Raw genomic sequence first — 58,763 nt, 5'->3', positions numbered from 1 at the left:
CATGGCACGAACCGGTACTAAAGGTTAGACCTTTAGTACCTTTAGTACCGGTTCGTGCCACGAACCGGTACTAAAGGTGATCGTGGGGCCTCGGCCTGACGTCAACCTGCCACCACCCCTTTAGTACCGGTTCGTGCCACGAACCGGTACTAAAGGTGATCGTGGGGCCTCGGCCTGACGTCAACCTGCCACCACCCCTTTAGTACCGGTTCGTGCCACGAACCGGTACTAAAGGTTCAACACGAACCGGCATTAATGCAAATCCATTCGAACCGGCACTAATGGTACCATTAGTACCGGGCCAAAATCAAACCGGCACTAATGTGCTTCACGTTTGACCCTTTTTCTACTAGTGATGGTGGCACGTAGCTTATTTGAGGCACTACCAACGGCATCAACAGGAGGGCCAACTCGATCGTCGAGTGTCCCTATGCCATCTGCCATTGTGCTTAGTGAGCTGCTGCAAAACGGTCTAGCTAGCTAAGCTAACAATGGGCAATAATCCTACATCTACGTAAAGAAGGACCTACTTACTCTTACATAAACTTCTGAATTTCGCGGGGTGGGGCCCGGGCCGTTTTTTCTTCCAATCATATCATGTCGGGCTAGCTCTCACGTAGGTTTACCTAGACTATTTACGTAGATGTAGCAAAGCCCATAAGCTAACTCAAAAGGAAAGCTAGCTAAGCTAACTACGTGGTTAGTGTGCTTAATTCTCTGTGCGTTTCATAGCTAGCTAGGGCACTTGTTGGAGAAAACCGTGTTTTTTTTCCAGAATAATGCAAGCTATAGCTGCGTTTACAGAAAGTCAAAGCTTAGTTTGATCCACGCATTTAATGGGGACCCATCAGTTGCCTGACAGTAGTACGTGGGATCTAGCTAACAGGTGCCGGCCGGTTGATTCTCAAGTCTTAACCAAGATCGTGTCAAAAAGGAGTAGGCACCATGTCAGACGTTGTGCTGTGCATCATCTGTGCTGCTACAGGCAACGATCGACCAAGCAACCACGGGCCAAGCCGGCAATTTCTCCCTAACCTCAACCGCGTGGGGGCTGCCATTTTTCAGTGATGCGAATGTGGAAGTCAGAGGAGCACGGGGGGTGCTCATGGATGTGCAATAATGCATGTATGGACCAACCTGCAGGCCTGGCGACCACTTGTTGACTCATGGCATGGGGATGCCATTCTATTCTTGAGAGTATTGTATACGTGGAACCATGGAGTGATTGCGCAGCACAGTGTGTGAATTATCACGCACGGTACAGGCTCGATTGTCAAAGGGCTCATAAGATCACTTCAGAAGTCTACCAGAGGTCACACACGCATGAGAAGTCTTGTTTCAGAAGTGACCGTTGCCGTGAGAAATCTCAAGGCATGGCCGGTGCCAGTGCCACCGTGCCAGAGAGGAATCATTTGGATCGACGGAGTGAGACACGGCGAGTTGGCCCGGCTGCCCGTACTGTCGCATGTGCACGGGAGCTTTTCAGAAGGAATTTTAGTGGTAGGAGATCGGAGAGGATTCATTCGATCTGGGAAAGATGTGCGCCTGGGCCAGCGCCGATCGATGCATGAGAAGCTTTGCAGCGAGACATATGGCTCAATCAGCTCAAGCCCCATGAGCTTCTGGCCCCGCCTCGGCGAGGGTCACCGGCCGCGTCTCGCTCCAAAAAGGGGTCCTTTGGCCGGGCCATGTGGCAACATGAGCGAGCGATCTCAGTTCGTTTCGTGTGTTGGATGAAGCCCCCAGGTTGATATTGATAGCAGCAACTTGGATTCCCTCGGAAGAAAGGTTAGCAAATTGGATGCTCAGCACCACCGTACCATGTGCAGAGCTCACGATCGTGCAGCCGATGGCGCTGCAAGTACGCATTGCTACTGTCAATGTGCATCAGCTGCTACTTTGCACCGGTGTGTGCAGATTGTTGCAAAAATGGTAAGGGCATGTATAATGGTGGCATATGGATACATATGCCCCATGACAAAAAGTAATTTGAAGCATCTACATTTATTTTTTCTCCCCAATGCAAGCTACTATTAGTGGGCCTTATTAAGAAATAGAAAATAAAGACTTTAGTACACATACATCTATACTTTTCATTCCAACCTTTTCAGCTTTCGTCACCGGACCACACTTTTTCTCTTCAAGCACCTGCCTTCTGGAGAGGATTCCGCTTCCCTATCTGAACCTACTTTACGTCATATCCGATCCTACATTGTACATGCCTAAAGAACAACAAAAAAGGGGAACAAAAAAGGGGAGGGGGAGAGAGACTTGTCAGGCAACCTATGAGCCTCCCTGCGTCAGGCTAGGCTGAACAGGAACGATCATCTACAGCCATAGATTAGCAGCTGATCCTAGCCGTTAATCACGCTCTGGCACACAGTGTTCTGCTTGCCTCCTTATTAGTCAAGGATGCAACGGTACAATCCTATAGAACAGATCCTGTTCAAGTAAGGTCGTGGATCAGTGCAGTGGAAGTTCCCTTTTAAGCTGGTTCTGCTGCTTGTAAGCAGCCGAGGTGGTACTAAAACCGAAATTGCTTCACTTATGGATGATGCTTACGGAAACTGTCGTACGGACAGATGTGCCAGCGCCTAATTCATCCCTCCCCCTGAATTTCGGGGATGGGGCCCTCCTCATTCCAATCTGATAATTTCATTTCAGTCCGTAAGTTTAAATGCGTTGAAAGTTGCCTGTAAGTGTAGCATCTCTCTACTAAAACACCTCTGTTCCCTGCATAATGCCTGGGCGTTTAGCGTGTGATGGAGCGGCCCAGTATGCTACGTGGTCTGGAATCTGGCCCGTTATGGTACTAGGTAAGGAGGAACGAGATTGCTCTTTGGGCCTCGGCCTACTTTTTTCTTTCCTTTCCTAGGACATAAATTATACCGATGTTGCATGCTGCAATAGTGACGTGGAAATGTGGAATGCCATGATCAAATCAATGTCTTTTTTTCGCAAAAAAAAAATCAATGTCTTTTTTTAAAATAGTTTGGATTACTTACCACATGTGTCACATGGTAGGATCGAATCAATGTCGACTCACACAAAAAGATGGTGACCAGTCTTCTTAGTTTCTACTACCTCCATTCCAAAATATATTTTAGAACAGAGGTAGTAAGAGATACACCAACTTGTTTTCAACATCAGTTAGCAAGACACAAATGGAACCCGGCCTCCCGAGATTGTATGGGAAAAAAGAAGACATAAAAGATGGTTGAAGCCCAAATTAGAGAATGTTTCTAATGGCAAGTGAAAAGAAGAAAGGAACCAGTACCGGCAAAAACACAAATTGATCACAAAATTGTCCAAATTTAGGCAGAGCTTAATTTTTACCTAACAAGCATAAGTGGATGAATAAAAAATCAACTAGACACTAATTTGCTTTGTTGGTTGTATAGTTTTGCTTAAATTATGAACATATTATTTTATCTGGGTGAAAACTCATATATCCATGGCATAGTATTTTATATACTCTCCCTTGATTTGGAGCATCCTGGTGTGTCGGGGCCTCTAGGGACATTAAGGGGTCCACCTGTAAGTGTGTGTTGTTGGCTAAGTGTTTTGGGTTTCGCATTTTCCATTTCTTTTTTAATTTTTATATTTTTCAATTCATGAGAATTTACAAAAATTCATGAACATTTAAATAATCTTTAAATATTTTTAAAATCCATGATTTTTTAAACAATCATGAACTTTTATCTGCATATATTTTGAAAGTTCACAAACAATTTTAAATTAGAGATTTTTTTAGTTTGAGAAACTTTTTAAAATTCATAAATATTTTTTGAAAATGTTTCTAAAGTCAGAATCATATTTTAGCATTCATTGTTTTCTTAATCCATATATGTTTAAAATTTGTGAACATCTTTTGATTTAATGAACCTTTCAAGTAAAAAATGTAGCCTTTTTTTTCCTAAGTAGCAGCGTCGCGAGTGGGAAAAAACCTAAACGAGCGAGCGGTGTAGGGAGCTGAGCTCAACGAGCAAGAGCTTCATGGGACGGCCCGAACGTTATCGAACCAATTCTACGATTTCATCATAGAATATGAGCTCACACCGTCACCATTTGCTTACACCAAGACCGATGCCTGTAAAGACACCATAAATCATGCACCGAACAACTTCATTTTCCTCTTAGAACAAATAGTGTCTCCAACAGCAGTCTCGCACGGTATACAAAAACTGCAACATGTAACATAATTAAAACCCAATCCAACATAGATAAAAGCCAAACAAAACAATCAACCCAAAAAATCTACTGGATAAAAAAGAGTTAATCGCATGAGTGAAGAATGGTGCCGCAAAGCAAGGGTGAGCCTCTAGTAATACAAAAATTATCGTGTTAGACACAACTTTGCACGGGTACCACTGTGAAGTGAGCCAATCACAATGTCAAAAAAAAAAACAAGTAATTCATCACATATAGAATCACAGACGTAGCTTTACTTTTCACAAACAAATATTGATCACATGATACACACTCAGAGTACTACTATTAGGCGATATGCTTACTTATGTGCTTCTTAGAAGCGGTAATACAAACCACATGAGTAGATTTTACATAATAAAGCGGGGACAGTTGACCGTTGGGTACATTGATAGATGGGCACGTATTTATTTATTTAGGTCCGCCCGTGTCTTTTGATCGACACGCCGGTAGTAGAAGCATCTAGACGACGGAGAAGGGCAATGGGATAATATTAAGGATGCCGCCAAGGAGGCCGCCCACGATCTGGCCGATGAGGCCAATTAGGCCGCCAAGCCCCCCGAGGCCGCCGCTACCGCTGCCACTGCCATTGCCATTGCCAGTGTCAATACCCAGGAGCTGAACTGGTGCAGTCAGCGTCCCAGTGACGCTGGCTAGGGACGCGTTGCAGGTGGCCAGCGGGGTGACCACCACCACCTTGCACTGGTTGCCGAGCAGAGGGGCGAGCAGCGATGATGTGGCCGGGCCCATGTTCATGGTGTACGTTCCGCTGCGGTCCGCCGTCGCGCTGGCCATCACATCACGGCCGCACACCATCTGCACGGCGGCATCTGTCCACAGCAAAGAAGCAAAGCAAACGTAAGACGGTTGATGAATATAATTGCTTAGGTGGCTATGGAGGCCGGCAGAGGTCCTTACTCGGGAACGGCGGAACCGCAGCCACGTTGATGGAGTTCCCGGCGCTGCATGGCACCACGCCGGAGATCACTGCCAGTGGAGGCTGCTTGCCCGCCGCCTCCGCACCGTGCGGTGCCAGGCTGACGGCGAGGACCAGGAGGGCGGCGAGAAGAAGGCTCTTGGTTGCCATTGGCTTGGATCCGCTCGATCTCTCTGGACTCTGGTGTTGTTGTATGTGTGAGAGGATGTTGTTATGTGCAGAGTGTGGTGGCTTATGCTGCTGCTTGGATCCCCCTTTTATAGGCTTGCGAGGAGGCCAAGTTGCCGCTGTTTAATACGACTAGCGGACTAGGTAGCTGGTTTCATTGAATCACTGTGCCGCGCATGCCTGCAGTGTAGTAGCTGGGCACGCTGCCGTCCGCGTCGGGCATAGGAAGGATCCAAAGCTTGGCCCAAACGCATGCTCCAAAGCAGCAGCAAAAATCTCGATCTGTTCACGGGCCAGCGCATGCATGCATGCAAGCTATAGATTTTCGATCGCAAAAGCTACGAGGGCGTGGGACGCCGGCCTTGTTATTGGCAAATGATGAATCGAGCCTAATTATTTGGATCAACCAACGGATACCACGCAAAATAAATTATGTATTAATAATTCTTGTAGTTTTGCTTACTTTTTTAACTGAGAAAAGTTTAAAAGGGAAAATAAACACGTACTTTTGAAAATTAAAGAATAAAAATCAGTAGTTGGGTGTATAATTGGATAAAAATATAATCTTTTTTCTAAAATCACGCTGAACATTATCCAAAATACATGTTGTCAATTTATTTTAAATAGTTTTGTATTTTAAAAATATAGTGAGGATACACAATAACTGTCTTTGCTTGTGGTCCTGAATGAAGATGCTGTTGGAAATATGCCCTAGAGGCAACAATAAAATGATTATTATATTTCCTTATTCATGATAATTGTCTATTATTCATGTTATAATTGTATTATCCGGAAATCGTAATAATGTGTGAATACATAGACCACAATGTGTCCCTAGTGAGCCTCTAGTTGACTAGCTCGTTGATCAACAGATAGTCATGGTTTCCTGGCTATGGACATGGGGATGTCATTGATAACGGGATCACATCATTAGGAGAATGATGTGATGGACAAGACCCAAACCTAAGCATAGCACAAAGATCGTGTAGTTCGTTTGTTGTAGCTTTTCTGAATATCAAGTATCATTTCCTTAGACCATGAGATTGTGCAACTCCCGGATACCGTATGAGTGCCTTGGGTGTGCCAAACGTCACAACGTAACTGGGTGACTATAAAGGTACATTACATGTATCTCTGGAAGTGTCTGTTGGGTTGGCACGAATCGAGACTGGGATTTGTCACTCCGTATGACGGAGAGGTATCTCTGGGCCCACTCGGTAATGCATCATCATAATGAGCTCAATGTGATCAAGTGGTTGATCACGGGATCATGCATTACGGTACGAGTAAAGTGACTTGCCGGTAACGAGACTGAACAAGGTATTGGGATACCGACGATCGAGTCTCGGGCAAGTAACGTACCGATTGACAAAGGGAATTGAATACGGGATTGATTAAGTCCTCGACATCGTGGTTCATCCGATGAGATCATCGAGGAGCATGTGGGAGCCAACATGGGTATCCAGATCCCGCTGTTGGTTATTGACCGGAGAGTCGTCTCGGTCATGTCTGCTTGTCTCCCGAACCCGTAGGGTCTACACACTTAAGGTTCGGTGACGCTAGGGTTGTAGAGATATGAGTATGCAGTAATCCGAAAGTTGTTCGGAGTCCCGGATGAGATCCTGGACGTCACGAGGAGTTCCGGAATGGTCCGTAGGTGAAGAATTATATATAGGAAGTATAGTTTCGGCCATCGGGAAAGATTCGGGGTCACCGGTATTGTACCGGGACCACCGGATGGGTCCCGGGGGTCCACCAGGTGGGGCCACCCATCCCGGAGGGCCCCATGGGCTGAAGTGGGGAGGGGAACCAGCCCATAGTGGGCTGGTGCGCCCCCCCTTGGCCCCCCCTGCGCCTAGGGTTGGAAACCCTAGGGTGGGGGGCGCCTCCACTTGCCTTGGGGGGCACTCCATCCCCCTTGGCCGCCGCCCCCTTGGGAGATCCCATTTCCAGGGCCGGCGCCCCCCCAGGGGGCCTATATAAAGGAGGGGGGAGGGAGGGCATCCGCACCCCAAGCCTTGGCGCCTCCCTCTCCCCTGCTACACCTCTCCCTCTCGCAGAAGCTCGGCGAAGCCCTGCTGCGATCACTGCTGCATCCACCACCACACCGTCATGCTGCTGGATCTTCATCAACCTCTTCTTCACCCTTGCTGGATCAAGAAGGAGGAGACGTCATCCGCTCCGTATGTGTGTTGAACGCGGAGGTGCCGTCCGTTCGGCACTTGGTCATCGGTAATTTGGATCACGGCGAGTACGACTCCATCATCCCCGTTCTCTGAACGCTTCCGCTCGTGATCTACAAAGGTATGTAGATGCACTCCTCTCTCCCTCGTTGCTAGATGACTTCATAGATTGATCTTGATGATGCGTAGAAAATTTTAAAATTCTGCTACGTTCCCCAACAGATGCATTATTTTTTCTACATTTTTTTGTTAAATCCACATTATTTTTTAAGTTCGTGTTTAGCTCTTCAAGGCACAAAAAAATGAAAGTAGAATACAGATTTAAAATACACTATAACTGAATTTTTTATATGAAAAAGAAAATAAAAATACAAACTTGGTAGATATAAAATAGAACGATAATAAGATAAGCATCAGGAAAATTGTTGAAGATATTAAAAAAAGTATGCCACACTAACTGGTTGGCTTAACTACATGTCCTGTTGATGGCATCAAACGAAAATTTGATTTATGTAGCCTTTAGATCATTGATTTATAGGTAGAATTGGCCGGATTGGTGGTTGGTTGTCCACATTTGTAGAAGGAGTAGCGCGAGATGTAGCTAGGACCATATTGAAGTGTATTCTCGTATTTAAGGACCATAGTGGAGCACTCTCCGAGTTCGAGGACCATTGTATTACATGCCGGAGAGTACAAGGACTGTAGGTGTAATTATCTCTAAATTTAGTTATACCCAAATTACTTTGGTTTACAAATACTCAAAAGACCTTCTATATATTTTTTGGTTTTTATCATTTATGCCACTGGTTATGTCACACTACTCAGTTTTGCCATTATGAATTTCAACTGCTCAAAAAGGCCATTGCTTCATTAGGCGCATGCTCAAAAATGCCACTAGACACCATTACTAGCAGCTCTAATCTCGTTTGCCATGTTATAGTGACCAAAATACTTATGGACCAACATGTTAGCTCTCCCTCTATCTCACTCCAATAAAGTGTGGGTCCCACTTGATCCCAACACCATTCTTATTTTCCTCTAAAATTATTCACTTGCTTACTCCTGACAAGTGGGGCCCACACTTATCATTTTGAGAAAGAGAGAACTGACATGTGGGTCTAGGGGTATTTTTTGACATATAACATGATCAACGGGTTTGACCTGATAATAACGATGTCTAATGGCATTTCTGAGCAAACATCTAATGGAACGATGGCATGTTTGAGATATCTAATGGCATTTTTGAGCAAGCATCTCATGAAACGATGGCATTTTTGAGCAGTTGTAATTTCTAATGGCAAAACTGAGTAGTGGGACACTACTAGTGGCATAAATGATAAAACCCCTTTTTTAGTCAGCTTGCTTATACGGTCATTTGGGCACTATTGTATGCTTATTCTTGCATATTTGAAAAAAGCAAAATTTGTGTGTATATTTTGTGCAAATTTTGTTATTGTCATTTTAGATTTGTTTCTATGTGTGTAGTTATAAATGCAAGCACTAAATAATAATCCCTCCGTTGCTAAATATAAGTCTTTATTGAGATTCCACAATGGACTACATGCGGAGCGAAATGAATGAATCTATATAGCTACACTCTAAAATGCATCTATATACATCCGTATGTGCTCCATAGTGGAATCTCTACAAAGACTTATATTTAGGAATGGAGGGAGTATCTTTGTACATTATAGTAGAAGGTGAAAATTGCACTATTATATGCTTATTTTTTGCATATGTCAAAAAAAATACAATTTCAGTGCAAGTTTTGAAAGGTTTTTCTTTTTCTTTTTCTTTCTTTTTAATTAAAGGGTTTCATTTCTTTTCAGAAAAAAACATTATTTTGATTTTATGAATTTTTCTGAAAAGAAATGAATTTTTTTATTTTACATGCATTAGCTCCAGCAGTGGCGTCATTACTTGCTCCAGCAGTGGCGTCATTACTTGCTCCAGCAGTGGCGTCATTACTTGCTCCTAATAGGCACGGTCCAAAGAAATCAGTCAAGTCCGGTTCCTATAATGGCATCTGTTCCTCTCCCGCAACCCACCAGAGGCGATCTCCTCTTCTCCTTCGGAAATCGCCGATGGATAATCCCTGAAAACCGAAGCCCCACGAAAACCAATCCTGAGACTCTCATCTACAATCCTATCCAACAAGATCCCAATTCCTTAGCCAGTATCAAAGACCGCCTCGGATATACCACAAGAGTCATCGAAAGCCTGAAGTTTCGCATCGCTTCTTTGAGAGTTAAATTGGAGAGAGTAAGAGCCAGATCTCCTGTGTTCCTTCTCTCTAAGGATGAGAGGAATGAGCCGCCTGACCCAGGAAGTGCGCAATCAACGGAGGCCAGTACTAATTCGCCCATTAAGGGACATGAAGAACACGACGATTCGTGGGTGCCGTTTCTTCCTGAGGAGGAGGAAACGCTATCATTTAGAGGGAGTAAGGCAGAGGTTAAAGGAGGAATTAACAAGGCCATGGAGGATTTGCTATTTAGAGGGAACCTACTTCTGAAGATTCCTTCCCAAGCTCCACGTATCCAGTATTGTGTTCTCACCACGCACATAAGGTGTTCGTGCATTTGCCTGAAGGCAACGATGGAGGAGAAGAAGAGCCTCCCTGAGGCGTCGGGCCCTGATGCTGCAAGGGCGAAGGAGGCTGTGTCTACAGCTGGGAACTCCGTTAGCCTGCTCGCCGACCGCATCCTCCCCACCAACATCCGGCGCCCAAGGAAGGAGATTGCCAAGGCTTGTACGGAACCGGTGAAGAAGACCCTGGTCATCAACATGACCGGGGCTCGCAAGGCAGTGCAGTCGCGCTTCCTGGCGGTCGGACTATTCCTGTCCGTTCTTCTGGTGAACTCCAGGCAGCTGATGGACCATATGAGGAAGGTATGGAAGGTTCATGGCGAACTGGGTGACCATGAACTTGTTGCAGTGGAAGGGCGCAAGTTCGTCCTCGAGTTCTCGGAGGAGGGAGACCGGCAACACGTCATCAAGGGTGGGCCGTGGCAATACAAGGGCGATGTGTTCCTGGTCGTCGGCTTGGAGAAGGAAGCTGATCCTTCTTCGGCTATTTTCTCCCATATGCCGATGTGGGTTCAGTTTAGGGGAATCCCCTTCTACCTCCTCACCAAGGAGCTTGCCCGCAACCTAGGGGACCAAGTTGGGCCGGTGGTGATGATCTATCCGCATTTGAGGGGCAACATCTGTGACAAGTTTCTCAGAGTGAGAGTACATCTGCCCGTGTACTCGGCGCTGCAAAAGGAGATTACATTGGCTGATGAGATCACAGAGGAGGAGGTTACAGTCTACCTGAGGTATGAAAGATTGCCAAATTTTTGTTTATTCTGTGGATATATAGGACATATGGAAGCAAGGTGTGATCTCCCAAATGAAGAGAAGAAGCTGAGGTTCAGTAAGGAGCTCAGTGTGTTTCCAGTGCACTTTGACGACCCCCGTGCTTGGTTCCTGCCTGAGAAGATGGGGCAAAAACAGGCTTCCCAGTCGTCACCGCCCTTGTGGCGTGCTCCTAAGCCTGCGAGCCATGACAATACTGTGTTGACTGCAGTGGAACAAATGCGGGAGGTTGTAGCCCGCCTCTCGGTGGGTGACGGGATGGAAACTGACACAAATCTGAAGGTTACAACGGCTACATCTAGCGAAGTCCAGAACCCGGAGAATCTGATGGTTGAGGATGCTGACGCCTCCAACGCGTTGGCGTCGAATGCGACTATCACCAAGGCCGCCACCAACCTGAAGACAGTTGACAATACCTCTGCCTTGTCCTTTGTGGAGAACAACATCACTATGACAGATCCTGCAAACACGGTGGTGGGCAAGACGGTAGAGCAGAACACTTCAAAGGTACCTGATGGTAGTAAGATGGATGCAGCTACTGATGCCACTTCGGCGCTTGGCCCCAAGGTCAGGGTGGAGGTTGGAGCGGTGACGGATATGAATGCTAGCGGTGACCAGAACAAGATGCCTGACTCCTACCACACCGTCAATGTTCAGGTTATGCCTAATCCAACAGAGGCTAGCCTGGGCAGTGTTGAGGAGCAGAAGCAAATCTCCAAGGAGGTCCAGCAAGTTGATCCTAAAAATGATATGGTTCTCCATGTTGGAGCCATGGTGCGTGCAAATGACTCCAAGGCTAATCTTCTGCTCAACCCTCGGCTGGGCAAACTGGGTCTTGGCGCTGTTAAGCTGGGACACAAGGGACACATTCATATCTCCAAGCATGCTTCTGTAGGGGATGGTAGAGCTAGCTTCATTGTTAAATCAGCTCTTGGGAAAAGGCTTCATACGTCAGTTCATGAGAATAAGAACTCAGAACAAAATGTAATCCAAAAAAATAAGTGTACCAGAGACGAGTTTCATAGGATAGGGCAAGAAATAGGGTTGAATGGTGGAAAGGCAGCAACCGATCCCGGGGCTATCGGTCAACTGACGGGCGCGACTGACGACGCCCGTCAGGAGCAATGAGTATCCTTAGTTGGAACTGCCGGGGCCTTGGGCAGCCCCGGATAGTTCAAGAGTTGGTATGCCTAGTTCATACCTACCGCCCGAAGATCGTCTTCTTGTCTGAAACAAGGCAATGCGAAGAGAAAGTGAGAAGAATAAGATGGAGAATAGGCATGAGACACTACTGTACTCATGATGGTAAGGGCAAAGGTGGAGGCATTGCTTTGTACTGGGATGATCAAATTAAAATAAAAGTATTGTCGTATGGTCCTCGGTACTTTGATGTGCTTGTGTGTGATGAGCCCCATGGCCCGATGTGGCGGGGAACCTTTGTTTATGGTGAACCCAGAACTCAAGATAGGCATCTTATGTGGACCTTGCTGAAAAGAATCAGACCAAATGCGAACGAACCTTGGATGATGATCGGTGATTTTAATGAGACGATGTGGCAATCTGAACATTTGTCATGTACTAGAAGATCTGAAGCACAAATGGCAAGATTTAGGAATATGTTATCGTACTTTAATTTACATGATTTGGGGTTTAGGGGCAGGCCATGGACCTATGATAACAAACAAGGTGGTGATAGAAATGTCAAGGCAAGGATTGATAGAGGAGTGGCATCCCCATGTTGGATGGATCTGTTCAAAGATGCAACTGTGACACACATTACTTCAAGTCGGTCTGACCACTTCCCCCTATTGCTTTGTTATTCTATCCAACCCTTTAGCAAAAGGGGGCCAAGGCCTTTTCGCTATGAACATATGTGGGAAAGGGATGCAACTTTAGCTGGGGAAGTGAAAGAGGCTTGGCACAAGGAGAAACAGCGGGAACCAGGCTTAACTGATGTGGCTAGTAAATTAAATTCTGTCAGTAAGAGGTTGCAGGTGTGGAGTAGGAAAAGGTTTGGGTCTGTTCCTCGCAAGGTCAAACAACTACGTACGGAACTTGACAGGCTATGGAGTATGGCACCCTCTCCTGACCGGGATAAGAAGATCCAGCTCACCTCAAAAGAACTGGACGAGTTTCTCCTTAGGGAGGAAATGTTGTGGAGACAACGATCGTGTGTCACACAACTTCGAGAAGGGGAACAAAATACAAAATATTTCCAGCAAAAAGCGACTTGGAGACAGAAAAAGAACAAGATTAGCAAGCTCAAAGATCCTGCTGGTAACTGGATCCATGACCCGGGTAAGTTAAGCACCATGGTAAGAGAGTTTTTTATGAAGCTTTATGAGGCTGACACAACTCTGGAACCCAATAACCTGTTGGAGCTGTTTGTTGCTAAAGTTACCCTGGAGATAAATGATCAGATTTGTAAGGCTTTTACAGATGAAGAAATAAGTGACGCTCTCTTTCAAATTGGTCCTTTGAAGGCCCCGGGCATTGATGGGTTCCCTGCCCGCTTCTTTCAAAGGAATTGGGCTGAGCTCCGAACGGATGTGACTAGCGCGGTGAAGGAATTCTTTGATGATGGAATCATGCCAGGAGGAATTAACGACATGATGATTGTCCTTATTCCTAAAGGTAATGCTCCCGAATACTTGAAAGATTTTCGGCCAATAAGCCTGTGCAACGTCATCTATAAAGTGATCTCTAAATGCCTTGTCAACCGCCTTCGACCTTTCTTGGATGAGTTGGTGTCAGAAACACAGAGTGCTTTCATTCCTGGAAGACTCATCACAGACAACGCGTATATCGCCTTTGAGTGTTTTTATAAAATCCAACACAGCAAGAACGCTACCAATAACCATTGTACCTATAAACTTGATCTGTCCAAAGCGTATGATCGTGTGGATTGGAGTTTCCTAGAAGAAGTTCTTAGCAGATTCGGGTTTTGACAGAAGTGGATAAATTGGGTGATGACCTGTGTTCGGTCTGTGAGATATGCAGTGAAGCTAAATGGAGAAATCTTGGATTTCTTCGAACCTTCGAGGGGTCTCCGTCAAGGTGACCCTTTAAGTCCGTATTTGTTCTTGTTTGTGGCTGAAGGTCTATCACGTGCCCTTGAGGCTGAATGTGCTGCTGGTAAGATCACCCCTTTGAAAGTGGCGAGAGGGAGCCCAGGTATCTCCCATCTTCTATTCGCTGATGATAGCCTTCTTTTCTTTAAAGCTGATAGTGATGAAGCAAGGAGTATCAAGAATGCCCTCAACAAATTTCATGTAACACCCCGAGACCGATGTGCCAGTTGTCATCCAGTTATTCGCCGTCGTTGCCATGTCATTCGCTTGCGTGTTGCATCTTGTCATGTCATCATGTGCATTGCATCATCATGTTTTCAAAACTTGCATCCGTCCGGGTCTCCCCGTTCCTTCCGTTGTCCGTTCTGAGTCCAACCACACTTGCACGCGCCCGTGACATGTCCAAAATATTATTTTATAAGTGGCCGGAAAAATGTTCTCGGAATGGGTTGAAAGTTGGCATGCGGTGTTGTTATGTTGTGGGTAGGCCGCCTGCCAAGTTTCATCACATTCGGAGTTTGTTTGATGTCCCAACGGATAACTATAGCGGCATTATAGCCGGTCTAACGTCGGACGTTCTCCGAAAACAGATGTCGGGCCCTCTCTCTTCTCCCCCCCGCAATCCCTTCAGCCGGCGCCCTCCCTGCTGGGCCGGCCTGCTAGGCCCAGCCTGTGTGCCCTAAACCTAGGCCTCGGCCTCTCCCGCATCGCTCTCTCCCTCTCCCATCGCTCCCTCGGGCCCTCCCGCTACCGCCGCCACTCGCAGAGGAGAGAGCCGCTCCCTAGCCTCGATCTCTGCTTCTCCTCTCGTTCCCTCACCGCCGCCGCGCACACACACCCGCACAGCGCCCCGCAGCCAGCGCCAGGAGCTCGCGTCCCCCTTGCCTCCCTCTACTACACCGCTCCGCCGGATCGCCGCTGCTTCCCTGCCTCCGGCGAGGGGCGCTGCCATGTACCTTCTCGTGGATCGCACGGCCATGGAGACCACCGTGCTGGCCCCCAAGCGCGTCGCCAGTGCTCCTTTCCTGCCTCAGACGCCTCGCTGCCCGTCTTTTCGCTGGAGCACACGCCAAGTCCACCTCCGCGGCTACCCGGCGACCTCGACCTTAAAGAACCCCGTGCGTGCGCCCGGATCTCCTCCTCCCCGTTCGTCCTTCTCGCCGGGAGCCCGAGCTCCACTGGATCCCCCTCGCCCTCGCTGTTCAACATCCGGCGTCGCCCTGCTGCTGCGTCCATGGCCTCCACCAGCCTCCTACCCGAGCTACTCTCTCCGACCAACTCTGCTGCTGACGCCGCCCGGACCTGCTTGCGTCCGCCCGGTTCCCAGCGCCGTCGCACCTGTTGCCCAGATCCACCATCGTCTGCGTGCTGCTGCCCTACTGCCTTTTGTTGTCATTGCCAAGGCCACTGAATCCAGGGATGCAAGACCACCTCCGTGGGATTTCGCCAAGTACACCACCGACAAGACCAAATAGATGCTCGAACGAGTACTGAACGGAACGCCAAGTACCACTACAAACCCGAAGAATTCGGATGCATCAAGTCCCCGAGGAGACTCGTTTTCGTCAAGTTCGACTACCCATATCATCAAGAACCACTACGGCCGGAGACCTCGGACCCGCCAAGTACCCCTTCGAGCTATCAATACCGCAAGCGCCAAGTTCCACGACGACCCAAGTACCATTCCGAACCATGTACGACGACCATCGCCGAAGACCCGTGTAACGCAAACGTCAAGTTCAACTACCATCGTGTGAACCGCTACTTCCCTCGGCGTCCCGAGAATGCCTACTTCCCCTACACCGCATCGTACCCGATCCATCTCGTTTGCTCACTTCGAAGGTATAACCGCCGGAACGATGCCCGTGGACCGAATGCATATGTTGTATGAAATGCTCGTGTTTGCTCCGTGTCGGAGTTGTTCGGTGCACATTGCCCCTCTTTTGCCTTGCCACCGACATCTGGGAACCTCGTAACCGGGAGCACCCCACCATCCTTGCATGACACGCTCCCGTCACTTCCTTTTGCACCAGTATCCCCGTGGGCTACCGGATAACCGATATGTTGTCGTGGCATCATTTTTCGGATTCGTCGTCGTGGCACCCTTTTCCTTTCCACCACGATGTCAAATACTTCATAATAATGCTCTTGTCAAGTTTTAATAAAAAAATTGCATAAACTTGCCCATGTCATCCGCATCATAGTAACAACAATTAAAATGTTTAAATTGTTGTTTGCATTAATTTACTAAGGCATATGGGGATTTACCGGATTCGTTATTTGTTATGTCCAGCCCCATTTAAATTGTTAGATGGTATAGTTTTGTTATGCTTCACCTCTTGCCATATTAACCAACATTTAATATTGTTGGGTACCTAACCGGGAGAGAACTAAATAATTAATGTGGTGTTCCGTCAATATGCAACTCGTTGCATATTGAGCTCCACTTAATTTGTAGAATTTGCTTGTGCATTTTGCCATGCCATGCTTCGTTAAACCGGACATGCATCATACTTGAATGTGCATCATGCCATGTTCATGTGTTGGTTGTTTACTATGTGGTGTGCTTCTTTCCGGTGTTTGCTTCTTCGGGTTGGTTCCGGTAACGTCGCGTTTGTGAGGACCAGTTCGGCTACGTCCGTTTGTCTTCTTCATGGACTCGTTCTTCTTCCTTGCAGGATCTCAGGCAAGATGATCATACCCTCGAAATCACTTCTATCTTTGCTTTGCTAGATGCTCGCTCTTTTGCTATGCCCATGCTGCGATACCTACCACTTGCTTGTCACGCCTCCTATATTGTTGAACCAAGTCTCTAACCCACCTTGTCCTAGCAAATCGTTGATTGGCTATGTTACCGCTTTGCTCAACCCCTCTTATAGCGTTGTTAGTTGCAGGTGAAGATTGAAGTTTGTTCTTTGTTGGAATATGGAGATGTTGTTCCTTGTTGGAACATGTTTACTTGTTGGGTTATCACAATATATCTTATTTAATTAATGCATCTATATACTTGGTAAAGGGTGGAAGGCTCGGTATTTTGCCTGGTGTTTTGTTCCACTCTTGCCGCCCTAGTTTCCGTCATATCGGTGTTATGTTCCCGGATTTTGCGTTCCTTACGCGGTTGGGTAATAATGGGAACCCCTTGACAGTTCGCCTTAAGTAAAGCTCTTCCAGCAATGCCCAACATTGTTTTTACCATTTTCCACCTAGCCTTTTCTTTTCCCTTGGGAGTTGCGCTCCTGAGGGTCATCATTATTTTACCCCCCCGGGCCAGTGCTCCTCTGAGTGTTGGTCCAACCTGTCAGCTGCCGGTGGCCACCAGGGGCAACTCTGGGCTGGCCTACCCGTACCTAAGACAATCTGAGTGTGCCCTGAGAAAGAGATATGTGCATCTCCTATCGGGATTTGTCGGCACATTCGGGCGGTGTTGCTGGTTTAGTTTTACCCTGTCGAAATGTCTTGTTGTACCAGGATACCGAGACTGATCGGAACGTCTCGGGAGGAGATCTATTCCTTCGTTGACCGTGAGAGCTTGTCATGGGCTAAGTTGGGACACCCCTGCAGGGTTATGAACTTTCGAAAGCCGTGCCCGCGGTTATGGGCAGATGGGAATTTGTTAATGTCCGGTTGTAGAAAACCTGAAGTTGACCTTAATTAAAATGCATCAACCGCGTGTGTAACCGTGATGGTCTCTTTCGGCGGAGTCCGGGAAGTGAACACGGTGTTGGAGTTATGCTTGACGCAGGTTGTTCTAGGATCACTTCTTGATCATAGTTTCTCGATCGTGCTTTGCCTTCTTTTCTCGCTCTCTTTTGCGTACTTGTTAGCCACCATATATGCTAGTCGCTTGCTGCAGCTCCACCTCATACCTTTACCTTACCCATAAGCTTAAATAGTCTTGATCGTGAGGGTGCGAGATTGCTGAGTCCCCGTGGCTCACAGATACTCCCAAAACCAGCTTGCAGGTGCCGATGAGTCCGTGCAGATGACGCAACCAAGCTCATGAGGAGCTCGATGAAGATCTTGTCCTTTGTGTTGTTTCGTTCTAGTTGATCAGTAGTGGAGCCCAGTTGGGGTCGATCGAGGACCTTTGTTGCATTTGGGGTTCTTTTTTTATTTTGGTTCCGTAGTCGGACCTTGATTGTATTTGATTGATGTAATGCTTTATTTCATGTAATTGTGTGAAGTGGCGATTGTAAGCCAACTATTTATCTCTGTCCTTTATATATTACATGGGTTGTGTGAAGATTACCTTACTTGCGACATTGCTTTCAATGCGGTTATGCCTCTAAGTCGTGCTTCGACACGTGGGAGATATAGCCGCATCGAGGGCGTTACATTTCAGCATGGGACGGGCCAACTGTTAAGCCCAAGTAAATGTTCCATGTTGTTTAGCAGAGCTTGCCCTTCGGAGGTCTAGAATGGGATTAAGCATATTCTGGATATTAGCTCAGCCACTTTTGAGGAGAGGTATTTGGGTTTGCCCACGCCTGAGGGGCGCATGAAGAGGTCCCAATTCCAACCTATCTTTGAGCGCTTCACTAAAAGGCTCACTAATTGGGTTGAAAGATTTATGTCCCATGGTTCTAAAGATATTTTGATCAAATCGGTGATTCAAGCTTTACCGACTTATACCATGAGTATGTTCAAGATGAGTGTGGATTTTTGTGAGCAATACGAGAAAATGGTGCGTGATTTTTGGTGGGGTGACGAGCAAAATCAAAGAAGAGTTCACTGGATGTCATGGGAGAAAATGACACAACCAAAATGTCATGGAGGCCTGGGATTTCGAGACATGCAGGTTTTCAACCAGGCCCTGCTGGCTAAGCAAGCCTGGCGCTTAATTCAGAGACCAGAGAGTTTGTGTGCTCGGATTCTGAAGTCAAAATATTATCCGAATGGCAATCTGCTGGACACGGTCTTCGCGTCCGATGCGTCTCCTGTGTGGAGAGGGATTGAATTTGGCCTAGAACTCCTGAAGAGAGGTGTTGTTTGGATAGTTGGAAATGGGAATAGTATCCAAATCCTTAGGGATAATTGGATCCCAAGACAATCAGGACTGAAGGTTCTATCTCTTAAGACCTGGAGCCGAATCAGATGGGTTAATCAGCTCATGTTGCCGCAAGCAAGGGAATGGAATGCCCCCCTTATTGACAAGCTATTCCATAGTTTTGACGCCGAGGAAATATGCAAAATAAAGATTCCTCTCAATGAGACTGAAGACCATCTAGCTTGGAACTATGAGAAAAATGGCATCTTCACGGTAAGAAGTGCTTATAGATTGGGTATGAACTTGAAGCAACAGGAAGAAATAGTTGGTTCGTCTCATAGCATTAGCACTGGAAGGGAAAATCTATGGAATTTGGTCTGGAAAGCATAGGTCCCTCACAAAGTTCGTATTGTTGCCTGGAGAATTGCCACAGATTCACTTCCCACAAAGGAAAACAAAAGGAGGAGGACCCTGGAAATTGATGGAATATGTAATATATGTGGTATAGAGAAAGAGGATGCTCACCATGCTGTTGTGAATTGCACCAAGGCTAGAGCTCTGAGAGAAAAGATAAGAGAACACTGGGCATTACCAAAAGAACCAGTACTTGCCGAACCTAACCCGGATTGGCTATTAAATGCTTTAAGCCAATGCTCTGGACAAATGCGTGAAAAACTGCTACTGGTTCTCTGGCGGTCATGGCATCTTAGGGAGGATATTGTACATAATAAAGGGGAAGCAAAGATCTCGGACTCAGTCCTTTTCCTGAAGAATTATTGGGAAACGTTGAGCTCTGAAGCCACAGCTGAAAGTGATATCAAAGGGAAAAAACCATTGCATGTTACCAAGATGCAGTCCTCACCAGAAAGAATTATACAGCCAAAATGCCATTGGTCTAGGCCCCAAGGAGCATGTATTAAACCGAACGTCGATGCTTCTTTTGTTTCAGCTTTGGGCTCGGCTTGGGCTGGGGCGATCGCTCGTGATAGCACGGGATCGGTTGTATTTTCTATAGGCTGTCATGTTCAGGAATGCGACGATGCAGAGGAAGCAGAGGCAAGCGCCCTTGTGATTGGACTCAAGTGTTTGAGAAATGTTCACAGGGGACAGGTATACGTTGAGTCTGACTGTGCTGCTGTTGTGAATGCTATGAACACTGAAGGAAGGAACAAGGCCAAGTGGTGGGCAAAGTACGAAGAGGCTAAAAGCCTGATGCGTGACTTCAGTATATTTGAGGTGAGGAAAATTAAAAGAGAGTGTAATGTGGCCGCACATGAGCTGGCTGCTCATGCTAGAATTCATGGGGATTTTTTTCTGCCAAAGAATGTGCCATCAGATATACTTCATGTAATTGAGAATGATTGTACTCGTATTATGAATGAATGAGCTCTCTTTTTGCCCTAAAAAAATCAGTCAAGTCCCGCAGAGCCACACCTCCATTTGCACACGGCAGCTAGCTCAGTAACATCTTGATCTGTTGCCTTTAACACTAGACTGACAATTCAAGTTTTTAACTACCGTCTTTTCTCACCCGGCCCCGTGTCGCTCCCCCGTGGGGCGGCCCAGGCGCGAAACCCTAGCCGCCGGAGCCCGCACAACCAAGAACCGCTCCCCGCTGCAGCCGCCGGCGAGCGCCGCCGGGCAAAGCCCGCGCGGCGTCAGCGGCGGCGAACCTCTTCTTCCCTCTCGCCTGGAGCATGAGCTGCGCGGGGCTGCTCATCTGGGCCAAGGGGCGCGAGCGGCGCGGTCGGGCGTGAGCGGAGCGCGGCGCGCTCTGGTGGCTGGGCGTCGCGCCCTGATGCGCTGGAGGCTGGGCGGCACGCGCTCGGTGGAGGGTCGTCGTTTCCGCGTTGGCCGGTGCCATGCGGGCTCCCATGGATCTGGTGCGCCGCGGTCGCGGCGGGGGCAGGGCTTTCCTCTGGACGCGGGGCTGCGTGTCAGCACAGCGCGATGGCATGCGTGGGAGTTGCGGGAGAGCTGAGCTCCTGGGCGTGGCGAGCAGGTGGCGTTCCCGATCTGGACGGACCTGTTCGCGTGTTGGGCTTCCCCGATGTAGATCTGGCGGGGTGGCCGGCCGACGACCTCCTGTGGGCGCGACCTGGGGGTGAGATGTGTAGCAGTGCTCGGGTGCCATGGAGGTGATCTGCTGGAAGAGCTGGCTGGGTCGTGGGTTTGGACAGGTGAGGCTGCCGGTGAAAGCCGTACTCCGGCTGCGGCCGGAGTCGCTGATGGTGGTGCCTACGGGCTCCGTCCCCTTGTTGGAGGCATCGATGTTGCAGTCCTCTCCTTCCCTTGCTCGACATGCTTCAGGGGAAACCCTAGATCCGGTCTCCCGGGTCGGATGATGACGACGCCACTAGCTATGCCCGGCATCGTGTTTCCTCTTGAGGACATCGTCTTGGAGCTAGACTCGGTCAGAGGGACTAAGTGTTTGTGGAGGTGGTTGGTGACGACTTATGTGGCATCTCCGTGAGAGTAGCAGAAGCACCCGTCACATGCACGGTGCGCCAGGCAAGTTATATCTGCCAATCTCGTGGGATTGAAGCGGCCTATGTTTGCTCTTTCGGACATAGCGTTCCTCTTTGATGTCGTCGAGTTTTGTGGAGATGCTTGTGGCAGCCTGGATTGACATGACGGTTTTCGGTGTGCACTTTGGTAGCAGCGAAGGCGCTCGAGTGCCCGGCCGGGCGTGTTGTGGGGTATTTGCCTTTCTGGCGTGTTGTATGTTTTGTGGTGCTTGGCGCTGCTTAGGTTTTCTCCGGGTTTTCCTTGATAAACCGAACAACCCTTTCTTTCTTATTTTTTAGCACTCGTCTTATGCGGTGCATTCCTCCTCTGGGGTGTTACTTGTAACACCTCTTCTGATCAATGAATTTGGCAGCTCTTCTACCAACATTCCAAAAAAGAATCAGTCAACTACCTCTTTGTTCTTTTATGTTTAGTTGTTTTTGCTTTTGCCCTTTGTTTTTCCTTTATGGTCAGTTTGTTTTTCTTTTGTGGAATTTTTGGATGTTAGGTCAGTGTAAATGTATACGCGCAATACTATAAGTACATGGAAATATCACACTGTTATATAATTATTCTATGAATACTGCAAATGTGCAATTTCAGTGCAAAGTGGTGTGCAATTTTTTAAATTTATTTTCTTTTTTAAAGAGTAATACCAATGCCAGTAATTTATTTTTTCTATGAAAGTTCTTTATTTTGATTTTTTTGTTATTGTTATATCCTTCTTTAAGTTAATAACAACACCACTAATTCATTCCGCCTTACGAAACATAGAAAGTTTCACCATTATATGCTTATTCTTGCATATTTGAGAAAACCACAATTTGTTTGTATATTTTGTGCAATTTTTCTATTGTTTGTTTTAGATTTATTTCATGCGTAAGTATAAATGCAAGTACTAAATAATATGTGTGTAAATGGTAGTAGAATGTGGAATTTGTGTGTGGAATTTTTGAATGTTGGGTCAGTGTAATTGTATATGTGCAAATACTATAAAGTACATGGAAATATTGCACTATTATATAATTATTTTTTGCATACTGCAAAATGTGCAATTTTAGAGCAAAGTGGTGCCCAAGTTTTTTAATTTTAAAGGTTAATTTCTATGTCAATAATTCATTTTTCCTATAAAACTTTATTATTTTCATTTTTAGTTATTGTTTTATTCTTCTTTAAGTTAATAACAATGTCGCTAATTGATTCCTCCTTAGTAAACTTTTTTGCGAAAGTTTTGCATATACATGCATACATAGGTATGCTTGTAATATACAGTTACATATGGCATTGTTTTCCATGTATCCATTTTTTTAGAGGAAAGGCCTTGGCCCGACTTCATAAATAAAGCCACATGGCAGCATCACAGACACGAATAACCCAAACAGTTAGCGAAACACCGCGAATCCAGTGAACGAAAGCCTGGAGCAGGCGAAAGAAGTTTCAGAGCGATACATGGCACCCAGCCATACACGGCGCGCAGGCCGGAGGGGGAAAGAAGACTACCACCAAAGAGACAGAACCACCGCAGCAAAGATCATCCGTTTGGGCCCAGCCCTGAGAAGAAGGATGCCGAAGCCCGAATTTTGGCGATGAGCACGTCCAGGGCATCCCGATCGTCTTCTTTAGTCAATAATCTCCACTGCTACAATATGATACAAGATTTGAAAAGAACGTCAGCAGGTTTAGAAGGAAAGATATGTTCAATAGTAAATTTGTTCCTAATAGTCCAAAGAGCCCAACATAAGGCACCCAAGCCAACCCAGAACACCCTCTTGGTGACCCCAACCAGAACCTTGGCTAGGGTCCTAAGCTCAGAGAAGGACGAGGGATTCCAAGAGACATGAAGCTATGGACTGACACAGCTCCAAACGAACTTGGCCAGGACACAATGGAAAAAGATATGATCCGTGTTTTCCAAAGCACCACAGAGGTGACAAAATTCCGATCCCGGACCATTGCGCTTGCGAATCTGGTCAGCCGCAGGAAGCCGGCCTCTGAAAGCTTGCCAAAGAAATATCTTAATCTTTGGAGGCACTTTGGACTTCTAGATATTAGAGAATCTATTCGAGGGGGTACCTCCAATTAGCCTAGAGTAAAGTGACTTGATCAAAAATCTGCCAGAAGACGAATGAGGCCAAACAACAGAATCCGGAGCCTCTGAGAGCACAGGGAAGAGGGCAGAAAGACTTTGCCAATCCTCCAACTCTTCAGGAGACAGGGAGCGGCGGAAAGCCAGGTCCCAATTATTATCCGCCACCTCCGCGATGGAGATGTCCGGTTAGGACAGTAAGAAAACAAAACCGGGAACTGAGCAGCCAGAGGAGCATCTCCATACCAGCAATCCCGCCAAAAACGAACAGACCTACCATTGCCCACGATAAATTTAACATGCTCCAAAAAAATTGGTCTGACTTTGACAAGGTTCTTCCAGAATTGAGACCCTCGTCTAGCAGAAGCAAACAAGGGGCTAGATTGAGGGAACTACTTGGCCTTGATGATAGAGTACCAAAGAGAATCGACCCTAGTAGTCATAATTTTCGACCACCACTTAATTAATAAGCATTTGTTCATCACCAACGTATTAATAATGCCTAACCCCCCAAGGTTCTTAGGCCGGCACATAAGCTGCCACTTGACTAGTCTGTATTTCCGCTTATTATCCGCCGCATTCCAATAAAATGCACCTCTGTGTTTGTCAAAGCCAGCGTGGGTGCCAGCCGATAGGAGATAAAAGCCCATAAGGAACATAGGAAGGGATGAAAGACAGGAGTTGATTAAGGCCACCTTGCCAGCGTTAGTATTGTATCTGCCGCGCCAAGGAAGGACCCTGTTCCCCACTTTAGCGACAGCCGGGGCAAAGTCCTTAGCAAGAAGTTTAAGAGGGGAAATTGGGAGGCCCAAATATTTGAATGGAAAGGAACCTAAAGAGCAGTTAAGAAGCCTGGCCACACGCAAGGCTTCCGCATCATCAACACCAGTAACTAGAACCTCACTCTTGGAGAAGTTAATCTTCAAGCCAGAGACCGCTTCAAAGCAAAGAAGGATGGATTTCAAATTGGCAATACACGCATCATCCAGCTCAACCATAATGATCGTATTGTCGGCATACTGGAGGTAAGAAACCTCTTCCGGAATTAGATGAGAGACCACTGGACTAATGTGACCACATTGAGCCGCCCTCGTGAGGATACAGGAAAAGGCATTGGCCACAAAGTTAAAAAGAACAGGGGAAGCAGGATCCCCTTGACGAAGACCCCTGCCAATGGCAAAAAAATTACTAATATGCCCATTCACCGACACGGCAGTGTGGCCCCCAGTGACCAACTGCATGATACGATGCACGTAAGCTCCATCAAAACCTTTCGCGAGCAGGACCTGCTTCAGAAAAGACCAACTGACCGAGTCGTATGCTTTCTCAAAATCTAACTTAAGAATAATCGCTTTAGAGCTCCGAGAGTGCAGGTCATGCACAATTTCGTGCAAGGAAAGAATACCATCTAAAATAAAACGGCCCTTAATGAAAGCAGATTGGAAGGGGCTAATAACTCTATGAGCAACAGGAGAAAGGCGGTTAGCAAAGCCCTTAGCCGGGAATTTGGCAAAATTATTAATCAGAGCAATAGGACGAAATTGAGAGATTAGTTCACCCCCCTTGACCTTGGGAATCAGAGTAATTACGGTGTTGTTCAAGAGGGAGATATTGATGTAACCAAGGCAAAAGCCATGTATGACACTGCAAACAGCTGCTTTAACTAAGGCCAGAATTTTCGGAAGAAAGGGATAGAAAAGTCGTCAGGCCCGGATGCCACATTCGGGTTAGCAGAGTTAACAATGTCCCGGATTTCCTGATCAGATAGGGGGATCATCAACGAGGCGTTGTCCTCGGCCGAAACTTTTAAACCCATGTTCCAGAGAGAAGGGGAGATCGAGAAGCCCGGAGGAGGTTTCGCCCCAAGCAAAGCAGAGAAGAAGTCCCACACGTGATCCATAATAACAACTTGGTCTGAAGACCGCGCACCATTGATGATCAGATTGTTGAGGCCACATGCCTCCTCCGACCGTTTGCTATGGAAAATAATAGGCAGTGGTGGAATCACCTTTAAGCGTCCAATTGAGCGTACCCCGCTGACGCCAATACACCTCAGCCTGATGGTGCAACTTCAGTAAGACAACCTCGAGGTTATACCTCACAGACCACCCATCCTCGAAGAGTCCAGCGGAGTCGACAGTCAAGTCTAGGGCCGAGATTTGGGTCTCCAGAAAATCTTTGGAGCGGCGCTCCTCCGCCACACGATTCCGAGACCAGCCTCTAAGAAACTTACGCAGATTATAGGAGCAAGAGTGCCAATCATCCAGAGGACCGAAAGAGCGCGAATTAGAGGAGAGCAGGTGGGAAATCTTCACGGCTAACATATCACAAAAACCATCAATGAGAAGCCAAGAGGCATCAAATTGAAATCTGGTCGAGGGTCTAAGGTTAACAGAGCCGTCGTCAACAATTAGAGGGGTATGGTCAGAACCAACAATACATTTGGCACCATGGGAAGCCCTAGGAAAGAGGGAGTCCCACCTAGGACATATGAAAACTCTATCCAGAACAGATCTAATAGGGTTAGCCTGGTGATTGGACCAAGTAAAGCGGGCTCCAACCCGGGGAAGTTCACGAATAGCATTGGAGCTAATAAACTCGTTAAAAGCATTCGCCAAAGGCCAAGAGAAAATATTGTTGCTTTTATCAGAAGGGTAGCGAAGGAGATTAAAATCACCCCCGATAACCATTGGGAGGTTACAGGATTCGATCTTCACAAAAAGTTCGTTAAGAAACAAAGGAGCAATAGAGTGGTCAGCAGGCCCATATACCACGATTACCTCCATGAGAGTATTCAGCGCTTTAAGACAGAGTACAGCACTAACCCAAAAGATCCCATGATCATAGGCAACAACATCGAAAATGTCCTTATTTGAGCCTATCAAGATCCCACCCGAGTGGCCCGAGGAAGGTAATACATGCCAATCAAATCTATCCATACCCACGATAGCAGAAAGTTCATTAGGGGAAAAGGATTCCTTAAAAGTTTCAACCAACCCCACGAAGTCAATATGGCTCGAGCGGATCATATCTTTAATTTTGTCACGACGCCCCTAGCACTGAACCCTCTAATATTCCAAAATAAAGCTTTCATTTATATGAAAGATTCTTAATGCGGAGACTAGACCTGCTAGGAGCCGCGCAGGTTTTAACTCTTTTAGAAGTGCCCCTCCTGGAGGAACAAGGCTGGGTCTGGCCACAACCAACACCCACACCCGCCTCCGAACCCAAAGGATTGATAGAAACAGTAGCGTCGGAGGCAACGGCCTCTTTAGCTTTAGCAATGGCCGCCTGAGCCGCCTCGTTAGCCCGAATAATTGCAAGAAGAGAACTAGGCGAACCAACATTAGGATCAACCACCACTCCCACATCCGACATGACTTTAAAAAGATGATTATCCGAGAGAGTAGGTAAAACCAGGCAAACCGGAGAAGAACCAATGGACTGAGTGGGATGAGTACCTGGGGTAGGAAGATCCTCCGCGGAAGCCCGCTTTTCTGCCCGCTCCAGAACAGATCCACCCGAGTTGGCCACCCTCCGGTCTTTGCGAGCCGTAGACGCCGGTGACCGAATCGCCTGCGCCCGCGACAAGGGGGAAGCCGAAGATGGACCAGAGCGAGACATGGACCCGAGATCCTTGTCAAGACGCCGGCAGACGCCGGCAGTGGAATGTTTAGAGCCCAGCGAATTCCTGCTCTTAGCTGAGAATTTGCGCACTGAGGATTTCTTCTTTCGTTGAGACTGAGCACCCACCGCATCCTGCTCAGGGGAGGCAGGCAGATCCTCAATCCCGGAGCGAGTGGGGGAGATTGGGCGGGTCGGGAGGTTGGAGCAAGCACCAGACATGGGGGTAGCCGACACAGGTGGAATCTTCAGAGAAGCATCATTAGGAGCATCCACCATGGAATCAGAAGGAGGGATCGCCAAAGCCTCCCGAGGGGCAGCACCAGAAGGAGCTTGAGACTGGAACAGTTTCCTTTCAGACTCAGCCAAGCCATCCCATTCAGATTGGGTGAAACGGAGATTGGAGCCATCACTCTGGTTGTTCCCACCCATCGATCCATCCCCGTCCTTATCGTGTTTATCCGTGGGATTAGAAGGAGGAGAAGGGGGAGGAGGGGGTTGATAGGCAGCCGCCCCCTCCACCCGCACCCTAAGCCTGATACCATTGGGAGAAGGGAAAACGTCAACCGAACCATGAACACGGCCCGGATCCAGACACCAAATCTTCATCCTAGCGGGGCCAACCTTGTTCAGAGATTCCAGATCCACCTCCACGGGCTTCCCAATGAGAACCCCCACTGCCATGAGAAAGGCAGACGAGCAGAGACCGGCTGGTAAATCATCAATTAGAACCCAGACCTGAGAAAGAGGGCCAACCGCCGTACCATTGCAAGATGCCGGCTTGACCGAGACGACCAGTTGGTTGAGGGGAAGGGTAAAGCTAGTATAGGAAGCAATCATCCACAGACACTCCTTGGAAGGGAACACGACTAAAAACTCATGATCAGAAATCTGGGCCACTTGCCAATCCCATCCAGCCTCATCCCAAATCCGGAGCCCATCAAGTAAGGTCTGGGGAGAGATCTTCTGGTCCTTCACCGAAACAATAGCAGTATTCGAAAGCGAGGGGGCCACCTCCAGCGTAGGCAGATCAGAATCAAAAGCAAAGAAGGCACAACCAGGGAGGCCAGTGCCAAACTGGAGGAGCGAGGGAGGTTTCAGTCTGTTAAAACAGTTGACCGTGAGGTGCCCCTCAGAACGGCAAATCAGGCAAAACAGGGGGTTGGTACAGCGAGATTGGAAGTGGTTGGGTTGGTGGCAGGCGAAGCAGGTGAGCGCCAAATAAATTGCTGTTGGAGGTAGATGAAGGGCGGGGATACGGGAGGGGAGGAGGAGGAGGCAGGATCCCGTCCCCCACCACCGGAGGGGAGGAAGATCCAGGGAGGGGGCCGGAGGGGCGCCGCGCCGCCCCCACAAAGGACCGAGGCAGTGGACGGGACCCCACGCCCGCACCAGCCGGATGAGGAGGAGGGGGGAAACGCCTCGGGGCAGGCGCGCCACGCCCCGCGCCAGGCATAGGCAAGGAGCCTGAAGAGGAGGAGCCCCCACCACCAGAGGCTGCCGCCGCCTCCCATGGATCCACCACAGGAGGAGGAGAAGGACCAGACACAGGACACGGAGGGCCAGAACCAGGGGCGCGTCCCCGCTCCGAGCGCTGCAACCACTCCGGACCCGCAGTCCAGGCCGCACGGTCCCGAGCCACCTGCTCGCGGGCCGCCTGTTCGCGGGCCGCCTGCTCGCGGGCCGCCTGCTCCGCCTCCAGCTTGGAGCGGATCTCGGCCTCGAACTCCAGATCCACCACCGACGCAGGTGACGCCTCGCGCGGCCGCTTACTGCCCGACACGGCCTCGCACGATGAGCCCCGAGATTTGTCCATGGAGAGCACCGCAGCAAAGGAGAGGAGAAGGGGAGGAGGAGGGCTAGATCTGACGAGACGGCGGATGGGAAAGCGGTGGCGGCGCAGATCTGCAGCGGAAGCCGGAAACCCTAGCAAAGGGGGGAATGAGCCACGAGGGATCCATAAGTAGTCGGTCGAAGCCGTGCCCACCTGGGCCTGGCGGGTTGAATGGGCCAACGAAGAGGGGGGAGGAGGCAACACAGCGGGAATCCTAACTGGGCCAGTAGGTACTAGAGGGGGAAAATCGATGGTGGACGAGAGGGGGGGGGGAAGAGAGGGCCCACCTGGTGGGACAACAGCGGGAGGCCCAACAAGCCCACCAAAGGGCCCATCCAGTGGCCCACTAGCCAACGGAGCGGCCACCAGATCTAGGTCAAGCAACATCGACGGCACCAACCGCCCCGGGAGCACCGCCGGCGGCGGTGCGGCAGACGGTGTAGCACCACCGGAGGAAGAGGATGATGGGGAGCCACCAAGCACCCCATCAAGGGCGGCGCCCAGAATCCCCGAACCAGAAGAGGCAGCCGAGCACTTACCGAACTTGCACCAACGACGAGAAACCCGGATCCAGCCAACATTGGGCTCCGCAGCCACCAGAGGCCGTCCCCTCCCACCAGGAGCAAACTTGCGGGGATGGGGCACAGGAGGAGGGGCCAACGGCCGCCCCGGATCCGCCGGCAAGCAGCGCGGGGAGGGAGGAGCAGACCACGGCTCATCCTCATCGAAGGTGACAGCCCAAAAGCGAGATCCCAACGCGGGCAGAGGAGAGGGGGGAGGGGAAGACAACACCGACACGCGTGCAGGGGAAAGGGGGAGGGTCGCAACAGAGAGGGGAGGGGAAGGCGCCTGGGCTGCCACCGGCGACGGGGAGGGGGATGGAGGGTCGGGGTGGACGGAGAGCGCCTCGGGCGAGAGGGGGAGAAGTGAGAGCCATCGACTTCCAAATCTCCGAACACTGTATCCATGCACCCGTAAACAGCAATTAAGTGGATCTACGTGTTGCTTATTAGGCATTGATGCGGCAGCATCATGGAGCGAAGTCGTCCTTGAATGCATTAGCTCCGGTGGTGGCGTCGTTACTTGCTCCTAATAGTCACGGCCCAAAAAATCGCAAAGAGGCAAAAGGTGACTGACCCAAATATGATATTCAGTCGATTGACATGTAGTCAATCCCTAAAGAGAGTTAATTCCATAAGTGAAGAATGGCGTGTTAGCCTCTAGTAATACACAAATTATGGTGTTAGACACGACTTTGTACAGATACCACGGAGAAGTGAGCTGATAAGCAAGTGACCAAACAGAATGTCGAAAGAAGAAGCAAGTAATTAATCACATAGTACTATCACAGACGTAGCTTTATTTTTCACAAACGAACATTGATCACACGACACACTTGGAGTATTACGCGATATGCTTACTTTTGTGCAACTTAGAAGCGGTAACACATACAAACATTAGTAAATTTTACATAATAAAGGATAGTTGACCATGGGGTACATTGGTAGGTTAGCACGAATTTCTTTATTTAGATCCGCCGTGTCTTCAATCGACACGCCGGCAGTAGTCGAGCGTCTATACGGCAGAGAAGGGCAATGGGATGATGTTAAGGATGCCGCCGAGGAGGCCACCAACGATCTAGCCGATGAGGCCAATTAGGCCGCCAAGGCCCCCCAGAATGCCGCTGCCGCTGCCATTGTCAATACCTAGGAGCTGAACCGGTGCGGTCAGCGTCCCAGTGACGCTGGCTAAGGACGCATTGCACACGGCCAACAGGGTGATCACCACCACTTTGCACTGGTTGCCGAGCAGAGGGGCGAGCAATGACGAGGTGGCCAGGACCATTTTCATGGTGTACATTCCGCTGCGGTCCGTCATCCCGCTGGCCATCACATCACGGCCGCACACCATCTGCATGGCGGCGTCTGTCCAGAGCAAAGAAGCAAAGCAAACGTAAGACGATTGATGAATATATTTGCTTAGGTGGCTACTATGGAGGCTGGCAGACGTCCTTAGAGCAATTCTGGCAGACCCTGCATCCGGCCGGCCCGCAAAACACGTTAGCAGTTCCTGTCCGAGTTAGGTTGGGGTTTCTGACGTTTTGGATGGACTTTTTAGTTCTTTTCTTATACAGGAAGTCCATCCGCCTCATAAATAGATGAGAGGTGACGGCCGATTGAAGAACACACAATCGATCTATCAATATATCATCTTTTTACCTTTACCTTTATCTCTCTCCCTTGTTCTTCTTCTTCCTCGTTCTTCGTTCGTTCTTCGTTTGCAGGGCGGCGAACCTCGAGGCCCTAGGGGCGATCAGGTCGACCTAGGGCAGCCCATAGCCACCGCAAGCCCTGACGGGGTCCCTCCCGGGCGTGTGGGGTTTCGGGTCCTCAAAAGCACCCGCCGGATTGCTTGCGTACCGCGCTTTTGGACGAGTCTCATTCGACGTGAGCTGCGGTGCATCACCCTCGGCGTTGGAGGTACACGGTGACGTGTTCGTGTGCGAACACACTTTTTGGCGACTCCGCTGGGGACGAAGCTTTTAACGATCTCCGGCCCGTTCTTGCTACGAAGAGATCGTCATCTAGGGTTTGCAATCTACAAAGGTAATATGAATACCCAATTCACATATGTAGATGCAAATAATGCGTATGTTGTTGCTAAATCATCTAATGAGCATAATGTATCGGCTAGCCCTAGCTTTATCAATCATGCATCTAATTATGTGCAAGGGCCGATGCAACAAAATCTCCATGATTCTACTTTATATAATTTTAGCAACATGCAACATATGTATCCCAACTCCCATGCATCGGCAACCCCACAAATTTATATGCCGATGAATAACATGATGAGTTTGGTTAATCATTTGAGACACCCTATGTAGGAACTTCCAATGGTATGCAACAAAGTGTTTCAAGTTTTTATTCATCGACAAATAACTTACAGTACGTTAATCCAAACGTGTCGGTGGATAAGGGAATTGGCCATGTTACTACTAGTTATTTGGCCAATTACCCTCAACCATCATATGCTACACCTCATGTTAGTAATTTTTTAGCACCGTATGCAACTATAGATGTTCATAATTCGGCCCTGCATCTTTATGGTCATAGTCGAATAAGTGAAAATTTTACAGGAACGCATGTGCCGTCATCAAATACTGTAGCATATAATGCATACTCTACGCAATTTGAGAATTTCGGCAACACTCGCGAATCATTGCCAAAAGAATCTGAAAGTATTGCGGAGCAATCTCTTCCAGAAGCGGTTGTGGCTGCATTAAAAAAGAGCTTGGCACAGAATAAGAGGATTAGTGCTATTTGCCTTGAACAGCATGAAAAAGGGCTATTTCCTGATTGTGCCACAATAAAAGCTAGAGTTTTGCAAGAAGATGAATCTTTGCCAATTGATAAAATTGGCGAGCAAAAATATGGTTTTACAACAATGCATATGCCTTCACCTAGTACTACATCATATTATACACCCCCCTACACTACTGCAAAATTTCGGCAACACCGATGTGTCATTGCCCAAAGAATCTAAAAACATCGGGGGGGTGGGGGGGCAATCATATCCGGAGTAGGCTGAAATTGAGAAAAAGCTTAAAGCCAACTTTGCCGCTCGCCGCCAGAAACAAATAGAAAAAGAATTGGCTCAAATAAAAGAAGCATTGCCAATGGGTAGTATCAATGAAAAAAGGATGATTCGGAACTTGAAAGTGCTTCGGTTGAAAAAGCCGAATCAAGTAGTATATATTCCGAATCCATCAAATCCAAAGAGGAAAGTACTATTGAAAAAGGGCATGGCAAGCATAGCAAAACAACCATGCTTGATTTTTCTGAAGTTAATGGAACCTACTTCCTGCCCTATGAGTTTCGTACCATAGAAATTGACAAACTTCAAGGACAAGAAAAAGTAGCCGAACAAAGTTGGGTAGAAAAAGATCTTCAAATTTATGATGCACAGAATCACGAAGAAAATTGTGACGCGGTTCTGGGAAGCCATCCAAAAGCAAAGCACGATATTATTCATGACATGCAATCATCATGCTCTCCCAACATATTTGAAGAGGTATGTCTAGCAAGTAATTTACCTATTTTCAGATTTGGTCACAACTTTATTGTTGATGCATCTATTAGAAAAATTCTAATAAGTAATTTTCAAAGACCAATGAAGAAGGGCAATTTACTTGTTAGCAATAAAATTGTTACTAAGCATATCGGTCAATATATTGTACCATTCAAAGAGACTGATAGTGACTTATTACTGCAGCCAAAGCTTTTCCCATTGCTTTATTTAAAATTCATATCTAATTGGGTAGCTTTGCTTGCTTCATACTTGGCTTACGCATGGTCTCAATTGAGACGTGTATGTTCTAACTACTTTGATCTCAGAAATTTAAAGCCAAGGTTAAAATCTGTTGGGAAAACCGATGCTAGTATAGTTTCTTATTTAAGGACATCGGAAAAAGAATGCGAAAGAGAATTCATAGCCGAATGGGAAGATGCCAAATCTGAACCATTCGTTTGCTTAACTCCAAGGCCGTTCTCACAAAAAGATCGGCTAGAAAACAAAAGGTATACCTTTGATTCAAACATATGTGATCGAATCTTTGATTTGTCGTTGAAAAATAATTACATTAGAATTCTTGATCACCATGTCAAGCCATCTATCCAAGGACGAATGTATTGTAAGTTGCATGATTCGTCCAAGCATAATTTTGAGGACTGCCACATGTTTTGACAAATAATTAAATCAGCCATTGAGAAAGGGCGATTGAAATTTGTTGAAACACCAAAGGATGACCAGTCTATTCCGATTGGTCTTGATGGCAATTTTTTTTGCATCGGCTACTTGAAGCCGATCCATCTAAAGAGAAGGTAAAAACTGCAGGTGATGGGATCAAGCTTTCAAGTAAAGAAGTTGTTGATCACAATGAACATGAACTTGAGGGTGAGAATTCCATCGAAGCTACAATGAAGACACTAAGGACTGGGGGGCAACAAGGAAATCCAATGATCGATGAAAGCAAACCAAAAGAAAACAAAGACCGAAATAAACGCAAGTGTAAGGGGTCAAAAATCACCTTCGCTGAACTATTGGATAAATATCAAAATAAGAGTGAAGAGAAGAATGCGTATCGGCCAAATCATGTAAAGAAACCAAGATCACCCCCAAGGCGTAAATGTGAGGATCGGTATTGGCAAAGTGGGAATTTTAATGCAACATATCCATATCCTTATTTTGGGCCCCCAATGCCAATGTCGTGGATGCCTCCCTATGCTCATGTAGATCCATATCCATCATGGGACATGTATGATACAAGGGCACATTATCCATCTCATTTTAGACCATCTCATCAATATTATGCAGCTCCGAGAAGATCAACACTTGAACAATCACATGTTAAAGACCGTTTCAATCGTAAGGAATCGGTCCAGAGCTCAAGGAAGAAGAAAGAGGTGGTCAAACAAATTTATTGTGTTAAAAGAGATGGTCGTAAGAGTGCAACTTCAGATTTGATCTCAAATGAAAAAGAGCCAATTAAAGTGTTGACATTGGCTACTAACGGCAATGAGACGAAGCAACCAATTATTGAGAATCAAAGTGCCAAATCTGAAGAAAAGAAGTTGAGAGTGCACAAGGTTAAAACAGAATCACAGTCGAGATGCCCACTCGGTTTATCGTATTGGAAAAAGAGGGAATTATGAAATCTTAGTACACAAGAGCTGAGAAAGAAGAACATGGCATGGGTTCCCAAGAAGATCAATCAAAACAAAAGTGATGTGCATGTTTCTATTGCAACAAGTGCGATAAAAGTGAAGAAGGAAAAGAATGAAAGCAACAAACAATTAAGCCGAAGGTGCGCATCACAACATCAAAATCTTCGGTTGGCACATCATCTGTATTCTTCAACCACCATTGATGCCATTGCCATGGAATTCATCATCAGGTATGATCAGTTACCCTCCCTGGATTTATTTTGATCCATGGAAGCGACATAGTTTTCTGCATCATGAGAGGGTATTACCAAATCTCTATACATTTTATTAGCTACATTCTTTCTTGCTAATCCAAAGGGCCGAAATATTTGATTACTATTTCATTTGTTTAATTATTTCGGCTATACGTGATTTGGTGAATGAACTCTACATGAACCTTATGTTAATGACCTATATTTATCTATCGCCCTAAGAATATGTCAAAGCATGGTTGATGTAGTATCCTAACATCGTCCTTTGTTCAATTGGAGGCAAAAACGAGGTACATGTTCATTGATATTGCCCTTGTCTTTTTAGTACTATGGAGATTATTTTCGATGGTTAAACTTGTGGCAATGGCCAAGGTGTTGGTGTTGTTTATTTATCTCCTTATGGTGCCATTTTGTGAAGCCTCATGCCGCTTAAAATATTTTTGCACAATGATCAAAGTCGAATATTCATTGTCATTCGGATTGGAGCTTTGCCTTTCTATAGGTGCTATACACATTGAGGCTTCCGGTGATTTGTTATTAGTAGTGCAACAAACATCCAATGGTTATCAATGTTTTGATGAATCACTCATAGTTTGTCTTGGGGTATGTCTAGATGCAAAATTTACCTTGGTTTGCTTTAAAATTGTTCATATATTTAGACATGACAATTCGAAAGAATTGGCACAACAAACATTCGGCTACTATGTTAATCATGTTGTATTGCATTTCTCTTAACAGCCGATGCTTAGTCTCGTCAATATAGGTAAGGCCGAACCGAAGTCCATAGCTTCGGCCACTAATGAAATTTTTAAGCAAGCGAAAGTAAGGATTGGAGAAAGTATTGTTGATTGTCTACAAAATCCTAGAAAAAGGGTGAACAATATGGTTTGGAGGATGACCTTGAGATACATATCTATGGCACTTTATCACCGGATTGTTAATGAAGATGAGAAGGTTTCACCCAAGTTTGCGTCAGAAAGTTCACACAAGACATGGTCGATATATACTTATCGTCCTAAGGACATATAAATGGCCGATGGAGTGTTGACATCGTCCATAGAACAAACTTGGTACAAGTTATTTTTCGGCATGCTAGCTGTCGGTGTCAAAACCGGCGGATCTCGGGTAGGGGGTCCCGAACTGTGCGTCTAGGCTGGATGGTAACAGGAGACTGGGGACACTTTGTTTTACCCAGGTTCGGGCCCTCTCGATGGAGTTTATCCCCTACTCCTGCTTGATTAATATTGATGATATGGGTAGTACAAGAGTAGATCTACCACGAGATCAAGGAGGCTAAACCCTAGAAGCTAGCCTATGGTATGATCGTTGTGTATGGAGTTGATCCTCTACGGACTACAACCCTCCGGTTTATATAGACACCGGATAGGGTTAGGGTTACACAGAGTCGGTTACAATGGTAGGAGATCTTGAATATCGCATCGCCAAGCTTGCCTTCCACGCCAAGGAAAGTCCCATCCGGACACGGGACGAAGTCTTCAATCTTATATCTTCATAGTCTAGGAGTCCGGCTAAAGGTATAGTCCGGCTATCCGAACACCCCCTAATCCAGGACTCCCTCAGTAGCCCCTGAACCAGGCTTCAATGACGACGATTCCGGCGCGCAAATTGTCTTCGGCATTGCAAGGCAGGTTCCTCCTCCAAGTCCTTCATAGAAGATTGTAATCACCAAGAGTAGTGTCCGGCTCTGTAAAATAAGTTTCCACATATTGCTATAGAGAGAATAATATTAACACAAATCAAATCTGCTGATGTATTCTGCAGTGCGCCATCACACTACAGCCAAGTCCTCTACTCGAATCGTTTTCACCTCAGCATGTTTTGCGAGGTGGTTTTCTTGGCACGTCTTGTCAAAGCAGAGATCGTGTGCCCTTTTTACGGGATTCTCATTAATACAGATGTGGGTAACCCAATCGTGCCCGTTAGCATGTTTTATCGATTAAAGGCGAGTCCCAAACGGTTACGGGGAGGGCTCTTGGTATTCAACCTCTTATAAAGAGACCAAGGCCTTACTCCTTTTTCCAACCTAAAACGAGTTCGCCCGTCGCCTCGAGTTCCAACACCCTAGGCTTCAGATTCCAGGCGCTTCAGACTTTCGACAATGTCCGGTTCCGACCTTCAAGGCCGATGGATGCCCTCCTCCGTCAAGGAGGAGGATGTGCTAAAGTTGAGAGAGGCTAAGTTCCTAACAGCCGAAATTCCGCATAGGTTGCCTACTCAAGGGCAAGCTATTCCCAATCCCCAGCCCGGTGAGAGCGTAGTGTTCATGTCTCACTTCCTTCGGGGGTTAGGCTTCTCGATGGATCCCTTCGTGAGGGGGCTGCTGTTCTATTACGGGCTGGAATTTCATGACTTAGCTCCGGAGTCCATCCTCCAAATTTCCTCATTCATCGTCGTATGCGAAGCGTTCCCCCGCGTTACTCCTCACTTCGGTTTATGGCTCAAGATTTTTGGAGTGGAGCTGAAGATGATCGAGGGACGGCACGCAGAGTGCGGAGGTGCCGTCATAAGTAAGAATGTTGATGCTCCATGGCCCGAGGGCTTCTTTCAAGAGGAGCTCGGCTTGTGGCAACGAGAATGGTTCTATATCACCGCTCCCAGGAGCGCCAAGTGGGCGGCGCCTCCTGCCTTTCGCTCGGATCCCCCATCACGGCTAGCCTCATGGGTTAACAAAGGATTAGATTGGGGTTTGCCCAAAGACGTGCCCCTGCTATAGGGCCGAATTAAGGATCTCTTGGAAGGAGACCTCAGTTTGGTCAAGGTGACGCAGGTCATGCTGATTCGCCGAATATTGCCCGACAAACATCGCTCCCTTCGTCTGTGGGAGTTTAATCCGGAGGGACCCCGAGCTCTCCAGCATTTTATGGGCGCAACGCCCGCGGAGATGTATAGACTGTTCTTCGGATCACAAGAAATATGTCCGGATTTAACCGAGGACGCAGGCCTAAGCTGCAATCGCCCGGATACTCAAGTAAGCAACCTTGTGCCCGGACATTCTATCCGCATAATCGTCGTAAACTTGCCCCTAAAAGAGCCGTCCTTTTAAACAGGAGTGGATAGCGAAGGCGAAGCTGATCAGGTGTCCGGCTCCCCTTCCTGAAACCAGGCCGGATCCTGTGCTAGTCAGGATGCTGGAGATAATGCCTTTGGAGGGGGAGGACAAGGAAGCTACGGCCTCCTCGAAGGAGGCTGCTCCGAAGAGAGGAATCGACAATTCCTCTCCTAAGGGGAAGAAGAGAGCCGCCTCTGACGACCCGGAAACCATGGCCTCAAAATGGGGGAGAAAATCCTCATCAGAGGGTCCAACGCCGGGGAGTTCCTCGGCCGGACTACGCCCTCAAGGGGATCAGCCCTCCAGTGAGCCGTAAGTGGAGAAAAGATTTTCCTTTTGAGGGATGAGAGAAATCCTTGATTTTATATCTGAGAAGATTAACCGAAATTTTTACCTTGTAGCTCGGACCTCAGCCCTTCTCAGCAGAACTCATCTTCGGGGGATCTTCTTCCGGAGATGATGGAGAGCGGGACGCCTCCCCCTGCCGTACCGCCTAGTGAAGCGGGCGGCCCTGAGGTGTCGTCGCGGAGGGTTTCTCCGAATCCGGCAGGGGCGGAATATAGCTATGTGCCCCCCTAGGCTCTCCGCATCCGGCCTTTGAAAAAGGCCATAGGACGAGTCCGGCACCGTCTGGTGCTCGGCCGGAGGAGCTAAAGATTTTGCTGGGGCGAGCTTCTATCTCAGAGGAGCACCGTGCCTTGATGGGCACGGTGATTGAAAGGATTTCATCCGCAGAAAGCGGATTGCATGAGGCCGTCAACAGTTTACTGACAGGTTTTGAGGTACGTTAGATAATGTACACTTTTGTCAGTTGCGCATAAATAAGATGCGCCCTGTGTAGGTAGTAGCCCCTGAGACTCTGCGTGTTGTCAAGAAATGACGGCACATAGAGGATCATAATCCCAGGTCTAAGATGTCGCCTTTGAATGTAGGTGGCGATGTGTCCGGAATCAAACCGGACTAATGATTTGGCCGAACTAAAGCGGCAACTGGACGTGGCAGATGCCGACATCACGCTTGTCAACAAGCGGCTTGATGAGGCTCAAGGTATGTAATTCTTCGGACGACATTAGGTAAGAGGAGCTTCATGGCAGTGTCTTACAATGTGTGCGCTTAACGCAGATGGTACAGCTGCCGTGGAGAATCTTAGGGCAGAACTTGCCCGAGCTAAGGAGCAAGCCAGAGAAAGCGATGCGGCTGCTAAGAAGGCTCTTGAAGAGCTGAGAGCCGAACAGGCTGCTCACTGCCGAAGCAAAGAAGAGATGGCCGAAATGACCGAGAAGTTAAAGAGCGATGCAGACTGTTGCAAACTTCTTGAGAAAGAAGACCGGGCGAGACAGACGGACTTAGAGAAGGCCGTTGCCAATGCCAAGGACGCTCGCTCTGCGATGAGAGCTGCAAAAGAGGAGCTGCGTCAAGCCGAACAGATTGCGGCTGGAAAGCCCTTTATGCTGCGGAGGAAGGTTTGTGATCCGAAGTTTGCTCCGTTGGACCGGATGTGGAGTGTGAAGGACACCTATCTGGACTTGGCAACGAGTGCCGCTGATGCGACCGAACACTTTTGAGATCAGAAAGATTGCGAAGTGGAAAAGCTTTTCTGGTCGCAGTTTCATAATCCAGAGCGTCCACTGGCAGTGGATGATCGTTTGGCTCAATGGGCCGAACTGAATAGGTTGTCCGGACTCGCCATGAAGTACGTCATGGATCATCTGTGGCTGGGGAGATCGGAGCCGAAGAGTTATTTCAGCTTGGTGTAGCAATTCCTTGACGCGGTGCCGCGTATTGATGCAATGAAGAGGTCAGCATGTATAGAGGGTGCAAGGATGGCTCTTGCCCATGTTAAGACATACTGGGCAGAGATGGAGACCATCGTTGTTGCGTCCCAAGATTCGGACCAAAGCCGAGTACCTTCCGAGCACTATTTTCAGGAAGTTCTTGAAGGCGCTCGTGTAATAGAGACGCAGTGCCCGAAAGATGCTATGTTATGATAGCATATGTAATTATAAATTAATATTTTAATAAAGTGTAGTGGCTGATTTTATACTTGTGCCTCCAAGTATTGTAAACACCTTCTAATCGGCCGTTTTAAGATATATATATATATATATATATATATATATATATATATATATATATATATATATATATATATATATATATATATATATATGTATAGAATCTGAAAGATGGCAGTCGTTGGCTTCAGCCCCCACGCACATAGTCCGGGGGTGCTCGCGGAAGACGCATTCTCACACTTAACCCAACGTCTTGGTCCTACAAAGGAGGTGATAGCGCAGCGGGCCAGGCAACTGGACTATAATGCTTTAACACTTTCACTTAGCCATAGGAGTTTGAAAATGAGACTCTTTAGGTAGCTCCTTGGTGGCCACTGCGCTCGTCCGAATTCGGGGTGTGTATGTGCCTGACCAGGAAGCGGTCCTTCGTCAAGGCGGAGGAATCCGATAGATTCCGATCGGTCATCGAGTGGCTGACCAGTCCCACGCTACATCATGACAGTCAGTTTTCGGCTTTCTCTACTGAGGTGCTCGCCCTGGCCGAATCGGGGGCACAATCACAGTAGTTCTCCTGGTGCTACCTTAGCCGATAGAGCGGAACGCAAGGTAGCCGAACTCAGGAGCCGGGCAACCCAACATTTGACCAAAGACATGATTCGGAGCTGATGCATATAATGCCAAAACTCGCGACGCCGAACACTCCCTAAGGTGTTCGGTCTTTATGAGTGCGGGCCAAACAGCACTCTTTATTGAAAAAGCCCCTAGTGTTCAGGTACATGCAAAAATTCTGACGTGGCCACATGCCAAGACGCCAGCCTCCTCCTTGGTTATATTAGAAAGAAAAACAGGGGATGTATAGCAACAAGAGACAATAAAAAAGGTTTACGCAGGGTCTTAATCTAAAAAGAATCCTTTAGGACGGGTCCCTACTGCACGTCTGCGCCTGTGTCTCTGTTGTGCCGTATCCTGGACGGGTGCCGCACGACGTTCATCTGTAAAAGAGAGGAACTAAGTTGAAAAACGGGTCGTGCCGAATTTTTTTTTTAAAATAAGCAAAGTATAAAGTAAGATATGTAAGTTTGAGCTTTATTGTCTCTTATTTGTGTATGCATGGAGCCCCTTGTGCGGAGGTATATGGCTTCTAGGCCTGCATCAATGATGATTTTGCACCGAACTCGTCTATCCGCGTTCGTGGTCTTTAAATGACCTATTTTGAAGTTTTTTGGCCAGTGAGGCCATTTTGCTGTGGGGCTGTTAAAGCGGCCGCACTATCCTCCGCTTGGGGAGGCGCACTTTAGTGCTTCCCCATCAAATAGATGATGCCTCGTGGACCGGGCATCTTAAGCGTAAGAGATGCATAATGTGGTATTGCGTTAAATCGAGCGAAAGCTTCACATCCCAGTAGTGCTTGATAACGACTTGAGAACGGGATGACGTTGAAGGTCAGCTTTTCGCGGCGGAGGTTATCGGCAGAGCCGAATGTGACTGTGAGCCGAAGAAAACCCGTGCAATGGGTGTCCGGGCCAGGTATTACCCCTTGAAAGGAGGTTTTGCTGCGGCGGATTCTTGCTGGGTTTATCCCCATGTGCTGTATTGTATCATGATATATCAGGTTTCGTCCGCTGCCGCCGTCCATAAGGACATTTGAAAACTTAAGTCCGCCAATTATTGGATCAAGGATCAAGGCAGTCCATCCTACATTCCAGGTATTCCTAGAATAATCTAGCTGATCGAAGGTGATCGGTTTGACAACCAGTGGCAGGATCCTTTGGGGATGGGCCGTGTGGTGCGTACCTTTACGGGCACCGCACGTTTGGTTATGTGAAGTGAGTTCACTGTTTTTACTTCTTGTGGGAAGTTCTTTTGTTTCCTGGTGCTCTGCTGTTGGGGTTCGTCCTCGCCTTCGCTTGGTGTGTCGAGCCCCTTGTGTTCGGCATTGAGTCTGCCGGATTGTTTGAAGACCCAACAGTCTCTGTGGGTATGGTTAGCAGGCTTCCCAGGAGTACTGTGTATCTGACATATCATGTCCAGGATTTTATTTAAGTTGGATGGATCGTCCCTGTTATTCTGGGGGGCGATTTTCCTGATTTTGTCGTGAGCCTTTGAATCCGGCATTGACTGTCGTGCTCTTCGGACTTTTGTCCTTAGTCCAGCGACGGTCTTTGTTGCGTCGCGGTCTTCCGTTTTCATCCCTGGTTTCAGATGTACTTGGGTCGCTGGGGCTGCACCTTGCCAACCAGCTGTCGTCCCCTGCACAAAAGCGGGTCATGAGGCTTGTTAGTGCGGCCATTGTTCTTGGCTTTTCTTGGCCGAGGTGTCTGGCGAGCCATTCGTCTCGGACGTTATGTCTAAAAGCTGCTAAGGCTTCGGCGTCCGGACAGTCGACTATCTGATTCTTTTTAGTGAGGAATCTATTCCAGAATTGCCGAGCTGATTCTCCGGGTTGTTGAGTGATGTGACTAAGGTCGTCTGCATCCGGGGGGCGGACATATGTCCCTTGAAAGTTTGCTCGGAAAGCATCCTCGAGCTCTTCCCAGCTTGCAATTGAGTTTTCGGGAGGCTTTTAAGCCAATGCCGGGCTGGCCCTTTAAGCTTAAGGGGTAGATATTTTATGGCGTGGAGATCATCTCCTCTAGCCATGTGAATGTGGAGGATATAATCCTCGATCCAGACTCCAGGGTCTGTTGTTCCATCATATGCCTCTATGTTTACGGGTTTGAATCCCTCTGGGAATTCATAGTCTAGGACCTCATCGGTAAAACATAGGGGGTGTGCGGCACCCCTGTATTTGGGTAAGCCGGATTCTGACGATGGCTTCGTAGCGTTGCTTACAAGAGCTTGCTTTCTTGGCCCATAAGTGGACCTGACTGGTCCATGATGCGAATCCTTAGGAGGGTCGCATGCCGATTTAGGTGTGGTGCCGCTTGTTGCCTTATGGGGTCGTCTATCCGACCGTGTGGCTTTTTCATTTTTTTGAATACGAGGGCTCTGAGGCCTCTTTGTCGAATTCAGGCAGTAGCTTTCTTTTCGGATAGCTTTTAGTGCGGCGACTGTCGCCGTACTCATCTGTGGCATTGATTACCTTGCTCCATCTGATCCGGAGTGCATCTTCCGCTGTTTTTAGCTTCCGCTTCTGCTTTTTTAGGCTGCGTGCAGTTGCAACGAGCCTCTCATGGAGATTCTTCTGCTTCATAGGTTTATTTGGCGTGCGGTCGTTCGGAATGCCGTTTTTGCCGGGGGAGGGATGTTCGGTTTTTCTATCCGTGTTGCCCTGTTCGGACGGTTGCTCTAAGGCCTATTCGTCGTCGACCGGCTCGTCCTGCTCTATGGCTGGGTTTTTGTCGAGGTGGGGCTTGGGCCGGCGTTTGCGCCGACGCCTTGATTGCGTTTTGGGGGGTCGATCACTCGTCCTATCCCCTTTTTCCTCGTTGTTGTTTCCCTTAGGGGTGTCCACCATGTACACATCGTGAGATGGGGTGGCTGTCCAATGCCCTATGGGCGTTGGTTCGTCGATATCTCCTCCATTGTCATCCATACTGTCGATGTCCTCGGAGCCGAAATCAGGCATGTCCGTTAGATCGTCGACAGTGGCTATGAAGTGGGTGGTGGGTGGGTTTTGAATTTCCTCACCGTCCGTGTCCCACCCTTGCTGACCGTAGTCCGGCCAGGGCTCTCTTGATAAAGAGAGAGACTTAAAAGATGTCCGCTGCGGTGAACTCCATTATCGGCGCCCACTCGGATTCGATTGGCAGGGGCGCGGGGGGCTCGGGGTTCGGAGAGGAATCTGGCTCCTCGGAGTCACGGGCCATGCGGAGTGCGGGGCTGGAGTTCGGCTCGATCGCCTCTGAGATCGCAGCCCCTGAGGCAGCGTCCAACCGCTGATCCTCGATCGGCGCAGTAGGTTCCGAATCAATGGTCGAAACCGATGCGTGTGCGGCCTCCAAGGCGTTGTTCGGCGGCAGAGCTATATCGTGCCCATCGAGATAGTGCGGCACGCTTGGCTGTGGCTCGAATCCGTCGAAAATCAAGTCTTCGCGGATGTCAGCCATGTAGTTTAGGCTTCCAAACCTGACCTGATGGCCAGGGGCATAACTTCCGATCTGCTCACGGTGGTCAAGCGAATTGGCCCGCAGTGCGAAGCCGCCGAAGATGAAGATCTGTCCGGGGAGGAAGGTCTCACCCCGGACCGCATCGTTGTTGAAGATCGAAGGAGCCATCGGGCCTAAAGGCGACGACACAGAGGAACTCTCAATGAAAGCACCAATGTCGGTGTCAAAACCGGCGGATCTCGGGTAGGGGGTCCCGAACTGTGCGTCTAGGCTGGATGGTAACATGAGACTGGGGACACTTTGTTTTACCCAGGTTCGGGCCCTCTCGATGGAGTTTATCCCCTACTCCTGCTTGATTAATATTGATGATATGGGTAGTACAAGAGTAGATCTACCATGAGATCAAGGAGGCTAAACCCTAGAAGCTAGCCTATGGTATGATTGTTGTGTATGGAGTTGATCCTCTACGGACTACAACCCTCCGGTTTATATAGACACCGGATAGGGTTAGGGTTACACAGAGTCGGTTACAATGGTAGGAGATCTTGAATATCGCATCGCCAAGTTTGCCTTCCACGCCAAGGAAAGTCCCATCCGTACACGGGACGAAGTCTTCAATCTTATATCTTCATAGTCCAGGAGTCCGGCTGAAGGTATAGTCCGGCTATCCGAACACCCCCTAATCCAGGACTCCCTCACTAGCTTTGCCAAAAAACAGGGGGGCATGTGTTGACGCTCAAAAGTGGCACGTTTATAAAGAGTGGCTTGACGCAATGTCACGATTAATTCAAACTTACTATTGAAAGTCACCATGAAATGGCTCTTTTCGAGAAGATGAAGATGAATATGAAGATGGTCTAAAACGGAGCTTGGATGTAAAAGTTATGACAAGTTCAGAGATCCTTATGTCGACACCAGATTAAAGAATGGCCAGAAACCCAATGAATACGGCTTCAAATGGAGAAAGTTTCAACATGAAAGTTGTGCGTCTCGTCGAATCGGTTGATTTTGGTATACAAATCGTCTTAATATGAGGTCATATGCAACCTGTGGAGGCAAAACAAGGTCAGAAACAGAAGCTGCAGAGTCATTTCGGACCGACCGAGTTGATTGACTCGGTGAGACCGAGTTGATCCGGAAAATTACAGAAAGTTACAGAAAGTTGGCAACGCTCACTCGGTGGGACCGAAACAAACTAATCGGTGAGACTGAGTTGATCCGGGAAATTACAAAAATTACAGAGAGTTGGTCACGTTCACTCGGTGGGACCGAAGAAAACCAATCGGTGAGACCGAGTTGATCCGGAAAATTGCCAAAGATTCCTGTTCGAGTTAGGTTAGGGTTTTTGACGTTTTGGATGGACTTTTTAGTCCTTTTCTTGTACGGGAAGTCCAGCCGCCTCATTAATAGATGAGAGGTGACGGCCGATTGAAGAACACACAATCGATCTATCAATATATCATCTTTTTACCTTTACCTTTATCTCTCTCCCTTGTTCTTCTTCTTCCTCGTTCTTCGTTCGTTCTTCGTTTTCAGGGCGGCGAACCTCGAGGCCCTAGGGGCGATCAGGTTGACCTAGGCCAGCCCATAGCTGCCGCAAGCCCTAACGGGGTCCCTCCCGGGCGTGTGGGGTTTCGGGTCCTCAAAAGCACCCGCCGGATTGCTTGCGTACCGCGCTTCCGGACGAGTCTCCTTCGACGTGAGCTGCGGTGCATCACCCTCGGCGTTGGAGGTACACGGTGACATGTTCGTGTGCGAACAGTCTGCTAGAGTTCCTCTTACTCGGGAATGGCGGAGCCACAACCGCGTTGATGGAGTTCCCGGCGCTGCATGGCACTATGTCGGAGATGATTGCTAGTGGAAGCTCCTTGCCCGCCTCTGCACCGTGCGGCGCCATGATGACGGCGAGGACGAGGAGGGCGGCCAGAAGAGGGCTCTTGGTTGCCATTGGCTTGGATCCGCTTGATCTCTGTGTCGTTGTATGTGTGAGAGGATGTTGTGTTGTGCTGAGTGTTAGACTATATATATGTATATGTAGACTTGTTTATACGTAGACTTGTATATACACCTTGTATATTGTACCCATTGGTACTTATATATAATGAGATAGCCGCACTCCCTTGAGGTGTCGAGCAGTTGCCCAATATTCTCGTTTAACATGGTATCAGACTAGGGTTTTATGTCTTCCGCTGCAGCTCCTAGCGCCGCCGCCGCGATGGCCTCCTCCATCCCCGCCGCCGCGCCGGCTCCCTCCAACGCCGTCGCGCCGATCGCCCCATCGTCACCCTTTCTTGCCTCACACCCGCTCGCTACCGCTTGGCGGCAGCCTCAGCCGCCCGGCTATCCACCGCGGGCCCTTTGGTTGGCCGGGCGGGCAGGGCGATCTGTCGTTGCCGATCGCCTCCCGCGGCACTGCTTCCTCGACCACCGCCTTGGCGCCGCCACCTCTTCGGGGCCCCTGCGCCGACTGTGTATGGGGTGGCTCCTCATCCATACGCCCCTCAGCCCTACGACGCCCCTCAGCCATACGCCTCGTGGTATGGTGCCCCTGCACCAACCTACGACGCCGTGCCACCACTGTCCCCTGCCTGGCCGGCGTCACTCTATGGAGCGCCGTGTACGTCGTCCCATGCGGCCCAGTCGCACCCGCACTCCTATGGCGCACCTTACGGTGCCGCATCCGCTGTGTCCTCGGGGCCCCGCTCGGTTCGGCCGATGCCCCGGCTGCCCCTGGCTACGAGACGTCCTTGTAGCTCGCTCCTCATGTTGATGCTGATCTGATGGTGGGGTTTCATGCGCCACTGACACATGCTCCTGCGGGTTATGCTCCGGCGCCATCGCCGTTTTACTTCTCCTATCTCCTTCCGGTGAAGCTTACGCCGGACAACTACTTGTCGTGGTGGGCTCAGGTGCTACCTCTCCTCCGGAGTCACTACTTGGAGGGCTATGTTGATGGCTCCATCCCGTGTCCGCCGCCGTACCATCCGGCTTATCATGTGTGGGTGGCTCAAGACCAGGCGATCCTTTCTGCCATTCAGTCTTCACTCACTCCGAGCGTATCGTCGCTTGTCATCTTCACCGCGATGTCTCGGGATGCTTGGTCCGTGCTTCACAGCAGCTTTGCCTCCCAATCTCAGGCGCGTGCTCACTCTATCCGCACTGAGTTGGGGGAGACCAAGCTCGATGGCCTCACTATCACGGAGTACTTCAACAAGATGTCCGGTCTCGCCGATACGTTGGCCAGCCACTTAGAGATGAGGATTTCACCACCCATGTGCTCAATGGCCTCGATGATGACTATGATAATCTCATTGAGAATGTCCATGGTCGTGAGTGATACGTCTCCGTCGTATCTACTTTTCCAAACACTTTTGCCCTTGTTTTGGACTCTAACTTGCATGGTTTGAATGGAACTAACCCGGACTGACGATGTTTTCAGCAGAATTACCATGGTGTTATTTATGTGCAGAAACAAACGTTCTCGGAATGACCTGAAACTTCACGGAGCAACTTTTTGGAAAATATAAAAAATACCTGCAAAAGATGAAGGCCAGGGGGCCCACCACCTCTCCACGAGGGTGGGGGGCGCGCCTGCCCCCTAGGGCGCGCCCCCTACCTCATGGGCCCCCTGGTGCCTCTCCGACTCCAACTCCAACTCTATATACTATGTTTCGGGGAGAAAAAAATCAGAGAGAAGAATTCATCGCGTTTTACGATACGGAGCCGCCGCCAAACCCTAAAACCTCTCGGGAGGGATGATTTGGATCTCGTTCGGGGCTCCGGAGAGGGGAATCCATCGCCATCATCATCATCAACCATCCTCCATCACCAATTTCATGATGCTCACCGTCGTGCCTGAGTAATTCCATCGTAGGCTTGCTGGACGGTGATGGGTTGGATGGGATCTATCATGTAATCGAGTTAGTTTTGTTAGGGTTTGATCCCTAGTATCCACTATGTTCTGAGATTGATGTTGCTATGACTTTGCTATGCTTAATGCTTGTCACTAGGGCCCGACTGCCATGATTTCAGATATGAACCTCTTATGTTTTCATCAATATATGAGTGTTCTTGATCCTATCTTGCAAGTCTATAGTCACCTATTACAAAGCACAACCTTCTGTACCCCACTTTTACTTTCTGATATTTATCTTAAATAAAATAAAAATAAATGTTTTTCTGTCTGTTATTTGATTATCCGTGCAATATAAAAATAGCCCGAAAATAAAAGTTCTCAAAATGCCTTGAAATTTAAATATGATTTTTTCTAGAATATTTGAGAATATTTGGCACTGAGAACACAGCAGGGGGTCAACCACCTGCCCACGAGGGTGGAGGGCGTGCCCTTACCCCCTGGGCGCGCCCCCCTACCTCGGGGGCCCACGGTGGCCCTCCTCCACTTATCCTTTCACCCACACACTCCGTCTTCCTCCCCAAACACGAATAACTAGCTCAAGCACGAGTTCTAGCTCATCTTGCTGCCATTTTCGATCTCCTTGCTCAAAGCACCTCTCACAAAACTGCTTGGGAAGATTGTTCCTTGGTATGTGACTCCCCCATTGGTTCAATTAGTTTTTGTTCTAGTGTTCTATTCATTGCAAATTTTTGCTGCTTAGGTGACCCTGTTCTTGAGATTGCATGTCAAATTTATATGGTCAAAAGTAGTTTTGATGCATGATATAGGCCCTAGGCAATTGTAGGAGTAGTTGCTATCAATATTATTGAGTTTGGTTCACTTTTATTTTGAAGTTACTAAATTTCAGATTTTTTCAGAAAATGATGAAGAGACTTTTGAGGGGCTCATCGAGACGAAGCTCGAAGGAAAAGGCACCGAAGCCTAAGTATAATCTGCCTCGCACCGCGGAGGTTCGGGCGTGTGAATGGCCTTCCGATGATTTCTTGAGAGCAGACGGGATTTATGAAGATTTTCATGAATTGTCTAGGAATGCAGGCCTCGCCGCTTTCCTCCACGACCAATGCGATCAGTATCTCTTACTCACAAATATCTTTGTGCAAAACTTTCATTTCCATTCTAGGAGCTCCCCACCTACGGTGGAGTTTCATTTATATGATGAGCATAAGGAGATGTCACTTTATGATTTTTGTCGTGTTTGTTTAGTCCCTTTTGACGGCAAGACAGAGGAACCACATCGCGATGATGTGGACAGGTTTATTGATACTATCACTGTAGGGGAAACAAGGAAGGTTTCCGATGCACGAATCACTGGGGAAACTGGATTATTTGCTAGTCATTGTTTAATTGGTCGCGGAAACTGGGGAAACCTTAGTATCCCTGATATTATTATTTTGCTCCATGGTTTATATAGTGATAACTCTGTTAGTATGGGCGACATTATTGCTAAACAGTTAAGTCTGAACCGTACCAAGGGCCCCATCTTTGGAGGCATCTATGCTTCACGCCTAGCTGCACATTTTAACATACCTATTAGGCATTATGAGAAGGAAGAAAAAGTGTTGCCTCGTGTTTATTTAGATTATAAAAGTATGGTGGCACATGATTTTATTGTTAAGAATAGGGAAGGAGAGCTTAAATATAAATTGTTCTTTGATAAACATCATCCTGAGACTATTACCCTGCCTGCTCCTTCTTTGTTTGATTTATCTGCGGGCCAGTACCTTGTTCCATTGAAGGCTATTCACGCCTACCGAAACCCTGCACCAACCATGGAACCGTAGCCGGAACCACAATTTGATCCTTCACGACGGTCTAATTACCAGTGGGGTCCGGAGATGATTGCCAGCCAGTGGCAATCGGAGTCTTCTTCTTCTTCTCAGTACGACCCCAACTATTATTATGTATATCCGCCAGGCCAGCCGTGGCCATAGAACAATTTAGGCCAAAAGCCTAAGCTTGGGGGAGTACGTATTTCCCACCGACATTACATTTATGTTCACACACTCATTGCTAGATGTCGGTGCTCATACCTTTTTCATTGTATCATCCATGCTAGTTTATTTATTTTTATGCTTTCTTCTTGTGTGTTTAATAAACCTTAAGAAAAACCAAAAAAATTAGTTGTAGCTTTTAATTAGTTTACTTTCCATGCTTGTAGTAGTAATTAAAAAGAAAACCCAAAAAGATTTCCTATTCTTCTTTTGCTTGTTGGGAGCTTTCCCATGGAAATAGTTTTATTTCTTTTCTTTCCTTTGGGAGTCGATAGGAGAAGACCATGATTAAATTGTTGAAGTGGCTCTTATATGCATTACTGTTGATCTGACAAAAGAGCCCATATTGCCTTGTCTTCTCGTGGTTATTGAATGGTTGCAGATTCCAGCTTAGTCCAATGCACGCGCACTATTATTATTATTCACATCGTTCGGTCTTGCAAGTAAAAGGCAATTATGACGATATATGATGGACTGACTGAGATGAGAAAAGCTGGTATGAACTCGACCTCTTTTGTTTTTGTAAATATGATTAGTTCATCGTTCTCGATTCAGCCTATTATGAATAAACATGTTTGCAATGACAACTAGAGATCATAGTTTCTTGTGCCATGCTTGATTAGCTATGAGTTATAATGGTTTACCTTGCGTGCCAACATGCTATTAAAATGGTTATGATGTGGTATGATAGGGTGGTATCCTCCTCAGATGATTTAAGTGACTTGACTTGCCGCATGTTCACGCATGTAGTTGAAATAAAATCAACATAGCCTTCACGATATTTATGTTCATGGTGGACTATATCCTACTCATGCTTGCATTCGGTGTTGATTAATTTTAATGCATGTTCATGACTGTTGTCGCTCTCTAGCTGGTCGCTTCCCAGTCTTTTGCTAGCCTTCACCTGTACTAAGCGGGAATACTACTTGTGCATCCAATCCCTTAAACCCCAAAGTTATTCCACATGAGTCCACTATACCTACCTATATACGGTATCTACCTGCCGTTCCAAGTAAATTTGTATGTGCCAAAACTCTAAACCTTCAAATAAATATCCTGTTTTGTATGCTCGAATAGCTCATGTATCAACTAGGGTTGTCTGTATCTTCCATGTTAGGCGGGTTATTCTCAAGAGGAGTGGACTCCGCTCCTCACTCACGAGATAAATGGCTGGTCACCGGGATGCCCAGTCTCATGCTTTATGCAAACTAAATCAAAGTAATTGCAAACAAAACTCCCCCTGGGACTCTTGTTAGTTGGAGGCACTCGTTGTTTCGAGCAAGCCATGGATTGATGCTTGTTGGTGGAAGGGGGAGTATAAAATTTACCATTCTGTTTGGGAACTGCCTATAATGTGTGTAGCATGGAAGATATCGCCATCTTTTGATTGTTATGTTGACAGTGAAAGTATACCGCTCAAAATATTATTCACCTCTGTTTCAAAACCGAGCTATGGCACCTCTACAAATCCCTGCTTCCCTCTGCGAAGGGCCTATCTATTTACTTTTATGCTGAGTCAACATCCTCTTATTAAAAGCACCAGTTGGAGAGCACCACTGTCATTTGCATTCATTACTGTTAGTTTACATTGAGTATGACTTTATTGGATCTCTTTTACCATGAATTACAATGTCTAGTCAGTCCTTGGTCTTTAAAGGTGCTCTGCATTTATGTTTTGCGGTCTCAGAAAGGGCTAGCGAGATACCACCTTGTTATATCATATTATGATTGTTTTGAGAAAGTGTTGTCATCCGAGATTTATTATTATTGCTCGCTAGTTGTTTATGATATTGATATGAGTAAACTTGAGACCTAATCATTATTGCGAATGTGGTTAGTTATAATCTTTGCTGAAAACTTGAATGTTGGCTTTACATATTTACAGCAACAAGAGCAAACCGAGTTTGTAAAAGTTTTTCTTTATCACTTTCAGTTTGTCAACTGAATTGCTTGAGGACAAGCAAAGGTTTAAGCTTGGGGGAGTTGATACGTCTCCATCGTATCTACTTTTCCAAACACTTTTGCCCTTGTTTTGGACTCTAACTTGCATGATTTGAATGGAACTAACCCGGACTGACGCTGTTTTCAGCAGAATTACCATGGTGTTATTTATGTGCAGACACAAACGTTCTCGGAATGACCTGAAACTTCACGGAGCAACTTTTTGAAAAATATAAAAAATATCTGCAAAAGATGAAGGCCAAGGGGCCCACCACCTCTCCACGAGGGTGGGGGGCGTGCCTGCCCCCCCTAGGGCGCGCCCCCTACCTCATGGGCCCCCTGGTGCCTCTCCGAGTCCAACTCCAACTCTATATATTTTGTTTCAGGGAGAAAAAAATCAGAGAGAAGAATTCATCGCGTTTTACGATACAGAGCCGCTGCCAAGCCCTAAAACCTCTCGGGAGGGCTGATCTAGAGTCCGTTCGGGGCTCCGGAGAGGGGAATCCGTCGCCATCATCATCATCAACCATCCTCCATCACCAATTTCATGATGCTCACCGCCGTGCGTGAGTAATTCCATCGTAGGCTTGCTGGACGGTGATGGGTTGGATGGGATCTATCATGTAATCGAGTTAGTTTTGTTAGGGTTTGATCCCTAGTATCCACTATGTTCTGAGATTGATGTTGCTATGACTTTGCTATGCTTAATGCTTGTCACTAGGGCCTGAGTGCCATGATTTCAGATCTGAACTTATTATGTTTTCATCAATATATGAGTGTTCTTGATCCTATCTTGCAAGTCTATAGTCACCTATTATGTGTTATGATCCGTTAACCCCGAAGTGACAATAATCGGGATACTTACCGGTGATGACCATAGTTTGAGAAGTTCATGTATTCACTATGTGTTAATGCTTTATTCCGGTACTCTATTAAAAGGACGCCTTAATATCCCTTAGTTTCCGTAAGGACCCCGCTGCCACGGGAGGGTAGGACAAAAGATGGCATGCAAGTTCTTTTCCATAAGCATGTATGACTATATTCGGAATACATGCCTACATTATATTAATGAATTGGAGCTAGTTCTGTGTCACCCTAGGTTATGACTGTTACATGATGAATTGCATCCGGCATAATCCTCTATCACCGATTGCCTACGAGCTTTCTATATATTGTTCTTTGCTTATTTACTTTCCCGTTGTTATTGCTATTCATCACTACAAAATACCAAAAACAATACTTTTGCTACCGTTACCTTTTGTTACCGTTGCTACTATCATATTACCTTGCTACTAAATACTTTGCTGCAGATACTAAGTTTCCAGGTGTGGTTGAATTGACAACTTAGCTGCAAATACTTGAGAGTATTCTTTCGCTCCCCTTGTGTCGAATCAATAAATTTGGGCTGAATACTTTACCGTTGAAAACTGTTGCGATCCCCTATACTTGTGGGTCATCAGTGAGGCGCCTCTTCTACCACAGGAACTGTATGCGCGCATTCTTGGTCGCGAACAGCGCATCAAAGTGCGTCGTGCTGCCCCGAGTTTTGGCTCCGCTAATGCCGCCACCCGCGACAAACTACAGAAGCCGTCGCTCCCTGCCAAGTCGGCGGCTTCATCTCAGCAGACTTCGCGGAGCTTCGCGCCATCCATCACTGGTGGGTCTCGGCCAGTGGCTTGCTGCCCTTGCTACGGCGCTCAGCAGGCCTGCCAACTGTGTGGCATTGAGCGCCACATAGCATCTCGCTGTCATCGCCGCTACAAGAAGGATTTTCTTGGCCTAGGCAACAATGGCAAAGGGAATGAGAAACAGACGGCTGCTGCGGTGGTGTGTCATGAGCACGGACGCACTTATCCTACTCTATTGATCCTACATGGTACATGGACATGGGAGCTACGAACCACCTCACCAACGACATGGGCAAGCTCTCCACTCAGGAGCCATATCGTGGCCATGATCAGGTGCACACCGCCAATGGAGCAGGTATGCGCATCTGCCATGTTGGTTAGGCATCACTTCTTGCACACAATTCCCAAAAACTGCATCTTTCTAATGTTCTTCGTATTCCCACTGCTTCGCGTAGTTTGTTGTCTGTTACACAACTTACTCGTGATAATAATGTCCTTGCTGAGTTTCACCCTTTTTGTTTCTTTATCAAAGATCGGGACACGAGGGCCGTTCTGCTTAGCGGTCGTCTTCGCGGTGGCTTGTACGCACTTGACGCGCCAACCGCACCTCCTATGCAGTTTTCTCCTCAGACGTTCAGCGGTGTTCGTGTGTCATCTACACATTGGCATGCGCGCCTTGGTCATCCTGCTGCTCCTATAGTTCGTCATGTGTTGCATCGCCATGAACTACCAGTTGTGTCAAATAAAACTGCTGAAACTATTTGTGATGCCTGTCAGTAGGGCAAGAGTCATCAACTTCCATTTTCAGAGTCTAGTCATGTTGTGAAACATCCTCCTGAGCTTGTGTTTTCTGATGTATGGGGTCATGCCCAAATGTCTTTCAGTGGCCACAATTATTATGTCAGTTTCGTTGATGCTTATAGTCGGTTTACTTGGCTTTATCTTATTAAGAAAAAGTCTGATGTGTTTGATGTTTTTATACAGTTTCAAGCACATGTTGAACGTCTCCTTAGCCATAAAATTATTCATGATCAAACTGAAGCAAATATGCCCTAGAGGCAATAATAAAGTTATTATTTATTTCCTTATTTCATGATAAATGTTTATTATTCATGCTAGAATTGTATTAACCGGAAACATAATACATGTGTGAATACATAGACAAACATAGTGTCACTAGTATGCCTCTACTTGACTAGCTCATTAATCAAAGATGGTTAAGTTTCCTAACCATAGACATGAGTTGTCATTTGATTAACGGGATCACATCATTAGGAGAATGATGTGATTGACTTGACCCATTCCGTTAGCTTAGCACTTGATCGTTTAGTATGTTGTCATTGTTTCTTCATGACTTATACATGTTCCTATGACTATGAGATTATGCAACTCCCGTTTACCGGAGGAACACTTTGTGTGCTACCAAACGTCACAACGTAACTGGGTGATTATAAAGGTACTCTACAGGTGTCTCCAAAGGTACTTGTTGGGTTGGCGTATTTCGAGATTAGGATTTGTCACCCGATTATCGAAGAGGTATCTCTGGGCCCACTCGGTAATACACATCACTATAAGCTTTGCAAGCATTGTAACTAATGAGTTAGTTGCGGGATGATGTATTACGAAGCGAGTAAAGAGACTTGCCGGTAACGAGATTGAACTAGGTATTGAGATACCGACGATCGAATCTCGGGCAAGTAACATACCGATGACAATGGGAACAACGTATGTTGTTATGCGGTTTGACCGATAAAGATCTTCGTAGAATATGTGGGATACAATATGAGCATCCAGGTTCCGCCATTGGTTATTGACCGGAGACGTGTCTCGGTCATGTCTACATAGTTCTTGAACCCATAGGGTCCGCACGCTTAAAGTTCGGTGACGATTTGTATTATGAGTTTATGTGTTTTGATGTTCCGAAGGTAGTTCGGAGTCCCGGATGAGATCGGGGACATGATGAGGAGTCTCGAAATGGTTGAGAAGTAAAGATCGATATATTAGACGACTATATTCGGACATCGGAAAGGTTCCGAGTGGTTCGAGTATTTTTCGGAGTACCGGGGAGTTACGGGAATACGGGGGAAGAAGTATATGGGCCTTATTGGGCTTTAGGGGAGAAAGAGAGGCAGGCCACGCGCCCCCAATGACTAGTCCGAATTGGACTAAGGGGAGGGGCGGCGCCCCCTCCTTCCTTCTCTTCCCTCTTCCCCATCCTTGTCTCCTACTCCTACTACTTGGAAGCGGTGGAATCCTACTCCCGGTGGGAGTAGGACTCCTCCAGGGCGCGCCATAGGGGCCGGCCCTCTCCCCCTCCTCCACTCCTTTATATATGTGGCCATGGGGCACCCCATAGACACACAATTGATCATTGATCTCTTAGCCATGTGCGGTGCCCCCCTCCACCATAATCCACCTTGATTATATCATAGCGGTGCTTAGGCGAAGCCCTGCGTCGGTAGCATCATCACCACCATCACCACGCCGTCGTGCTGACGAAACTCTCCCGTGAAGCTTTGCTGGATCGGAGCTCGCGGGACGTCATCGAGTTGAACGTGTGGAGAACTCGGAGGTGCCGTGCATTCGGTACTTGGATCGGTCGGATCGTGAAGACGTACGACTACATCAACCGCGTTGTGCTAACGCTTCCGCATTCGGTCTACGAGGGTACGTAGACACACTCTCCCCTCTCGTTGCTATGCATCACCATGATCCTGTGTGTGCGTAGGAATTTTTTTGAAATTGCTATGTTCCCCAACAGTGGCATCCGAGTCTGGTTTTATGCGTAGATGTTATATGCACGAGTAGAACACAAGTGAGTTGTGGGCGATACAAGTCATACTGCTTACCAGCATGTCATACTTTGGTTCGGTGGTATTGTTGGATGAACCAGCCCGGACCGACATTACGTGTACGCTTACGCGAGACTGGTTCTACCGACGTGCTTTGCACACAGGTGGCTGGCGGGTGTCACTTTCGCCAACTTTAGTTGAACCGAGTGTGGCTACGCCCTGTCCTTGAGAAGGTTAAAACAGTACTAACTTGACGAAATATTGTTGTGCTTTTGATGCATAGGTAAGAACGGTTCTTGCTCAGCCCGTAGCAGCCACGTAAAACTTGCAACAACAAAGTAGAGTACGTCTAACTTGTTTTTGCAGGGCATGTTGTGATCTGATATGGTCAATACGTGATGAGATATAAATTGTTGTATGAGATGATCATGTTTTGTTAAAGTTATCGGCAACCGGCAGAAGCCTTATTGTTGTCTCTTTATTGCATAAGATGCAAGTGCCAATCAATTGCTTTACTTTATCGCTATGCGATAGCAATAGTTGCAAGAGCAATAGTTGATGAGACGACCATGTGACGACACATTGATAAAGATCAAGATGATGGAGATCATGGTGTCATGCCGGTGACGATAGAGATCATGACGGTACTTTGGAGATAGAGATCAAAGGCGCAAGATGATCATGGCCATATCATGTCACATATTTCGATTGCATGTGATGTTTATCCTTTATGCATCTTATTCTGTTTTGTTTGACGGTAGCATTATAAGATGATCTCTCACTAAATTTCAAGGTAAAAGTGTTCTCCCTGAGTATGCACCATTGCCAAAGTTCGTCGTGCCGAGACACCACGTGATGATCGGGTGTGATAAGCTCTACATTCATCTACAACGGGTGCAAGCCAGTTTTGCATACGCAGAATACTCGGGTTAAACTTGACGGGCCTAGCATATGTAGATATGGCCTTGGAATACTGGAGACTGAAAGGTCGAGCGTGAATCATATAGCAGATATGATCAACATAGTGATGTTCATCATTAAAAACTACTCCATCTCACGTGATGATCGGACATGGTTTAGTTGATTTGGATCACGTGATCATTTAGATGACTAGAGGGATGTCTATCTAAGTGGGAGTTCTTAAGTAATATGATTAATTGAACTTTAATTTATCATGAACTTAGTCCTGATAGTATTTGCATATCTATGTTGTAGATCAATAGCTTGCGATGTAGCTCCCCATTTATTTTTGATATGTTCCTAGAGAAAATAAAGTTGAAAGATGTTAGTAGCAATGATGCGGATTGGATCCGTGATCTGAGGATTATCCTCATTGCTGCACAGAAGTATTATGTCCTTGATGCACCGCTAGGTGACAGACCTATTGCAGGAGCAGATGCACACGTTATGAACGTTTGACAAAGCTCGGTATGATGACTACTTGATAGTTTAGTGCACCATGCTTTACGGCTTAGAACCGGGACTTCAAAAACTTTTTGAACGCCATAGAACATATAAGATGTTCTAAGAGTTGAAATTGGTATTTCATACTCATGCCCGTGTCAAGAGGTATGAGACCTCTGACAGTACTTTGCCTACAAGATGGAGGAGAATAGCTCAGCTAGTGAGCATGTGCTCAGAATGTCTGAGTACTATAGTCACTTGAATCAAGTAGGAGTTAATCTTCCAGATAAGATAGTGATTGACAGAGTTCTCTAGTCACTATCACCAAGTTATTAGAACTTCGTGATGAACTATAATATGCAAGGGATAACAGAAACGATTCCCAAGCTCTTCGTGATGCTGAAATCGACGAAGGTAGAAATCAAGAAAAACATCAAGTGTTGATGGTTGACAAAACCACTAGTTTCAAGAAAAGGGCAAAGGGAAGAAAGGGGAACTTCAAGAAAAACGGCAAGCAAGTTGCTGCTCAAGTGAAGAAGCCCAAGTCTATACCTAAGCCTGAGACTAAGTGTTTCTACTGCAAACACTACTGGAACCAGCTACTTTGCCATCTGCCAGCTCTTTGCCGTCTGCTAGCAGACGACAAAGAAGGTCTTTGCCATCAGCTACGAAAAAGTAGACGACAAAGAACTGGCAGACAGCAAAACAGGCCTTTGCCATCTGCCAGCTCTTTGCCGTCAAGAGAGATGTGGCCCCCACTAACGAGCTGATTAGAAAAAATTTAACGCCCCCCTCTTTGTCGTCTGCTAGCAGACGGCAAAGAGAGAAAAAGGCGGACGGCAAAGACGCGGCGGACGGCAAAGGCTAGCCTAACTAACGGCCCCCACCCCCCGCCCGTTACTCTCTCTTCTCTTCCTCTCTCCTCCCCGACGCCCCGCCACCAGATCCACCAACCGCCACCCCCGTCGCCCGGCGCCGCCCCCGCCACCCGCCACCGCCCCCGCCCCGCCGCC

At 47.5% G+C, this 58,763-nt stretch overlaps 1 protein-coding gene and 2 pseudogenes across 1 annotated transcript; all 3 read right to left on the bottom strand.

Annotated features, from left to right (window-relative positions):
• Positions 1–2,273: 2,273 nt before the first annotated feature.
• On the bottom strand, positions 2,274–2,460 carry LOC119360008 (annotated as a pseudogene).
• A 1,963-nt stretch (positions 2,461–4,423) lies between these two features.
• Positions 4,424–5,360, bottom strand: LOC119352079 (phylloplanin-like). The gene is made up of 2 exons (XM_037618816.1): positions 5,128–5,360; positions 4,424–5,039 (listed from the first exon to the last, which is right to left on the bottom strand). The coding sequence occupies exons 1-2, from the start codon at positions 5,294–5,296 to the stop codon at positions 4,672–4,674; spliced, it is 537 nt and encodes a 178-aa protein (XP_037474713.1). The 5' UTR covers positions 5,297–5,360; the 3' UTR covers positions 4,424–4,671.
• A 25,182-nt stretch (positions 5,361–30,542) lies between these two features.
• Positions 30,543–46,026, bottom strand: LOC119358208 (annotated as a pseudogene).
• Between the last annotated feature and the right edge of the window lie 12,737 nt (positions 46,027–58,763).

The sequence above is a fragment of the Triticum dicoccoides genome, chromosome 2A (assembly GCF_002162155.2).
Source record: "Triticum dicoccoides isolate Atlit2015 ecotype Zavitan chromosome 2A, WEW_v2.0, whole genome shotgun sequence".
NCBI lineage: Eukaryota > Viridiplantae > Streptophyta > Magnoliopsida > Poales > Poaceae > Triticum > Triticum dicoccoides.
This window is presented reverse-complemented; position numbering and strand designations above follow the sequence as displayed.

Coding starts and splice junctions, on each gene's coding strand:
- LOC119352079 (XM_037618816.1), bottom strand. CDS start 5,296: ATGGCAACCAAGAGCCTTCTTCTCGCCGCCCTCCTGGTCCTCGCCGTC. Junction 5,040..5,127: donor TGCGGTTCCGCCGTTCCCGA/GTAAGGACCTCT, acceptor TGCTGTGGACAG/ATGCCGCCGTGCAGATGGTG.